Here is a 72089-nt window from a genome sequence, read left to right on the forward strand (position 1 = left end):
ACCAAAAGCCGGGGGCGGGGCGTGTCACGCGCCTAAGGCTTAGTCCATTGACTGACCACTCAGCTTTTGCTCTCGTGTGCTTCAGCCAGGGCTTTGAATGACATCATTCCTGTTTTTCCCGGGCTGTGAGACTCCATTGTTGACGTGAGAAGTGTCACGTAAGAGCAGAGATCCTTTGTAAACGATAGAGAGAATCAAGAAGGGCAAGAAATGTTCAGACAGGGTACTTCCTGAACAGAAGCATCTCAGGTTTTTGCCTGCCATAGGAGTTCTGTTATACTCACAGACACCATTCAAACAGTTTCAGAAACTTTGGAGTGTTTTCTCTCCAAAGCTAATAATTATATGCATATTCCAGTTTCTGGGCAGGACTAATAATCAGATTAAATCGGGTACGTTTTTTATCCAGCCGTGAAAATACTGCCCCCTAGATGTAACAGGTTAAGTCATACCATAGATTCTCAATTGGATTGAGGTCTGGGCTTTGACTAGGCCATTCCAAGACATTTAAATGTTTCCCCTTAAACCATTCAAGTGTTGCTTTAGCAGTATGCTTAGGGTCATTGTCCTGCTGGAAGGTGAACCTCCGTCCCAGTCTCAAATCTCTGGAAGACAAACAGGTTTCCCTCAAGATTATCCCTTTATTTAGCACCATCCATCATTCCTTCAATTCTGACCAGTTTCCCAGTCCCTGCCGATGAAAAACATCCCCACAGCATGATGCCGCCACCACCATGCTTCACTGTGGGGATGGTATTCTCGGGGTGATGAGAGGTGTTGGGTTTGCACCAGACATAGTGTTTTCCTTGATAGCCAAAAAGCTACATTTGAGTCTCATCTGACCAGAGTACCTTCTTCCATATGTTTGGGGAGTCTCCCACATGCCTTTTGACAAACACCAAACGTGTTTGCTTATATTTTTCTTTAAGCAATGGCTTTTTTCTGGCCACTCTTCTGTAAAGCCCAGCTCTGTGGAGTGTATGGCTTAAAGTGGTCCTATGGACAGATACTCCAATCTCCGCTGTGGAGCTTTGCAGCTCCTTCAGGGTTATCTCTGGTCTCTTTGTTGCCTCTATGATTAATGCCTTCCTTGCCTGGTCCATGAGTTTTGGTGGGCGGCCCTTTCTTGGCAGGTTTGTTGTGGTGCCATATTCTTTCAATTTTTTAATAATGGATTTAATGGTGCTCCGTGGGATGTTCAAAGTTTCAGATATTTTTTATAACCCAACACTGATCTGTACTTCTCCACAACTTTGTCCCTGACCTGTTTGGAGAGCTCCTTGGAATTCATAGTGCCTCATGCTTGGTGGTGCCCCTTGCTTAGTGGTGTTGCAGACTCTGGGGCCTTTCAGAACAGGTGTATATATGATGTTCTTGATGACCTTTTTGGCCTTCCTGTGACATCGGGTGCTCTAGATGTCCAGGAGGGCAGGTAGTTTACACCCGGTGATGCGTTGAGCAGACCGCACCACCCTCTGGAGAGCCCTGCAGTTGCTGGTGGTGCAGTTTCTGTACCAGGCAGTGATACAGCCCGACAGGATGCTCTCAATTGTGCCTCCGTAAAAGTTTGTGAGTGGCTTAGGTGCTAAGCCAAATTTCTTCAGCCTCCTGAGGTTGAAGAGGCACTGTTGCACCTTCTTCACCACACTATCTGTTTGGGTGGACCATTTCAGATTGTCAGTGATTGTCAGTACTCAGAGGAACATGAAGTTTTTCACCTTCTCCACTGCGGTCCATATCGATGAGGATAGGGGCGTACTTCATAAGGTAAGTCTAAACACCAACTACTGAGAAGAGCGTAGGAAAAGGTGTAATTTCCTTAATCGGAATCGGGCCCTATGAGAGCAGAGACTACTACCACAAAGCCTGTCAGATTGGAGAGTTCAGTCAGTCAGGGAATGAAGAAGAAGGAAAGGATGGAGGCATAGGTAGGTTAGTGGGGCCTTATCTTAAGCCTCTCCTTTGTCTCCTCCTGCCACTCAGCCTAACGCCATCTGTGGCACATCGACACAGACTTCTCATCAACAGGAATTTTCATTGACTTGAAGGCTAAAGATGAGATGAGGAGGAAGAGAGAGAATAACATTGCTTTTATTCTTCCCAACATGTGTGCCTTCGAGATTAGGGCACAATCTCACAACATTTAATAAGAGGTAGTTGGTGTGTGTGCGTGCGCACGACAGAGAGCCTGGAGAAAAGCCTGCCTTGCTCTTCTTTAAACATATTTATTGAATTATAAAGAGCCTTAACGGATTAAAAATAGGACTCAAGGATTTAAATATTTCCATGTCAAAGCACAACATCCAGGAAAGTCTTAAATGTCAGAAAAAGTTGTCATATGCAGCAACGGCTTTAACTGTGGAATATTAACATGGAATGTTACGGGACTAAACAATCCGGCAATTATGTAAAAAAAAATATATTGGATTGGTTGCTGGAAAAACAATGTATATGTTCCAAATTCTACCCTATTCCCTTTATAGTGCACTACTTCAGGCCAGGGCCTATAAACAGAAGGGTATTATCAGGCATCAAGGTAAGACCCAAGTGCAGACTGTGTGAAGTAACAATGTTTATTGTAACAACAGGGGCAGGTAAACGACAGGTCAAAGCAGACAGGGGTCGATAATCCAGAGTAGGAGCAAAGGTACAGGACGGCAGGCGGGTACAGGGTCAGGCAGAGTGGTCAGGCGGGCGGGTACAGGGTCAGGGTCAGGCAGAGTGGTCAGGCGGGCGGGTACAGGGTCAGGCAGAGTGGTCAGGCGGGCGGGTACAGGGTCAGGCAGAGTGGTCAGGCGGGCGGGTACAGGGTCAGGGTCAGGCAGAGTGGTCAGGCGGGCGGGTACAGGGTCAGGGTCAGGCAGAGTGGTCAGGCGGGCGGGTACAGGGTCAGGCAGAGTGGTCAGGCGGGCGGGTACAGGGTCAGGGTCAGGCAGAGTGGTCAGGCGGGCGGATACAGGGTCAGGGTCAGGCAGAGTGGTCAGGCGGGCGGGTACAGGGTCAGGGTCAGGCAGAGTGGTCAGGCGGGCGGGTACAGGGTCAGGACAGACAAGGGTAAAAAAAAACAGGAGGATGAGAAAAAGAGAGGCAGGGAAAAGACAGGAGCTGACAGGACGAACGCTGCTGTTAAGCTTGACAAACAAGACGAACTGGCAACAGACAGACAGAGAACACAGGTATAAATACACAGGGGATAATGGGGAAGATGGTCAAATCAAATCAAATGTATTTATATAGCCCTTCTTACATCAGCTGATATCTCAAAGTGCTGTACAGAAACCCAGCCTAAAATCCCAAACAGCAAGCAATGCAGGTGTAGAAGCACCATTTACATGGTGGCTAGGAAAAACTCTCTAGAAAGGCCAAAACCTACACCTGGAGGGGGCTAGAGATAATCACAAGGACAGGTGAAACAGATCAGGGCGTGACAGGTATGAATATAGATGTACTATTGTAAAGTGGTTGTTCCACTGGATATCATAAGGTGAATGCTCCAATTTGTAAGTCGCTCTGGATAAGAGCGTCTGCTAAATGACTTAAATGTAAATGTAAATATTATTTTTTAGGTTTCTAGGCTATGAGTATTACTTATTATTTTATATATATAAAAACAACTCATATGTAAATGTATGCAGCAGGCTATCATTACAGACGTGACGATTGGATGAAGCTCAGTGTTAAATTCAAAATCTTCCTATCATCATATCTAAGCCAATATGAATAAGGTCATTAACAATTTGAGTTTTAAGAGTATTTCTTGTGGCTACCTATATCAAATTCTAGACCTCGGATTAAAACAAGACTATATTGTCAAAAAAGTGACCATTGGACTTTAAAAAATGCCGGATTGACAAAGTTTGTAGGTGTAAAAGATTTTGCTTGATTTGGTAATGTATAGCTCTCACGTGCACATTTCCGTCCGTTAAGAAACGTTGTTTCTTTTTGTAGCATTTCTGACAATGCTAACATCTTTTTTTTAGCCGAAGTTCAAAGTTCTAACACCGGGTCGGTTGCTCGGCAACAACAAAGCTGCTTGCACCAGGCTGCCAATCAGAAGAAGTGTAGGCTCTTGTAGATAGCTAGCTATATGGTGGTATTCAAGCTGAGGTTAATCAATAAACACAAGCAGATATTTTAATTAGCTACGGTAGCTACCTAGCTAACATTACCTAGCTAATGTTAGCTTGATTGTACAAAGTCCCGCAGCTAGCCTCTGTAGCTGAATGCTAGTTGGCTAACGAACAGGCAAAGAAAGGTAGCTAGCGTATCGGCGCCCTCTACTGGACGCGATCCTCTTGTGGCCACGCCCTCTCTGTGGAGCAGTTCCTTCCATCTTCGCGCAAAATTTGAAATCGGTAACATCAAAGATGGTAAGTCACTTGACCTTGTACATGTTGAACCATCTATATGCCACATATTTAGTTATCTTAAGACGGTCGGGTTTCAACTCATGACGTGACCATGTATATGAATTGAAAGGAGTTTCCCATCTCCCCATTTAGTTTCTGGCGCACCACAGACCTTATCCAGATGGTTAGACAAAGGCATTTCCTAACAGACCTGCTAACTTTCTTTGTTGTTACTTTTAAGGTTGGAACCAACATGCAGTACCCTCCAGCAGGAAGAGAGGCAAAAACTATTCGTCTGCCAGCTCAGGGACAAGCCACACTATTCACAGCCCTGTGTAATATAATTAATGAAATAAAATGAAATGTATGGTTTAAACATGTCTTTAATATTTATTTTGTTTTAGCTGTTAATGATAATTCCCTAAGTGTTTAATACATTTGTGTTGACATCATTAAGCCTTTATGAATGTGTTATGAATGACCAAAGGTGTCTGACTTTATGGTAAGTACAGCGTCATATGACATAAAGCATTTATGTACAGTACCAGTCAAAAGTTTGGACACACCTACTCATTCAAGGGTTTTTTCTTTATTTTTACTATTTTCTACATTGTAGAATAATAGTGAAGACATCAAAACTATGAAATAACACATGTGGAATCATGTAGTAACCAAAAAAAGTGTTAAACAAATCAAAATATATTTGAGATTCTTCAAAGTAGCCACCCTTTGCCTTGATGACAGCTTTGCACACTCTTGGCATTCTCTCAACCAGCTTTATGAGGTAGTCACCTGGAATGCATTTCCATTACCATGAAGTCCAGTGTGATCGCTGGCTTTCTTTGGGAAGTCAGATTAAAGACTCTGATCAGAGTGATAGAAAGGAGGATTTACCAGCTTTCCTCTGCGGCGAGGCTGAGACGCTGAGCTGAGGCCCTGGGCTGTTAGTGATAAACTGTACTGAGCCACATCCCGGGGTAAGAGGATCGACTAATCCAGCCTAATCCCAATCAAAAGACAAACCATGTGAAATACATCCCAGAACAGGTTCGCTTACACAGATTAGGAAAACGGAGTGGAAATCTTGTCATAGTCTACTTAGCGCTCGCTGGGAAGACAAGGGCTGTCTTCAGCCGACAAATCCCTGCTTCCTCTTCTTCTAACGCAGATAGAGAAGAACTGAGGAAATGAGTCAAGGGTTTGATGCAGAGTAATGTGTTTAGAGAGAGGTACAGCTTGGTAGAGGAGAGAGAAGAGAAAAGATCCTGGAAGAACAAACATCATCTTTACATCCTGCTAGCTGTAAACGCTGCTATGAGGCTGGGCACCTAGCTAGCTAGCTAGCTGTCAGTTTCTTTGATTTCATTCTCTGTCCAATAAACGTGTTATAAAGTGATTCTATTTCCTTTAAGGACAGGATCTGGGATCAGAGGCAGAAAGGCTGAAGCAGTAATTATCCTCATCACATTCTGACAAAGAACTGACGCTTGAAGGGTTCAGAAAAACAGACACCCACACTAAACTCTAGTAAACACACCCACACTAAACTCTAGTAAACACACCCACACTAAACTCTAGAACACACACCCACACTAAACTCTAGTAAACACACCCACACTAAACTCTAGAACACACACCCACACTAAACTCTAGTAAACACACCCACACTAAACTCTAGAACACACACCCACACTAAACTCTAGAAAACACACCCACACTAAACTCTAGAACACACACCCACACTAAACTCTAGAAAACACACCCACACTAAACTCTAGTAAACACACCCACACTAAACTCTAGTAAACACACCCACACTAAACTCTAGAAAACACACCCACACTAAACTCTAGAAAACACACCCACACTACACTCTAGTATACACACCCACACTAAACTCTAGTAAACACACCCACACTAAACTCTAAAACACACACCCACATTAAACTCTAGTAAACACACCCACACTAAACTCTAGTAAACACACCCACACTAAACTCTAGTAAACACACACCCACACTAAACTCTAGAACACACACCCACACTAAACTCTAGTAAACACACACCCACACTAAACTCTATCAAACACACCCACACTAAACTATAGTAAACACACCCACACTAAACTCTATCAAACACACCCACACTAAACTGTAGAACACACACCCACACTAAACTCTAGTAAACACACCCACACTAAACTCTAGAACACACACCCACACTAAACTCTAGAAAACACACCCACACTAAACTCTAGAACACACACCCACACTAAACTCTACAAAACACACCCACACTAAACTCTAGTAAACACACCCACACTAAACTCTAGTAAACACACCCACACTAAACTCTAGAAAACACACCCACACTAAACTCTAGAAAACACACCCACACTACACTCTAGTATACACACCCACACTAAACTCTAGTAAACACACCCACACTAAACTCTAAAACACACACCCACATTAAACTCTAGTAAACACACCCACACTAAACTCTAGTAAACACACCCACACTAAACTCTAGTAAACACACACCCACACTAAACTCTAGAACACACACCCACACTAAACTCTAGTAAACACACACCCACACTAAACTCTATCAAACACACCCACACTAAACTATAGTAAACACACCCACACTAAACTCTATCAAACACACCCACACTAAACTGTAGAACACACACCCACACTAAACTCTAGTAAACACACCCACACTAAACTCTAGAACACACACCCACACTAAACTCTAGAACACACACCCACACTAAACTCTAGTAAACACACCCACACTAAACTCTAGAACACACACCCACACTAAACTCTAGAACACACACCCACACTAAACTCTATCAAACACACCCACACTAAACTCTAGTAAACACACACCCACACTAAACTCTAGAACACACACCCACACTAAACTCTAGAACACACACCCACACTAAACTCTAGTAAACACACCCACACTAAACTATAGTAAACACACCCACACTAAACTCTAGTAAACACACCCACACTAAACTCTAGTAAACACACACCCACACTAAACTCTAGAACACACACCCACACTAAACTCTAGAACACACACCCACACTAAACTCTAGTAAACACACCCACACTAAACTCTATCAAACACACCCACACTAAACTATAGTAAACACACCCACACTAAACTCTATCAAACACACACCCACACTAAACTATAGTAAACACACCCACACTAAACCATAGTAGCAGCCTGTAGAGTCAGGAGAAGACAGCCTGTAGAGTCAGGAGAAGACGGCCTGTAGAGTCAGGAGAAGACAGCCTGTAGAGTCAGGAGAGGACAGCCTGTAGAGTCAGGAGAAGACAGCCTGTAGAGTCAGGAGAGGACAGCCTGTAGAGTCAGGAGAAGACAGCCTGTAGAGTCAGGAGAGGACAGCCTGTAGAGTCAGGAGAAGACAGCCTGTAGAGTCAGGAGAGGACAGCCTGTAGAGTCAGGAGAAGACAGCCTGTAGAGTCAGGAGAAGACAGCCTGTAGAGTCAGGAGAAGACAGCCTGTAGAGTCAGGAGAGGACAGCCTGTAGAGTCAGGAGAAGACAGCCTGTAGAGTCAGGAGAAGACAGCCTGTAGAGTCAGGAGAGGACAACCTGTAGAGTCAGGAGAGGACAGCCTGTAGAGTCAGGAGAAGACAGCCTGTAGAGTCAGGAGAGGACAGCCTGTAGAGTCAGGAGAAGACAGCCTGTAGAGTCAGGAGAAGACAGCCTGTAGAGTCAGGAGAGGACAGCCTGTAGAGTCAGGAGAAGACAGCCTGTAGAGTCAGGAGAGGACAGCCTGTAGAGTCAGGAGAAGACAGCCTGTAGAGTCAGGAGAGGACAGCCTGTGTGGAACAGAGGTAAAAGGGGACCAACCTGTCACGTCCTGACCCTTGGAAGAGATCATTTTCCATAGTAGAGCGGTCAGGGTGTGACAGGTGGTTGTTTTGGGTTGTTTTGGGTTTTCTGTTTATATGTGGGCTTTTTCAAGATTTCTATGTTTTGTTTTCTATGTTTTGGCTTTCCAATCAGAGGCAGGTGTCTATCGTTGTTGGTCGTTTTGTTGTTTTGTTGTTAAAGTGTATTTCAGTAAAGACACAGAATGAGCACTATCCACGCTGCGTCTTGGTCTCCATTCAACGACCCGTATGACACAACCTCAAAGTTAATCTGACTATTAGAGGATAAAAGCCCAGGTGAGACAGCCACTAGCTATTAGCATCTGCATGACATGTGACGAATAAAATGTGATTTGATTTGCATGTCAATTTCAATTTAAAAAAAATCTCAAAATTATAATAACCTTACTGAGAACATGTTCCATTTTATAGCAACAACCTGGGAAAGAGTTACAGGGGAGAGGGGGGGATGAATGAGCTGGGGATGATTCGGTGGCCATGGTGGTATGAGGGCCAGATTGGACATTTAACCAGGACACCGGGGTTAACACCCCTACTCTTACAATAAGTACCAGCCTTCCCTGTGGCTCAGTTGGTAGAGCATGGTGTTTGTAACGCCAGGGTTGTGGGTTCGATTCCCACGGGGGGGCCAGTACAAAAAAAATAAAAAATAAAAAAATTGTATGAAATGTATGCATTCACTACTGTAAGTCGCTCTGGATAAGAGCGTCTGCTAAATGACTAAAATGTAAATGTACCATGGGATCTTTAGTGACAACGGAAAATAAGGACACCCTTATAACTTCCCATCTGAAAGTCGGCACACATGGCAACTTCCCCTTTACTGCACTGGGGCATTAGAATCTCCTTAGATCAGAAGAAAGAGTAACCCCAACTGGACTTCCAGCTGCATCTGGTCTCCCATCCAGGGACCGACCAGGACTAACCCTGCTTAGTTTAAGAGTCAAGCCAGCAGTGGGACTAGCCCTTCACCTCTCTACCTCCTCCCCATCCCTCCACCTCCTCTCTACCACCCCTCTACCTCCTTTCTACCACTCCTCTACCCCCTCTCTCTACCACCCCTGTACCTCCTCTCCATCCCTCTCTCTCTACCACCCCTCTACCTCCTCCCCATCCCTCTCTCTCTACCACCCCTCTACCTCCTCCCCATCCCTCTCTCTCTACCACCCCTCTACCCCCTCCCTCTCTCTCTACCACCCCTCTACCTCCTCTCCACCCCTCTCTCCTGTCTATACTAATCCCTTTATGTAATTACTGTTCCCTGCTATGGCCAAGGGACCTGGGCCTTCCTTCCCTCTCTCTCTACCACCCCTCTACCTCCTCTCCATCCATCTCTCTTTACCACCCCTCTACCTCCTCCCCATCCCTCTCTCTCTACCACCCCTCTACCCCCTCCCTCTCTCTCTACCACCCCTCTACCTCCTCTCCACCCCTCTCTCCTGTCTATACTAATCCCTTTATGTAATTACTGTTCCCTGCTATGGCCAAGGGACCTGGGCCTTCCTTCCCTCTCTCTCTACCACCCCTCTACCTCCTCTCCATCCCTCTCTCTCTACCACCCCTCTACCTCCTCTCCATCCCTCTCTCTCTACCACCCCTCTACCTCCTCTCCATCCCTCTCTCTCTACCACCCCTCTACCTCCTCTCCATCCCTCTCTCTCTACCACCCCTCTACCTCCTCTCCATCCCTCTCTCTCTACCACCCCTCTACCTCCTCTCCATCCCTCTCTCTCTACCACCCCTCTACCTCCTCTCCATCCCTCTCTCTCTACCACCCCTCTACCTCCTCTCCATCCCTCTCTCTCTACCACCCCTCTACCTCCTCTCCATCCCTCTCTCTCTACCACCCCTCTACCTCCTCTCCATCCATCTCTCTTTACCACCCCTCTACCTCCTCTCCACCCCTCTCTCTCTACCACCCCTCTACCTCCTCTCCACCCCTCTCTCTCTACCACCCCTCTCTCTCTACATTTCTCTCTCCATCGCTCTTACTCGTCTCTCTCCTCCCTCTGTGTCTCTCTCGTCCACCTCCCATCTTTCTCTCTCTCTATGAATCAGATTGGCTGACCTAAATCACACTCCTTCCTCTTATCCCCATCAAACAACTCCTTATCTACACCCAGACAGATAAACACAGACACCACCACTCCTCCCTCCCTCCCAGAAACACACAGACTGAGACACCACTCCTCTCCTCCTCTCCTCCCCCCTCCTTCCCTGCCTCCCTCCCAGAAACACACAGACTGAGACACCACTCCTCTCCTCCTCTCCTCCCCCCTCCTTCCCTGCCTCCCTCCCAGAAACACACAGACTGAGACACCACTCCTCTCCTCCTCTCCTCCCCCCTCCCTCCCTGCCTCCCTCCCAGAAACACACAGACTGAGACACCACTCCTCTCCTATTCCCCTCCCTCCCTGAACCGGTAGACACAGGGCTTGTTGAGCAATGCAGGAAAGCAAACCGTTTCTCCATGACACAGTAAAGTAGATACACAAACAAACAGGCAGGACGGGGGACCAGGGAGGCTGGGGACCATGGAGGATGGGGACCATGGAGACTGGAGACCATGGAGGCTGGGGACCAGGGAGGCTGGGGACCATGGAGGCTGGGGCCAGGGAGACTGGAGACCATGGAGGCTGGGGACCAGGGAGGCTGGGGACCATGGAGGCTGGGGACCAGGGAGGCTGGGGACCAGGGAGGCTGGGGACCATGGAGGCTGGGGACCAGGGAGGCTGGGGACCACGGAGGCTGGGGACCAGGGAGGCTGGGGACCAGGGAGGCTGGGGACCAGGGAGGCTGGGGACCATGGAGGCTGGGGACCATGGAGGCTGGGGACCATGGAGGCTGGGGACCATGGAGGCTGGGGACCATGGAGGCTGGGGACCACGGAGGCTGGGGACCACGGAGACTGGAGACCACGGAGACTGGAGACCACGGAGACTGGAGACCAGGGAGGCTGGAGACCACGGAGACTGGAGACCACGGAGACTGGGGACCAGGGAGGCTGGGGGACCAGGGAGGCTGGGGACCAGGGAGGCTGGGGGACCAGGGAGGCTGGGGACCAGGGAGACTGGGGACCAGGGAGGCTGGGGGACCAGGGAGGCTGGGGGACCAGGGAGACTGGGGACCAGGGAGGCTGGGGGACCAGGGAGGCTGGGGGACCAGGGAGGCTGGGGACCAGGGAGGCTGGGGACCAGGGAGACTGGAGACCACGGAGACTGTGGACCAGGGAGGCTGGGGACCATGGAGGCTGGGGACCATGGAGGCTGGGGACCAGGGAGGCTGGGGACCAGGGAGGCTGGGGACCAGGGAGGCTGGGGACCATGGAGGCTGGGGACCAGGGAGGCTGGGGACCATGGAGGCTGGGGACCAGGGAGGCTGGGGACCAGGGAGGCTGGGGACCATGGAGGCTGGGGACCAGGGAGGCTGGGGACCATGGAGGCTGGGGGCCATGGAGGCTGGGGAGCATGGAGGCTGGGGACCATGGAGGCTGGGGACCATTGAGGCTGGGGACCATGGAGGCTGGGGACCAGGGAGGCTGGGGACCAGGGAGGCTGGGGGACCAGGGAGGCTGGGGCCATGGAGGACAGGGACCAGGGAGGCTGGGGACCATGGAGGCAGGGGGCCAGGGAGGCTGGGGACCATGGAGGCTGGGGACCATGGAGGATGGGGGACCAGGGAGGCTGGGGGACCAGGGAGGCTGGGGGACCAGGGAGGCTGGGGACCATGGAGGCTGGGGACCATGGAGGCTGGGGACCATGGAGGCTGGGGGACCAGGGAGGCTGGGGACCAGGGAGGCTGGGGGACCAGGGAGGCTGGGGCCATGGAGGACAGGGACCAGGGAGGCTGGGGACCATGGAGGCAGGGGGCCAGGGAGGCTGGGGACCATGGAGGCTGGGGACCATGGAGGATGGGGGACCAGGGAGGCTGGGGGACCAGGGAGGCTGGGGGACCAGGGAGGCTGGGGACCATGGAGGCAGGGGACCAGGGAGGCTGGGGACCATGGAGGCTGGGGACCATGGAGGCTGGGGGACCAGGGAGGCTGGGGACCATGGAGGCTGGGGACCATGGAGGCTGGGGAGCATGGAGGCTGGGGAGCATGGAGGCTGGGGAGCATGGAGGCTGGGGAGCATGGAGGCTGGGGACCATGGAGGCAGGGGACCACGGAGGCTGGGGACCAGGGAGGCTGGGGACCAGGGAGGCTGGGGACCAGGGAGGCTGGGGACCAGGGAGGCTGGGGACCATGGAGACTGGAGACCAGGGAGGCTGGGGACCATGGAGGCTGGGGACCATGGAGGCTGGGGACCAGGGAGGCTGGGGACCAGGGAGGCTGGGGACCAGGGAGGCTGGGGACCATGGAGGCTGGGGACCATGGAGGCTGGGGACCAGGGAGGCTGGGGACCAGGGAGGCTGGGGACCAGGGAGGCTGGGGACCATGGAGGCTGGGGACCAGGGAGGCTGGGGACCATGGAGGCTGGGGACCAGGGAGGCTGGGGACCAGGGAGGCTGGGGACCATGGAGGCTGGGGACCAGGGAGGCTGGGGACCATGGAGGCTGGGGACCAGGGAGGCTGGGGACCAGGGAGGCTGGGGACCATGGAGGCTGGGGACCAGGGAGGCTGGGGACCATGGAGGCTGGGGGCCATGGAGGCTGGGGAGCATGGAGGCTGGGGACCATGGAGGCTGGGGACCATTGAGGCTGGGGACCATGGAGGCTGGGGACCAGGGAGGCTGGGGACCAGGGAGGCTGGGGGACCAGGGAGGCTGGGGCCATGGGGACAGGGACCAGGGAGGCTGGGGACCATGGAGGCAGGGGGCCAGGGAGGCTGGGGACCATGGAGGCTGGGGACCATGGAGGATGGGGGACCAGGGAGGCTGGGGGACCAGGGAGGCTGGGGGACCAGGGAGGCTGGGGACCATGGAGGCAGGGGACCAGGGAGGCTGGGGACCATGGAGGCTGGGGACCATGGAGGCTGGGGGACCAGGGAGGCTGGGGACCAGGGAGGCTGGGGGACCAGGGAGGCTGGGGCCATGGAGGACAGGGACCAGGGAGGCTGGGGACCATGGAGGCAGGGGGCCAGGGAGGCTGGGGACCATGGAGGCTGGGGACCATGGAGGATGGGGGACCAGGGAGGCTGGGGGACCAGGGAGGCTGGGGGACCAGGGAGGCTGGGGACCATGGAGGCAGGGGACCAGGGAGGCTGGGGACCATGGAGGCTGGGGACCATGGAGGCTGGGGGACCAGGGAGGCTGGGGACCATGGAGGCTGGGGACCATGGAGGCTGGGGAGCATGGAGGCAGGGGACCAGGGAGGCTGGGGACCATGGAGGCAGGGGACCATGGAGGCTGGGGACCATGGAGGCTGGGGACCATGGAGGCTGGGGAGCATGGAGGCAGGGGACCATGGAGGCTGGGGACCATGGATGCAGGGGACCATGGAGGCTGGGGACCATGGAGGCAGGGGACCAGGGAGGCTGGGGAGCATGGAGGACGGGGAACATGGAGGACGGGGACCATGGAGGCTGGGGACCATGGGACCAGGGAGAATGGAGACCATGGGAAGCTGGGGCTGGGGTCAATCCAGGGTCTTACAGGGTGGGTGCAGGGAGCAGTGTGGGTGCAGGGTCTGGGGGAGGTGACCTCCAGGGTCTCCACAGACAGGGCATAGGGAAGATATTAAGGGCTGAAAATGATTTGTTGAGAGAACTTTTCTCCCCGCGCTGCTGACGGCCATTTTGGTCCGCTCAGAAAGGAGTAATGAAGTCCCAGTGGTTATGTGAGAGAAGAACAATATATATATATTCTGATTCATCAGGGATTGTTGCAGTATCCTCAGCACTCCTACTTCCTACAGCTGTGGGCCACGATATGGGCTCATCCCAAATAGCATTCTATTCCCTACTGTATGTACTGCACATCTCGTTCCCTCCTTCCCATCCTATGTGTTATGGCAGGGGTCATACATTTAATACAGGTGTCATACATTTTAGTACAAGTCAGCCAGGCCCAGACGCAGAACAGAGGGCTAGGAGAGAGAGGAGGAAGAGGGAATTTTTTTTTTATATTTAAAAAAATATCTTTATTAGCCCAATAGTTATATCATTCCACCCGGTCTTCACTTCATTGTAACAGACCTAAAAAGTTACAACCAACCCCACCCCTCTGTACATAGAACCCCCATGATGCCCCACACCTCTGTAAACTCCCCCAGGCGGTTCACCAGTTGATTGGACATGATTTGGAAAAGCACACACCTGTCTATATAAAGTCCCACAGTTGACAGTGCATGTCAGAGTAAAAACCAAGCCATGAGGTCGAAGGAATTGCTCCGAGACAGGATTGTGTCGAGGCACAGATCTGGGGAAGGGTACCAAAAAATGTCTGCAGCATTGAAGGTCCCCAAGAACACAATAGCCTCCATCATTCTTAAATGGAAGAAGTTTGGAATCACCAAGACTCTTCGTAGAGTTGGCCAAACTCCCGGCCAAACTGAACAATCGGGGGAGAAGGGCCTTGGTCAGGGAGGTGACCAAGAACCTGATGGTCACTCTGACAGAGCTCCAGAGTTCATCTGTAGAGATGGGAAAACCTTCCAGAAGGACAACCATCTCTGCAGCACTCCACCAATCAGGCCTTTATGGCAGAGTGGCCAGACGGAAGCCACTCCTCAGTAAAAGGCACATGACAGCCCACTTGGAGTTTGCCAAAAGGCACCTAAAGGACTCTCAGACCATGAGAAACAAGACTCTCCGGTCTGATGAAACCAAGATTGAACTCTTTGGCCTGAATGCCAAGCATCACATCTGGAGGAAACCATCCCTATGTTGAAGCATGGTGGTGGCAGCATCATGCTGTGGGGATGTTTTTTAGTGGCAGGGACTGAAAGGCTAGTCAGGATCGAGGGAAAGATGAACGGAGCAAGGTACAGAGAGATCCTTGATGAAAACCTGCTCCAGAGCACTCAGGACCTCAGACTGGGGCGAAGGTTCACCTTCCAACAGGACAATGACCCTGAGCACACAGCCAAGACAAAGCAAGAGTGGCTTCGAGACAAGTCTCTGAATGTCCTTGAGTGGCCCAGCCAGAGCCCGGACTTGAACCCGATCAAACATCTCTGGAGAGAGATGAAAATAGCTGTGCAGCGACGCTCCCCATCCAACCTGACAGAGCTTGAGAGGATCTGCAGAGAAGAATGGGAGAAACTCCCCAAATACAGGTGTGCCAAGCTTGTAGCATCATGCCCAAGAAGAATCGAGGCTGTAATCGCTGCCAAAGGTGCTTCAACAAAGTACTGAGTAAAGGGTCTGAATACTTATGTAAATGTGACATTTCCATTTTTAATACATTTAATACATACTCTTCACTGGGAATAGAGGAAGCTCTTCACTGGGAATAGAGGCAGCTCTTCACTGGGAATAGAGGCAGCTCTTCACTGGGAATAGAGACAGCACTTCACTGGGAGTAGAGACAGCTCTTCACTGGGAATAGAGGCAGCGCTTCGCTGGGAATAGAGGAAGCTCTTCGCTGGGAATAGAGACAGCACTTCACTGGGAATAGAGGAAGCCCTTCACTGGGAATAGAGGAAGCCCTTCACTGGGAATAGAGGCAGCTCTTCACTGGGAATAGAGGAAGCTCTTCACTGAGAATAGAGACAGCTCTGAAGTAAAGAGTGGGAACAAACAAGGTCTGTGATCTAACCTCCCCCCTCTTTTCCCTTTCCTCCCACCCAACCCCAATCATCCAGCACCAATGTTCTCTGTTCTCAGTGTGACAGACAACCACGTCTTTGTTACCGTCTGAATGGAGGTTAAACATCCCTTGAAATCAGAGCTCTTTCGCTTTCTGGAGGCATAATGGGAGTACCAGTCTCCCTGCGTCCCAAACGGCACCCTATTCTCTAATAGGGCTCTGGTCAACATTAGTGCACTATATAGGGAATTAGGGTGCCGTAGGGATGAAGGCCCACTGTACCCAATGCCTTTCTCATGGTAATGCGAGTGTTTTTCTCTCTTTGTAACCATGGTTAGACCAGCAGTATCATGCCAGGAAGAAAGCTGGGTGGTGATACCGGCCTTTTCTCTCATCTACTTGTCTCGTCTCTGTCCCTTTTTCCCCCCTCTTCTCTCTTTCTCCATTCCTCTCTCTCTTTTATCATAATAATAATAATAATAATATATTATCTATATGCCATTTAGCAGACGCTTTTCATCCAAAGAGATTTTACGTCATATCATCTTGGAGGGCAGGGTTGGACGGAGTAAGGTAGGTAGGGAGGGACGGAGGGAGGGACAGAGGGACGGATGGAGGGAGGTAGGGAGGGAGGGACGGAGGCAGGGAGGTAGGGAGGGACAGACGGAGGGAGGGACAGAGGGACGGAGGGACGGAGGGAGGTAGCGAGGGACAGACGGAGGGAGGGAGGGACGGAGGTAGGTAGGGAGGGAGGGACGGAGGCAGGGAGGTAGGGACAGAGGGATGGATGGAGGGAGGGACGGAGGGATGGACGGAGGGTAGGTAGGTAGGTAGGTAGGGAGGGAGATAGGGAGGGAGGGAGGGAGGGAGGGAGGGAGGGAGGGAGGGAGGGAGGGAGGGAGGGAGGGAGGGAGGGAGGGACGGAGGTAGGTAGGGAGGGAGGGACGGAGGCAGGGAGGTAGGGACAGAGGGATGGATGGAGGGAGGGACGGAGGGATGGACGGAGGGTAGGTAGGTAGGTAGGTAGGTAGGTAGGGAGGGAGGGAGGGAGGGACGGAGGGAGGGATGCAGTAAGGGACGGAGTGATTTACTGGCGGAGCTAAGAAGTGTTGTGTTCCGGCTGCTGGATAACACAGAGGTAATTATCCAGCCTGGATACACACACAGAAAGCCTCCTGTACGGTTTCCTCAACTTGAATCTATCTGAGAGCAGGAAAGGGAGGGAGAGAGAAGAGAGAGATAAAGAGAGAGAGAGAGAAAGACAGGGAGCAGGAACGGAAGAGACGGAGCGAGGGAGAACGAGACAAAGAAAAGGAGAGTCTCTCTGTGCTATTTAAACGGAAGGAGTGAAGGACTGAGTGTGTCTTGTCTTCTAGGGTGGATCTAGCTACTAACATAATACATAATACCACACCGGTGTTTTCTTAACTAATGATTCTTGTAGCTCTTCTACCCTCAGCTGTGCCTTAATCAAATAAATGTATGTGAACATCTAATTAAGATGTATTTTTTTTTAGCATAAAGAGCATAACGATAACAGCTCTTCATGTTCACATCAAAGCAGCATAATTAATGTTTCGCCGGTACCTTCTCAGGGCACGTAGCTAGCTAAGCTACCACACAAACCCTAATTACAGTTTCATGTTGAATTACCGTCGTGGAATTCACTCAGCGGATACTTGGAATGAACACAAAAGGGAAGTCTTTATTGTGTGACTTGACTTTTCCGGAAGAAGAGCTGCGGTACTCTTCTCAATAGTAAAGGGCAGGAACCAGGAGAGTCTGTGACAACTGCTGATGTAAGAAAAGCTTTATAAAATACATTTGATTGATTGAGGTTGACAGAAAAAAATCCTTGTGACCCTAATATCCAAAACACACTGACCCTAATATCCAAAACACACTGACCCTAATATCCAAAACACAGTGACCCTAATATCCAAAACACACCGACCCTAATATCCAAAACACACTGACTGACCCTAATGTCCAAAACACATAGTCCCTAATATCCAAAACACAGAGTCCCTAATATCCAAAACACACAGTCCCTAATATCCAAAACACACTGACCCTAATATCCAAAACACACTGACCCTAATATCCAAAACACAGTGACCCTAATATCCAAAACACAGTGACCCTAATATCCAAAACACAGAGTCACCACTGATCTACTCTGCTGTTGTTCCCTTTCAGTCAGTCACTCTGTATTACAGGAAACAAACACACACACACACACACACACACACACACACACACACACACACACACAGGAAACATACACACACACATTAACACCCAGAGAGGACAGGATTGGCTAGCAACACTCGGGTGATTTAAGGAGAGATTATAACTCTTTCAGCATTGTGATTGGTGCCAGTTAGTCCCCCCTAGCCAATCAAAAACATCCCTCAGTGTACCAGCCAAAGGCATCAGCCAGCCACAACTCTGGTGGACAGAGATCAGTGTTTGGCACGCACACAGACAAACACAGTGGAATTATGGCCGTATTATTCCTTCATGGCACCTCCTTTCTCTTCGGAGCATCCCTAGTGACCAGCTCTGCTCTAAATCCCTCTTATAAGTGTTTTTAGGTTCACTAGACTAGTTACCAACGCTCCAACCTTGCATGTCCACATAATCCGGTTTGATTTAAGTGAGGACGCATTCTCTCCTGACGGAGAGCCACTTCGTTCTGCCTCCAAAATGCCCTCCCTACTGGCAGAGAGCCACTCCGTTCTGCCTCCAAAATGCCCTCTCTCCTGACAGAGAGCCACTCCGTTCTGCCTCCAAAATGCCCTCCCTACTGGCGGAGAGCCACTCCGTTCTGCCTCCAAAATGCCCTCTCTACTGGCAGAGAGCCACTCCGTTCTGCCTCCAAAATGCCCTCTCTCCTGGCAGAGAGCCACTCCGTTCTGCCTCCAAAATGCCCTCTCTCCTGGCAGAGAGCCACTCCGTTCTGCCTCCAAAATGCCCTCTCTCCTGGCAGAGAGCCACTCCGTTCTGCCTCCAAAATGCCCTCTCTCCTGGCGGAGAGCCACTCCGTTCTGCCTCCAAAATGCCACTCCGTTCTGCCTCCAAAATGCCCTCAGGATGTATGCACACACATCACTTCAGGGATAGGTCAGAAAGACTACAGGAGATATAGGGAAACAGAAAGACTACAGGAGATATAGGGAACAGATAGACTACAGGAGATATAGGGAAACAGACTACAGGAGATATAGGGAAACAGATAGACTACAGGAGATATAGGGAAACAGATAGACTACAGGAGATATAGGAAACAGAGATACTACAGGAGATACAGGAAACAGAAAGACTACAGGAGATACAGGGAAACAGAAAAACTACAGGAGATATAGGGAAACAGAAAGACTACAGGAGATACAGGGAAACAGAAAGACTACAGGAGATATAGGGAAACAGAGAGACTACAGGAGATATAGGGAAACAGAAAGACTACAGGAGATATAGGGAAACAGAAAGACTACAGGAGATATAGGGAACAGATAGACTACAGGAGATATAGGGAAACAGAAAGACTACAGGAGATACAGGAAACAGAGAGACTACAGGAGATATAGGGAAACAGAAAGACTACAGGAGATATAGGGAAACAGAAAGACTACAGGAGATACAGGAAACAGAAAGACTACAGGAGATATAGGGAACAGATAGACTACAGGAGATATAGGGAAACAGAAAGACTACAGGAGATACAGGAAACAGAGAGACTACAGGAGATATAGGGAAACAGAGAGACTACAGGAGATATAGGGAAACAGATAGACTACAGGAGATATTGCGAAAGAGAAAGACTACAGGAGATATTGCAAAAGAGAAAGACTACAGGAGATACAGGAAACAGAGAGACTACAGGAGATATAGGGAAACAGATAGACTACAGGAGATATTGCGAAAGAGAAAGACTACAGGAGATACAGGAAACAGAGAGACTACAGGAGATACAGGAAACAGAGAGACTACAGGAGATACAGGAAACAGAGAGACTACAGGAGATACAGGAAACAGAGAGACTACAGGAGATACAGGAAACAGAGATTACAGGAGGCTGTGAAGAACAAACTAATCCATAACAACAGCTAGAGGAGAGAGCACAGCAGGCTGCTATAACCCAACCTACATCTGAAGAGGAGGCAGTAGTGTAAAATAGCACAGCGGGCTGCTAAAACCCAACCTACATCTGAAGAGGAGGCAGTAGTGTAAAATAACACAGCAGGCTGCTACAACCCAACCTACATCTGAAGAGGAGGCAGTAGTGTAAAATAACACAGCAGGCTGCTATAACCCAACCTACATCTGAAGAGGAGGCAGTAGTGTAAAATAACATTTGATTTGATGAACCATTCAAACAGAAACTTATTGTCTTGCTCTACACTGTAATCAGAGAGCTGATATCGATGCTGTAATCAGAGAGCTGATATCGATGCTGTAATCAGAGAGCTGATATCGATGCTGTAATCAGAGAGCTGATATCAATGCTGTAATCAGAGAGCTGATATCGATGCTGTAATCAGAGAGCTGATATCGATGCTGTAATCAGAGAGCTGATATCGATGCTGTAATCGGAGAGCTGATATCGATGCTGTAATCAAAGAGCTGATATCGATAGGATGCTGTAATCAGAGAGCTGCTATCGATAGGATGCTGTAATCAGAGAGCTGCTATCGATAGGATGCTGTAATCAGAGAGCTGATATCGATAGGATGCTGTAATCAGAGAGCTGATATCGATAGGATGCTGTAATCAGAGAGCTGATATCAATAGGATGCTGCAATCAGAGAGTTGATATCGATAGGATGCTGTAATCAAGAGAGCTGATATCGATAGGATGCTGCAATCAGAGAGCTGATATCGATAGGATGCTGTAATCAGAGAGCTGATATCGATAGGATGCTGTAATCAGAGAGCTGATATCGATGCTGTAATCAGAGAGCTGATATCGATGCTGTAATCAGAGAGCTGATATCGATAGGATGCTGTCATCAAGAGAGCTGATAGATAGGATGCTGTAATCAGAGAGCTGATATCGATGCTGTAATCAGAGAGCTGATATTGATGCTGTAATCAGAGAGCTGATATCGATAGGATGCTGTAATCAGAGAGCTGATATCGATAGGATGCTGTAATCAGAGAGCTGATATCGATAGGATGCTGTAATCAGAGAGCTGATATCAATAGGATGCTGCAATCAGAGAGTTGATATCGATAGGATGCTGTAATCAAGAGAGCTGATATCGATAGGATGCTGCAATCAGAGAGCTGATATCGATAGGATGCTGTAATCAGAGAGCTGATATCGATAGGATGCTGTCATCAAGAGAGCTGATATCGATAGGATGCTGTAATCAGAGAGCTGATATCGATGCTGTAATCAGAGAGCTGATATCGATAGGATGCTGTAATCAGAGAGCTGATATCAATAGGATGCTGTAATCAGAGAGCTGATATCGATAGGATGCTGTAATCAGAGAGCTGATAATCAGAGAGCTGATATCGATAGGATGCTGTAATCAGAGAGCTGATATCAATAGGATGCTGCAATCAGAGAGCTGATATCAATAGGATGCTGTAATCAGAGAGCTGATATCAATAGGATGCTGTAATCAGAGAGCTGATATCAATAGGATGCTGTAATCAGAGAGCTGATATCAATAGGATGCTGTAATCAGAGAGCTGATATCAATAGGATGCTGTAATCAGAGAGCTGATATCAATAGGATGCTGTAATCAGAGAGCTGATATCAATAGGATGCTGTAATCAGAGAGCTGATAATCAGAGAGCTGATATCGATAGGATGCTGTAATCAGAGAGCTGATATCAATAGGATGCTGCAATCAGAGAGCTGATATCAATAGGATGCTGTAATCAGAGAGCTGATATCAATAGGATGCTGTAATCAGAGAGCTGATATCAATAGGATGCTGTAATCAGAGAGCTGATATCAATAGGATGCTGTAATCAGAGAGCTGATATCAATAGGATGCTGTAATCAGAGAGCTGATATCAATAGGATGCTGTAATCAGAGAGCTGATATCAATAGGATGCTGTAATCAGAGAGCTGATATCAATAGGATGCTTGCCAGTCTCTCTTGGCTAAAAGTAAAGGACAGAACTTACCAGCATCACTTTTTTTTATTATATAAGAAGCATTCATGTGTTGAAAATTCCAAATTGTTTGCATAATCAACAGCCCTGACACACACAGCACAGACACACACAGCTGTCACACACAGCTCGGCAACACACAGCACAGACACAGACCCCACCGGCTAGGTGTTTTAATGTATGCAGCTCTTTCCTTAAGCTGTTCTTGTTCATTAATGTTCTGTATTATGTCATGCTTCATGTGGACCCCAGGAAGAGTAACTGCTGCAATCGCCACAGCTAATGAGGATCCTAATAAAAAAATACCGCTCAAAATACAAATTAGCCTCCCTCACCGCAGTTTACAGCCCTAGACAATAATTGTGTACTCACCGGATAACAATAATACATCTCATTGTACTGTGTTGTTGTAACCTAGGTATAATTATGTTATTGCAGAGCTCAGCCTGGAGGATCTGCAGTTTCCTAATGAACTGTGAGCTGCTTTGTTTTGCTGATGTTGATGGAAGGGGTTGTTGTCCTGGCAACCGCACTGCCAGGTCTCTGACCTCCTCCCTATAGGCTGTCTCATGGTCGTTGGTCCTCAGGCCAACCACCGTGGTGTCTTCAGCCAACTTAATGATGGTGTTGGAGTCGTGCCCGGCCACACAGTCGTGGGTGAACAGAGAGTACAGGAGGGGACTAAGCACTCACCCCTGAGGGGCCACCGCGTTGAGGGTCAGCGTGGCGGATGTGTTGTTGCCTACAACTTACCACCTGGGACCAGCCCCGTTAGCAAGTCCAGCATCCAGTTGCAGAGGGAGGTGTTCACTCCCAGGGTCCTTAGCTTAGTGATGAGCTTTGAGGGTACTATGGTGTTGAACGCTGAGCTGTAGTCAATGAATAGCATTCTCACATAGGTGTTCCTCTTGTCCAGGTGGGTGAGGGCAGTGTGGAGTGCAATTGAGATTGCGTCGTCTATGGATTTGTTGGGGTGGTATCTAATTTGGAGTGGGTCTAGGGTGTCTGGGCTGATAGAGTTGATGTCGGCCATAACCAGCCTTTCTAAACGCTTCATGACTACAGATGTGAGTGCTAGAAAATGGTAGATATTGTGGCATGAAGCCGTAGAGTTCTTGGAAACAAGGGAATGACAGTCATTTTAAGACGTGGGGATTACAGACTGGGAAAAAACGCCTTCCAGCTGATCTGCGCATGTTCTGAGAACGCGCCCTGGAATACCGTCCGTGCCCCGCGGCCTTGCCAGTGTTGACCTGATTAAACACCTTACTCACATCGCCATCGGAGAGCGAGATCACCCAGTCCTCTGGGTCGGACGGTACGGTGTTATTTTTAAAGCGTGCATTGTGTTCGTCTGGAAGAGAGGCATCGTCGGGCAGATCACGGCTGGGTCTTCCTTCGTAATCCGTAACGGACTGTAGCCCCCTGCACATATATTGGAATCATATTATATTGTCCTTTGGCATGTTTGATGACTCTGTGGAGGTCACAGCGAGACTACTTGTTCCTGTCCTCAGCTGTAGCCTCAGGGGTTGTCTGTGATAGCTCTGTCCTTTAGTTTAGCGCCAACCTCAGTGTTAATCCAGGGCTTTTGATTGGGGAAACGGCAAATCTTCCCTGCGGGGACAATGTGGCCGATGCACTTCCTTATGAAGCCGTAGACTGAGGGGGTTAGCTCGTCAATGTTATCGGCGGATTCTCAGAACATATTCCAATCAGCGCTAGCAATGCAGTCCTCTAGCATACTCTCTGATTCTGATGACAATTTCTCAATGGGTACTTTCTGTTTGAGCTTCTGCTTGTAAATAGCATGCAGGGGTACGGAGCTATGATCTAATTTGCCGAACAGTGGAGCAGCGAGGGTCTTGTTTGCTTACTTGTGGGTAGAATAACAGTGGTGTAGGACTTTATCGCCGCTAGTGACGAAGGAGACGTATTGATGGAAGTTGGGCATCACGTGTCTTAATAATGATGCAGAATTAAAATCGTCGGTGACAAGAAAGGCAGCCTCCGAATACGTTTTCCTACTTGTTTACAGCATCCTACATTTCGTTAAGCGTCTGCTTGTTATATATCTTGTCCTGAGGTGGAATGTATACAACAGTTACGATAACAGCTGAAAACTCTCTTGGTAAATAGTAGTATGGTCTGCAGCTATATCATGAGGTATTCTAACTCAGGCGAGCAAAACCTTGAGACGTCCTTAAAACTAGAGATTGCACACAAGATGTTGTTAACACACACCTCTCCCTTAACCTTACCCGAAGCTGCCGTTGCATCATCTTGTCGACGCATAGAAAAACATTGTGTCCCACCCACAACCCGGCCAACCCCTTTTTTAAGCTACTGCTACTGTCGTGTCTTTGGCATCATTAAACTGAAGACATATTTATCAATTAACTCCCTGTAATTATTATTACGCGATTAAACTGATTAATCGTGTAACTGTAATTAACTAGAAGGTCGGGGCACCAAGGAAAATATTCAGATTACAAAGTTATAATTTTCCTAATATAACTTTCAGATATTATAATATCTGATCTTTGAGTCTTCTGGTTAATGATGTATTCTTTACCTCACGTCAGTCTCATTCCAAACGTCGTAAATTGTTGGTTATCTGCACGAACCCAGTCTTCACTATGAGTCATCCATACATCAATTGTCTTAAAATCATTTATTTACTAACTAAGTAATTCACAGAAATGCATAACAAACAGTAGCTATGGTTACAAGGAAATGATAGGAGAATGTGCCCTAAACCGGCATGGCGGCTTGGTAGACAAAGGGTTGATAATTATAACAATTGATATGCTAATCCTTTGCACATGAACGCTCACTCATTCGGGAACAATTGCAATCAATATATATATTTACGCTCAGTGTGTCGTCGGGATCTTTGTTGAAGAGTTCATTCTGTTGGAGAGTTTTGTGTTCTCTCTCTCTCTCTCGGTTAGAATGGATATTTCAGTGACATTCATTAATGTCGTTATAGGACAGATGCTTCGTCGGTCTTCGCGTTCAATGATACCGAATTCCTAGCTGCAGACTAGTAATTAATATCAAAGACTTGTTCTTAATCTGTCGGTATCAATAGTCTAAGAGTTTAACCACGTGGTATGGTTAAAAGTTCAGAACGAGGAATGCATGGTCAAACCTTCAGCCAACTCGTAATGGAGGTGAGCTCGGTCTTGTGATAGAAAATCTGGGTGGGGGTTATATTCGGAATTCGGAAAAAGGCTGTCTCATGACGCCTGGTCCCGTCTGTTCATGGGGGCGTGCCGATGACTTGGTGAAACTTTAAACAGAAATACAATTCTCTCACATTAACATCTTACAAGCATCACAACATATTCCAAATAGCTTTATCCTTATTCATTCATTTTTATACAACCATTAGATGTAAGTCTCACAACTGAGGCTATTATATAAACAGCGCCATGGTAATATTGTCTCTCATGAGCTTCACAAAATTGTACCAGACGGACCAGTTCGTAGCTGGATTCTTCACCGATCTTTTATACCTTCTCCAGAACATAAATGTCGTTCGGTTCTCCAGTCCTGTGAGGTGGAAGAATTCCTGGGTTCTTTCTATGAAACCCACTCTGTCTCAAAACTGTGGCCATGAGGTAGGACATTCTTTTAGGAATTTACGACCGCTCTCACAGAGCCTGGGTAGAGGGAGGTAGGGGGATGGTGCATAGAAAACCCAAAGAGGGCAACGTCATAACACTACTCTCTGTTCATCATATATATGCATAGTCACTTTAACCATATCTACATGTACATACTACCTCAATCAGCCTGACTAAGCGGTGTCTGTATGTAGCCTCTCTACTTTTATAGCCTCGCTACTTTATATAGCCTGTCTTTTTACTGTTGTTTTGTTTCTTTACCTACCTATTGTTCACCTTAATCCTTTTTTTGCACTATTGGTTAGAGCCTGTAAGTAAGCATTTCACTGTCAGGTCTACACCTGTTGTATTCAGCATTTCACTGTCAGGTCTACACCTGTTGTATTCAGCATTTCACTGTGAGGTCTACTACACCTGTTGTATTCAGCATTTCACTGTCAGGTCTACACCTGTTGTATTCAGCATTTCACTGTCAGGTCTACACCTGTTGTATTCGGCGCACGTGACAGATAAACTTTGATTTGATTTAACGTTGGCGTTATAGACCAGTATGACCAACCTAAAGTAGAAAGTTATGACCCTCAACACGATTCGATGTGTAACGTTGACCCTGATGATTCCAACCCTGTGGGGATCTCCATACACCACTGACCTCAGTGAGAAGAAAACACTGGCCGCTGGGGGAAATCAAATCATAAATGTTATTTGTCCCATGCGCCGAAGACAACAGGTGTTGACTTTACCGTGAAATGCTTCGTTTACGAGCTCTCTCCCAACCATGCAGAGTTAAAAATAGAACATAGTTACGCAATAGATAACAATAAGGAGGCTATGAAGAGTAGCGGTACCGAGACATTGTTCAGGGGTACGAGGTGGTTGAGGTAATATGTACCTGTAGTTAGGGGTAAAACTGACTAGTAAAACTAGCAATCAGGATAGATAATACACAGAGTAGAATCAGTGTTGGTAGATGAGGTTAGACCTGGGACACCAGGTGGGCGATTCCCCTCTAATTAGGGACTGATTTAGACCTGGGACACCAGGTGGGCGATTCCCCTCTAATTAGGGACTGATTTAGACCTGGGACACCAGGTGGGTGATTCCCCCCTCTAATCAGGGCCTGATTTAGACCTGGGACACCAGGTGGGTGATTCCCCTCTAACCAGGGACTGATTTAGACCTGGGACACCAGGTGGGTGATTCCCCCTCTAATCAGGGCCTGATTTAGACCTGGGACACCAGGTGGATGCAATGCATTATCAGGTAGAAGAGAAAACCAGCAGGCTCTGGACCTCGTAGGGTAACAGTTGAATACCCCTGGTCTACGGCTGGGGTCTTTAACAATTTTCCGGACGTTCCTCTGACACCCCCTAGTATAGAAAATGAGACTAGTACAGGCAAAAACAGCATCATTTTCCAAACGTGGTTTTGGCAGAAGCACACTTTTGAGAACAGTCATAATGATAACATTTACATTTTAGTCATTTAGCAGATGCTCTTATCCAGAGCGACTAACAGAGCGACATAGTGAATGCATACATTTCATGCATTTTTTGTACTGGCCCCCCCGTGGGAATCGAACCCACAACCCTGGCGTTGCAAACACCATGCTCTACCAACTGAGCCACAGGGAATGTAATGAAGAATCTATTCAAATACCTAAATACGACCTTTGCACAAAATGACACGAATGCGTTATAGATGCGCTATGGATATATTTCATGAACCTTTCATAGTGCAGACGGGACCTGTTATAACACCTTCGTGACATGCTTATAGATGTGTAATGAATGCGCTGTGCATATGTAGTCCAAGTAAAATCGTTAATATGTCCAGATGAACCGATGACCTACATAGAGTTAATATATTCGCATAGATATCTACTACAGCGATGATAATAATTGCAAAGATACTAAACTGTCAATGTCACCAGTGTAAGTTCAAAAATTCAATATGAATGTAAGTTCTCCATTAGGTAACAGTAGTAGGGTTATAGCTAGCTTAGCACATAAAAATACAACTCTATAGGGTTATGCGCATTTTCTTTAACTAGAAAGAGGTTTTAAAAGTTAAACCCAATGCTAGAAGTCCCTCAGTGGCCCATTGTCACCTCTCCCCACTGTTCAGTTCTCTTGGAACGGCTGTTAACTCAGAGCAGAGATGAATCGAAAGCCATTTCCTGTCCCACTTCCATTTAGCTCCTGTGTTTGAGTACATGTGAGGCCGTGTCCAGAAACAAAGCAGAGCTCCTCTACGCAGTTACTGAAACACACACATCAGCCTGGTCAAAAACCGATTCACTTGAGATGCAGATTGGAATGGTGTTTGTGTGCAGGGAATGTTTCTGTTGGCCTAATATCCAGGCCATCTCAAGGGCTTTTCACACCGCTGAGCCGAACCAAGCTGTAGTGGGCTGGCCTGGTTCAATCACAGGACATAACTGGCAGTAAAGAGGGAAACTCATTGACATGGCTATAGTTTACAACTGAAAGTGGCTAAAATAAAGCATTGTGGTTCATTTTGCATAAAAAAAAAACACTTTAAAAATATCCACATGGTCAGTGATGTTGACAAACAGAACTTGCTCCATAATGTTGAGTAGTAACCCTCACCCCTTCTATCCAGTCCATAATGTTGAGTAACCCTCACCCCTTCTATCCAGTCCATAATGTTGAGTAGTAACCCCTCACCCCTTCTATCCAGTCCATAATGTTGAGTAGTAACCCCTCACCCCTTCTATCCAGTCCATAATGTTGAGTAACCCTCACCCCTTCTATCCAGTCCATAATGTTGAGTAACCCCTCACCCCTTCTATCCAGTCCATAATGTTGAGTAACCCTCACCCCTTCTATCCAGTCCATAATGTTGAGTAACCCCTCACCCCTTCTATCCAGTCCATAATGTTGAGTAACCCCTCACCCCTTCTATCCAGTCCATAATGTTGAGTAACCCCTCACCCCTTCTATCCAGTCCATAATGTTGAGTAGTAACCCTCACCCCTTCTATCCACTCCATAATGTTGAGTAGTAACCCTCACCCCTTCTATCCAGTCCATAATGTTGAGTAACCCTCACCCCTTCTATCCAGTCCATAATGTTGAGTAACCCCTCACCCCTTCTATCCAGTCCATAATGTTGAGTAACCCTCACCCCTTCTATCCAGTCCATAATGTTGAGTAACCCTCACCCCTTCTATCCAGTCCATAATGTTGAGTAGTAACCCTCACCCCTTCTATCCAGTCCATAATGTTGAGTAACCCTCACCCCTTCTATCCAGTCCATAATGTTGAGTAACCCCTCACCCCTTCTATCCAGTCCATAATGTTGAGTAACCCCTCACCCCTTCTATCCAGTCCATAATGTTGAGTAGTAACCCTCACCCCTTCTATCCAGTCCATAATGTTGAGTAGTAACCCTCACCCCTTCTATCCAGTCCATAATGTTGAGTAGTAACCCCTCACCCCTTCTATCCAGTCCATAATGTTGAGTAGTAACCCTCACCCCTTCTATCCAGTCCATAATGTTGAGTAGTAACCCCTCACCCCTTCTATCCAGTCCATAATGTTGAGTAGTAACCCCTCACCCCTTCTATCCAGTCCATAATGTTGAGTAACCCCTCACCCCTTCTATCCAGTCCATAATGTTGAGTAACCCTCACCCCTTCTATCCAGTCCATAATGTTGAGAAACCCTCACCCCTTCTATCCAGTCCATAATGTTGAGTAACCCTCACCCCTTCTATCCAGTCCATAATGTTGAGTAACCCCTCACCCCTTCTATCCAGTCCATAATGTTGAGTAACCCCTCACCCCTTCTATCCAGTCCATAATGTTGAGTAGTAACCCCTCACCCCTTCTATCCAGTCCATAATGTTGAGTAACCCTCACCCCTTCTATCCAGTCCATAATGTTGAGTAACCCTCACCCCTTCTATCCAGTCCATAATGTTGAGTAACCCTCACCCCTTCTATCCAGTCCATAATGTTGAGTAACCCCTCACCCCTTCTATCCAGTCCATAATGTTGAGTAGTAACCCCTCACCCCTTCTATCCAGTCCATAATGTTGAGTAACCCCTCACCCCTTCTATCCAGTCCATAATGTTGAGTAGTAACCCCTCACCCCTTCTATCCAGTCCATAATGTTGAGTAACCCTCACCCCTTCTATCCAGTCCATAATGTTGAGAAACCCTCACCCCTTCTATCCAGTCCATAATGTTGAGTAGTAACCCCTCACCCCTTCTATCCAGTCCATAATGTTGAGTAACCCCTCACCCCTTCTATCCAGTCCATAATGTTGAGTAACCCTCACCCCTTCTATCCAGTCCATAATGTTGAGTAACCCTCACCCCTTCTATCCAGTCCATAATGTTGAGTAGTAACCCTCACCCCTTCTATCCAGTCCATAATGTTGAGTAACCCTCACCCCTTCTATCCAGTCCATAATGTTGAGTAGTAACCCCTCACCCCTTCTATCCAGTCCATAATGTTGAGTAGTAACCCTCACCCCTTCTATCCAGTCCATAATGTTGAGTAGTAACCCTCACCCCTTCTATCCAGTCCATAATGTTGAGTAGTAACCCCTCACCCCTTCTATCCAGTCCATAATGTTGAGTAACCCCTCACCCCTTCTATCCAGTCCATAATGTTGAGTAACCCCTCACCCCTTCTATCCAGTCCATAATGTTGAGTAACCCTCACCCCTTCTATCCAGTCCATAATGTTGAGTAACCCCTCACCCCTTCTATCCAGTCCATAATGTTGAGTAACCCTCACCCCTTCTATCCAGTCCATAATGTTGAGTAACCCCTCACCCCTTCTATCCAGTCCATAATGTTGAGTAGTAACCCTCACCCCTTCTATCCAGTCCATAATGTTGAGTAGTAACCCTCACCCCTTCTATCCAGTCCATAATGTTGAGTAGTAACCCTCACCCCTTCTATCCAGTCCATAATGTTGAGTAACCCTCACCCCTTCTATCCAGTCCATAATGTTGAGTAGTAACCCCTCACCCCTTCTATCCAGTCCATAATGTTGAGTAACCCCTCACCCCTTCTATCCAGTCCATAATGTTGAGTAGTAACCCCTCACCCCTTCTATCCAGTCTATAATGTTGAGTAACCCCTCACCCCTTCTATCCAGTCCATAATGTTGAGTAGTAACCCCTCACCCCTTCTATCCAGTCCATAATGTTGAGTAGTAACCCCTCACCCCTTCTATCCAGTCCATAATGTTGAGTAGTAACCCTCACCCCTTCTATCCAGTCCATAATGTTGAGTAACCCCTCACCCCTTCTATCCAGTCCATAATGTTGAGTAGTAACCCTCACCCCTTCTATCCAGTCTATAATGTTGAGTAACCCCTCACCCCTTCTATCCAGTCCATAATGTTGAGTAGTAACCCTCACCCCTTCTATCCAGTCCATAATGTTGAGTAGTAACCCTCACCCCTTCTATCCAGTCCATAATGTTGAGTAGTAACCCCTCACCCCTTCTATCCAGTCCATAATGTTGAGTAGTAACCCCTCACCCCTTCTATCCAGTCCATAATGTTGAGTAACCCCTCACCCCTTCTATCCAGTCCATAATGTTGAGTAACCCTCACCCCTTCTATCCAGTCCATAATGTTGAGAAACCCTCACCCCTTCTATCCAGTCCATAATGTTGAGTAGTAACCCTCACCCCTTCTATCCAGTCCATAATGTTGAGTAACCCTCACCCCTTCTATCCAGTCCATAATGTTGAGTAACCCCTCACCCCTTCTATCCAGTCCATAATGTTGAGTAGTAACCCCTCACCCCTTCTATCCAGTCCATAATGTTGAGTAACCCCTCACCCCTTCTATCCAGTCCATAATGTTGAGTAGTAACCCCTCACCCCTTCTATCCAGTCCATAATGTTGAGTAGTAACCCCTCACCCCTTCTATCCAGTCCATAATGTTGAGTAACCCCTCACCCCTTCTATCCAGTCCATAATGTTGAGTAGTAACCCTCACCCCTTCTATCCAGTCCATAATGTTGAGTAACCCCTCACCCCTTCTATCCAGTCCATAATGTTGAGTAGTAACCCCTCACCCCTTCTATCCAGTCCATAATGTTGAGTAACCCCTCACCCCTTCTATCCAGTCCATAATGTTGAGTAGTAACCCCTCACCCCTTCTATCCAGTCCATAATGTTGAGTAGTAACCCTCACCCCTTCTATCCAGTCCATAATGTTGAGTAGTAACCCTCACCCCTTCTATCCAGTCCATAATGTTGAGTAGTAACCCTCACCCCTTCTATCCAGTCTATAATGTTGAGTAACCCCTCACCCCTTCTATCCAGTCCATAATGTTGAGTAGTAACCCCTCACCCCTTCTATCCAGTCCATGAAACGAGTGGAAAGTTACATAATAATGTGAAGACAAAAACACTTGCAGATTCGAGTGATTGAACACAACAGCAAGTGGCCACTCGATTAAAGGCTTAGGGGCCAAGTGGTCGGTTTGAAATTCAGCCTTGGACAATACAGAGCCAATACCCCAACAGTGTTGATCTAGCCCTGTCACCTACATACTGTAGTGTAGGTAACTGACTGATGGTGTAACAACCCATGTGTTATCAGTCACTAACAGTCCATAGGAGAAACATTAGCTAGGTTTTTACAGTTGGATGATTTGAGGATTGTATGCAGAGAGAGAAGATACTGTTCAGTTAGTATACTGAAGAGTGGATACACCCCATGAACAGGGCTGTGTGAGATTACCAAAATATATATCACAATATATACTCAACAAAAATATAAACGCAACATGTAAAGTATTGGTCCCACGTTTCATGAGCTGAAATAAAATATACCAGAAATATTCCAAACTCACAAAAAAAAAGGTACTTCTTTAAAATGTTTTGCACAAATTTGTTTACATCCCTGTTAGTGAGCATTTTCTCTTTTTGCCAAGATAATCCATCCACCTGACAGGTGTGGCATATCAAGAAGCTGATTAAACAGCATGATCATTATACAGGTGCACCTTCTACTGGGGACAGTAAATGGCCACTCTAAAATATGCAGTTTTGTCTCAACACAATATCACAGATGTCTCAAGTTTTGAGGGAGTGTGCAATTGTAATGCTGACTGCAGGAATGTCCATCAGAGCTGTTGCCAGGGAACTGGACGTTCATTTCTCTACCATAAGCCTCCACAAATTTCGTTTTAGAGAATTTGGCAGTGCGTCCAAACGGCCTGACAATCGCAGACCACTTGTAAATACGCCAGTCCAGGACCTCCACATCCGGCTTCTTCACCTGCGGGATCATCTGAGACCAGCCACCCGGATAGTTAATATTTCTGTCTGTAATAAAGCCTTTCCGTGTGGAAAAACACATCTTGATTGGCTGGGCCTGGCTCCCCAGTGGGTCGGCTTTTGCCCTCCCAGGCCCACCCAAGGCTGCAGCCCTGCCCAGTCATGTGAAATCCAAAGATTAGGGCCAAATTAATTTCTTTCAATTGAACTGATTTCCTTACATTAACTGTTAACTCAGTAAAATCTTTGACAATTTTTTTGCATGTTGCGTTTATATTTTTGTTCAGTATATTTCTCATTTTTGACGGTATGACAGTATTTGATGTTTCTGAATAAAAACAGTTTTATAAGTAACGCATGACCATAGAATGGTACCAAATGAATTCCAGGGTTTCACCAAAGAATGTAAGAGGGGTGCTACGCCCCCTTGTGGACTGGCAGCACTAAACTATAATTTAAGGCCATAATTTACTCTGTTACAGGTGCACAAAAATCTGAGTCCAAAGAGGGGGGCATTGTACTGTACCAAATTAACTCCAATGATCCAGAGAGGTCACCGTGTCTGTCTATACAGGATGCTGGTCCAATACAGGGTCTTGGTCTGGTAACAGTTCCGTCTCTACTACTCTATACAGGGTCCTGGTCACAGACAGGGGTATTGTATGCTACAATCCACTAGACATGATGTTTCACGTGTTCCTCTCGTGTTTTGTTCAGTGCTCCAGTAAAAAAAAAAAAGACGTTTTCTACGGGGGGGGGATAGATAATATTCTAATTACATTTCAGGAAAAGGTCAGGCACGCTGGAAAAGAAACAGCAGCAAAGATGAAAACAGGAAAATAGAAATCCTTTTATAAAGATATTCATCGCCCTGAGAGAGGGAGATATCCAAGGAGAGGACAAAACATTTTTTTAAATTTTTTTATTTCACCTTTATTTAACCAGGCAAGTCAGTTAAGAACAAATTCTTATTTACAATGACGGCCTACCCCGGCCAAACTCGGACGATGCTGGGCCAATTGTGCGCCACCATATGGGACTCCCAATCACGGCCAGATGTGATGCAGCCTGGATTCGAACCAGGGACTGCAGTGACGCCTCTAGCACTGAGATGCAGTGCCTTAGACCGCTGCGCCACTCGGGAACCCTAATACATGCAGAGAGAACCATCACACAGGCAGAACCAGAGAGAGTGGATCTGGACACCAGAATATAAAGGCCTTTTATTCTGCCGTCATGTACACTAGCTAAACTACTATGTACATTTGACTTTACACAGGGCTGCTTCTTCACGCTGAGTCACACTGAACCTTGAACCTCTCTCCTCTATCCTCTCTGTGCCACCGTTTAACAAAAAACAAATAGAAAAACAAAATGTTTCTTCTTCTCTTAGTGCCTCTGGAGCTACCTTAACTCACTCAACTAGTGTACTGCCACTACTTAGTCCTAACGAGTGAGGATGGGCAGAACCTGAGACACAATACCAGTCTGGTCAAGTTTGGCCAAACTCAGCCCCAGTCCGGCCCTTACTACCCAGGTCAGCGAAGCATCCCAGACAGCCAGTCCAGGAGGCTGTGGGCCAGCAGATACCAGAACGCCAACATCACATCCAGGATGTCTGTCTCTGTGAGGGAGGTATGAGTAATCCAGTGTTCCTGAGCATGATGAAGTCCTCCACTCCACCATAATCCCATCTGAGGTCCTCCATTCCACCATAATCCAATCTGAGGTCCTCCACTCCACCATAATCCCATCTGAGGTCCTTCACTCCAACATAATCCCATCTGAGGTCCTCCACTCCAACATAATCCAATCTGAGGTCCTCCACTCCACCATAATCCAATCTGAGGTCCTCCACTCCACCATAATCCCATCTGAGGTCCTCCACTCCACCATAATCCCATCTGAGGTCCTCCACTCCACCATAATCCAATCTGAGGTCCTCCACTCCACCATAATCCCATCTGAGGTCCTCCACTCCACCATAATCCCATCTGAGGTCCTCCACTCCACCATAATCCCATATGAGGTCCTCCACTCCACCATAATCCCATCTGAGGTCCTCCACTCCACCATAATCCCATCTGAGGTCCTCCCCTCCACCATAATCCCATCTGAGGTCCTCCACTCCAACATAATCCCATCTGAGGTCCTCCACTCCAACATAATCCCATCTGAGGTCCACCACTCCAACATAATCCCATTTGTGAGGTCCTCCACTCCACCATAATCCCATCTGTCCGTCCGTCTGCGTGTCTGTCTCTAGTAGATTACCTCGTAGACAGTAGCCTTCTTGTCCCCGGAGCCTGTGACGATGTACTTGTCGTCTGCTGAGATGTCACAGCTAAGGACTGACGAAGACTCCTTCGACTGCAGGGGGGAGATACGACATATTCAGTCACTTTCACTCAAACCAACGTTTAAAGTGGACAGCAGACCACAATGCTATATTTCGTGACATCGATTTGACCGCTACCTAGGCCTATTTCACACTCTCTCAAGTCTTATTTGTGTTTAAATACATGTAAAAAGGTTACATTGGGAAAAAAGACGGCTGATTAAAAGGCCAGGGCCGGGTTTCCCAAAAGCGTCTTAAGGCTAAATTCATCTTTAGAACTGTTAGATTCTGGGTTAGAAACTTGGAACATTGTTATACTCATAAACATAGTATATAAAGGAGTGATAGAGACTGGTTTTCTACACCAGAAGTAAGACTATAGTATATAAAGGAGTGATAGAGACTGGTTTTCTACACCAGAAGTAAGACTATATTATCTGAGGAGTGATAGAGACTGTTTTTTTACACCAGAAGTAAGACTATAGTATCTGAGGAGTGATAGAGACTGGTTTTTACATCAGAAGTAAGACTATAGTATATAAAGGAGTGATAGAGACTGGTTTCTACACCAGAAGTAAGACTATAGTATATAAAGGAGTGATAGAGACTGGTTTTTACACCAGAAGTAAGACTATATTATCTGAGGAGTGATAGAGGACTGGAGTATATATACTGGTCTGAATGCAGCTGTATCGACCCTCTGGGTAGAATTAAACTTGGTTAATCTTTCATAAATGTCCGTTGAGTGTTTTACTCTGTGAATTTGAACCAAACAGAACATTCGTAGGAAGATCGTTAAATCTCTTGAGCCGTTTCCCAAAACCATCGTAACCTAACGCCTGCCTCAGACTTTTGTTGTTGCCCTCCCTCGTCACTTTATACACAGAAGATCTCGGCTAAACAATAGAATCACATGGTTTATCCATCTCTGTGACAGCTGGTAACTTCAGAACAAAGTTGACCACAAATATACAAAGTTGCCAATGTCTTTGCAATTGATAGAAAACAAAGAGACGTATGAAAATATGCTTAAAATATAAACAGTAGAGCTATAGGGCCTATTTCAATCATCTAATTAATCAATCGAGCTCTATTTTCTACTTGTAATGTCCCAGTATATTTAATGATGTGCAGCCTAAAGTGTGTTCAATGATCTGCCAAAATCTGTGATTTAGTGAAGTTTTAATTGAGTAAACATTAGAATTAAGCCTCCTCAATATTTGCAGCCGTCGGTGGTAATATCTCTCTAGGAGCTGATCCATCGTCAGTATTGTGAAATAATTCTGATGTTAAGGTCAGATTTGAATGCAGAAAGCTGATCTGAGAGCAGTGCTCCAAGCAGTGCACTTAAGAGACCGTTCTCTCTGCGTTTCATGTTACATCTTCTGGCCGTTGTAGCAAAAGATGCATCGTTAAAAACAACAGGAAGACGAAGTTCCATCACTATCGGGAAACCGGGCCCTGACCAGTTTGTATATGGCCTGATACCAACAAAAGCACACACACACACACACACACACACACACACACACACACACACACACACACACACACACACACACACACACACACACACACACACACACACACACACACACACACACACACACACACACACACACACACACACACACACACGTGCTCTAGTGTATTGATCAGTATACATACCTGGAATATACTGGCTCCATATGGAGTCCTCCAGGCGTTCAGCAGATTGTCCTTCCCTGTAGACACAAACCATTTACCTGCAGAGAGGAAAGAGAGGGAGAGAGGGAGAAGGAGAGAGAGGGGAGAGGAAAGAGAGGAGGGAGGGAGGGAGAAGGAGAGAGAGAGGGGGGAGAGGGAGAAGGAGAGAGGGAAGAGGAAAGAGAGGAGGGAGGGAGGGGGAGAAGGAGAGAGAGAGGGGAGAGGGAGAAGGAGAGAGAGAGGGGAGAGGAAAGAGAGGAGGGAGGGAGGGGGAGAAGGATAGAGAGAGGGGAGAGGGAGGAGAGAGAGAAGGAGAAGGAGAGAGAGAGGGGTGAGGGAGAAGGAGAGAGAGTCGAGAAGGAGAGAGAGAGAGGGGAGAGGAGAGAGAGAGAGAGGGAGGGAGGGAGGGAGGGAGGGAGGGAGGGAGGGAGGGAGGGAGGGAGAGGGAGAAGGAGAGAGAGAGGGGAGAGGGAGAGAGAGAGGGAGAAGGAGAGAGAGGGGAGAGGAAAGAGAGGAGGGAGGGAGAGAGGGAGGGAGGGAGGGGGAGAAGGAGAGAGAAGAGGGAGAAGGAGAGAGAGGGGTGAGGGAGAAGGAGAGAGAGGGGTGAAGGAGAAGGAGAGAGAGAGGGAGAAGGACAGAGAGAGGGGGGTGAGGGAGAATGAGAGAGAGAGGGGTGAGGGAGAAGGAGAGAGAGAAGGACAGAGAGAGGGGAGAGGGAGAGAGAGAGGGGGGTGAGGGAGAAAGGGAGAGATCAGGCCATGGAGTCATGGAAACAGGAACAGCCACATCAATCTTCACAATGCAGATAAGAAGCATCTAGGTGGGTAAGAACACATTAAGCATGTCAAGTCATCCCCAACCGCACAGGACTGACGCAGAGATTTCCTCTTACATTGTCCTTTTCAGCAAGGTACCAGCCACTATGTAACCAGGTCAGCTCAGTACAGTAGTGTGTGTTTCCTGAGCTGCAGTCGGTGTGTGTGTGTGTGTGTGTGGTGTGTGCGGTGTGTGTGTGTGTGTGTGTGTGTGTGTGTGTGTGTGTGTGTGTGTGTGTTCTTACCACAGTTAGCGAACTTGAGGGAGAGGACACAGCTCTCATGGAGATGTAGCTGGTATTTGTCAGGTTTGGTGTGGTGGAGGACCTCTACATTACTGCTCTCCATCCCTACAGCTAACCATTCCCCAGTCGGACAGTATCCTAGAGAGAAGATCTGGAGGGGGACAGATTACCATTTGGTCTTTATAAAATACATTTGGACTCTTGAGCTACATTCAATATGCAGAGTTTTTTTTTTAAACAATAAAAAATATATATATATATTTATTTTTTTACAAGGAGCATGTGTGCGCCTAAGATGAAAAATGTGGAAACACACAAAGACATTTAGGAGCACAATGAAAAATATTTGAGTTAATAAAGCTAGAATTCTTCATTTTTGCTCCTAAATTAAAATTCCAGCTCGCAGAGTAAAAATATTTAGAGACGTATATGCAAGTAAAATGGTCACACTGTAGGGCCCTGGTTTTGGGGGTTATATGCCTTACTCAAGGGCACAACGGCAGTAGATAGCAACTGGGATTTTGATACCGGTGTGTGTGTGTGTGAGAGCATACCTGTGTGTGTGTGTGTGTGAGAGAGAGAGCATACCTGTGTGTGTGTGTGTGTGTGTGTGTGTGTGTGTGAGAGAGCATACCTGTGAGGTGAAGTCGTGCTGCTGTAGTTGTCGTCCCTCTCTCAGGTCCCAGGAACGTACCGTGTTGTCCAGACCTCCTGTCCACAGCTTGGTCCCATCATGAGAGATATCTATACAGCTAGCCCCGTCCGTATGGCCCTGGAACTGCCTGTGAGAAAACAGAACGTTTTTGAAACATTTTTTTTTACAAAGTAAGTTCTTATAAACCATGTATGTACAGATAATGTATCCTTTGAAACCATGTCTTTACCACTTAACACCTGTAGAGCCACGACACCGACACAACCACTGGTAGTCTAATAATGTCCTAAACCCCTACCATAAACCCACTGGTAGTCTAATAATGTCCTAAACCCCTACCATAAACCCACTGGTAGTCTAAAAATATCCTAAACCCCTACCATAAACCCACTGGTAGTCTAATAATGTCCTAAACCCCTACCATAAACCCACTGGTAGTCTAATAATGTCCTAAACCCCTACCATAAACCCACTGGTAGTCTAATAATGTCCTAAACCCCTACCATAAACCCACTGGTAGTCTAAAAATATCCTAAACCCCTACCATAAACCCACTGGTAGTCTAATAATGTCCTAAACCCCTACCATAAACCCACTGGTAGTCTAATAATATCCTAAACCCCTACCATAAACCCACTGGTAGTCTAATAATGTCCTAAACCCCTACCATAAACCCACTGACAGTCTAATAATGTCCTAAACCCCTACCATAAACCCACTGGTAGTCTAATAATGTCCTAAACCCCTACCATAAACCCACTGGTAGTCTAATAATGTCCTAAACCCCTACCATAAACCCACTGGTAGTCTAATAATGTCCTAAACCCCTACCATAAACCCACTGGTAGTCTAATAATGTCATTACAAACCCCTACCATAAAACCACAGGTAGTCTCATAATGTCCTTACAAACCCCTACCATAAAACCACAGGTAGTCTCATAATGTCCTTACAAACCACTACCATAAAACCACAGGTAGTCTCATAATGTCCTTACAAACCTCTGCCTTAAAATCACAGATTGTCTAATAAACCACCATGAAAGCCATACAAAATACCAAACATACAAGACCACAGGTAGTCAACAAAAATGTCCTTACAATCTACACCTTCTTACAAACCACATGGTGGGACAAGATGGCGCCCGACAGACCCCGGTCACCCTGTTTCTAGCTCTTAGCAAACTTTGCAGTATTTTTGTTTTTAGACAATATTTGCTCAGAACGTTTCTTGTATTATTACCTACACCTGGAAATAACTGTTGGATATTAGATCGGAGGTCACACACCAGAAATTACACTTCCCTGACCTGGATCCTTTGCCTGAACTTCCCGAACAATAAAGTACACAAGCTCAGGGCGAGGATCTCCCGAAGCAGCTCTACTCAGCCTGGGAGCTGCACCAAAACACAGACGCCAGAGAAGAGGTAGGAGTGGGGCCCTAGTCAGACTCAGGTAGTGTGCACCGCTGCAGAGTATACTACTCACTACATTCAGTCCCTGGACAATAAAGTACACAAGCTCAGGGCGAGGATCTCCTTCCAGAGAGACAGGGACTGTAAACATGCTATTTTCAGGTCTCTCCAGAGATGTTTGATCGGGCATTGGCTGGGCTACTCAAGAACATTCAGAAACTTGTCCCGAAGCCACTCCTGCGTTGTCTTGGCTGTGTGCTTAGGGTCGTTGTCCTGTTGGAAGGTGAACCTTCACCCCAGTCTGAGGTCCGGAGCGCTCTGGAGCAGGTTTTCATCAAGGATCTCTCTGTGCTCTGTTCATCTTTGCCTCGATCCTGATTAGTCTCCCAGTCCTTGCCGCTGAAAAACATCCCCACAGCATGATGCTGCCACCACCATGCTTTACTATAGGGATGGTGTCAGGTTTCCTCCAGACGTGACGCTTGGCATTCAGAACAAAGATTTCAATCTTGTTTTCATCAGATCAGATAATCTTTTTTCTCATAGTCTGGGACCCTTTAGGTGCCTTATGGCAAACTCCAAGTGAGCTGTCATGTGCCTTTTACTGAGGTGTTGCTTCCGTCTGACCACTCAACCATAAAGTCTTGATCGGTGGAGTGCTGCAGAGATGGTTGTCCTTCTGAAAGGTTCTCGTATCTCCACAGAGGAACTCTAGAGCTCTGTCAGAGTGAACATTGGGTTCTTGGTCACCTCCCTGACCAAGGCCCTTCTCCCCCGATTGCTCAGTTTGGCCGGGCGGCCAACTCTATGAAGAGTCTTGGTGGTTCCAAACTTCTTCCATTTAAGAATGATGGAGGCCACTGTGTTCTTGGGGACCTTCAATGCTGCATAATTTTTTTGGTACCCTTCCCCAGATCTGTGCCTCGACACAATCCTGTCTCGGAGCTCTACGGGCAATTCCTTTGACGTCATGGCTTGGGTTTTTGTTCTGACATGCACTGTCAACTGTGGGACCTTATATAGACAGGTGTGTGCCTTTCCAAATAATGTCCAATCAATTGAATTTACCACAGGTGGACTCCAATCAAGCTGTAGAAGCATCTCAAGGATGATCAATGGAAACAGGATGCACCTGAGCTCAATTTCAAGTCTCATAGCAAAGGGTCTGAATACTTATGTAAATAAGATATCCGTTTTTAATTTTTATACATTTGCAAAAAAAATCTAAAAAGTTTTTGCTTTGTCATTATAGGGTATTGAGGATATATATATTTTTTAAATACATTTTAGAATAAGACTAACGTAAAAAAGTCAAGGGGTCCGAATACTTTCCGAAGGAACTGTTTGTGCAAAGTGGAAACTGCATATTGTGAGGCCGCATTTACTGTAGCTTGGGACTTTAATAAAGGAAATCTGAGGTAAACGATAACAAAATTGTATCAATACATCTCTTGTGCTACACGGCAACACTGACCCTGAATCATTGCTACTCTCCCTTCCGGGACCAAGATGTTGTTCTTACAGTGATGATTAAAACTTATCCAAACCAGTAACGGCGGATAGACGGCAGCTTTCACGCAAAACTGAAAGCGCAAACCACTGCATTTGACCGTGGCAAGGTGACTTGGAACAGGGACGTTTACAAACAGACGCGCTATGACCTCCGTAAGGCAATACGACAGTACAAAGAGAAAGTAGAGTCGCAATTTAACGGCTCAGACGTATGAGGGAGGGACTCCAGACATTCACAGATTATAAAGGGAAAGCAAGCCATGTCGCGGACACCGACACCTCACTCCCGGATGAGCCTTTCTTTTTCTTCTTTGCTTCGAGGAAAACATCAAGCCGCCAAAGCGGGCCTGAACGCTCACAAGGAATGTGTGCTTTTATTCTCCATGGCCAATGTAAGTAATTCATTAAGCATGTTAACCGTCGCAAGGCTGCCGGCCCAGACAGCATCCCAGGCCGCATCCTCGGGGCATGTGCAGACCAGCTGGCTGGAGTGTTTACGGATATATTCAATCTCTCCCTATCCCAGTCTGTTGTCCCCACATGCTTCAATAAGGCCACCATTGTTCCTGTACCCAAGAAAGCAAAAGGTAACTGAACTAAATGACTATTGCCCCGTAGCACTCACCACTGTCATCATGAAGTGCTTTGAGAGGATAGTTAAGGATCATATCACCTCCACTTTACCTGTCACCCTAAACACACCGCAATTCCCATATCACAAATCCACGGACGACGCAATCGACACAACTCTGCCCTATCCCACCTGGACAAGAGAAATACCCATGTATAGAATGCTGTTCATCGACTACAGCTCAGCCTTCAACACCATAGTGCCCTCGAAGCTCATCACTAAGCTCAGGGACCTGGGTCTGAACACCTCCCTATGCAACTGGGTCCTGGACTTACTGATGGGCCGACCCAAAGTGGTGAAGGTAGGCAACAACAACACGTCCGACACACTGATCCTCAACATGGGGGCCCCACAGGGGTGCATGCTCAGCCCCCTCCTGTACTCCCTGTTCACCCATGACTGCGTGGTCATGCACGTATTCAACTCAATCATCAAGTTTGCAGACGACACAACAGTGGTAAGGCCTAATTACCAACAATGAAGAGACAGCCTACAGGAAGGAGGTGAGGGCCCTGGCGGAGTGGTGCCAGGAAAATAACTTCTCACACAACTTCAACAAAACAAAGAAGATGATCGTGGACTTCAGGAAACAGCAGAGGGAGCACCCCCCCTATCCACAAGGGCACAGAGGGTGAAAAGCTTCAAGTTCCTCGGCGTCACTGACAACCTGAAATGGTCCGTCCAGACGGAAGATGCAACAGCACCTCTTCAATGTCAGGAGGCTGAAGAAATTCGGTCCCTAAGACACTCATGAACTTCTACAGATGCACCATTGAGATCATCCTCTCGGGCTGTATCACTGCCTGGTACGGTAATTGCACCATCCACAACCACAGGGCGCCCCGAAGGGTGGTGCGGTCAGCCCAACGCATCACCGGGGCCACACTGCCTCCCCTCCAGGACATCTACACCACCCGGTGTCACAAGAAGGCCAAGAAGATCATCAAGGACCTCAGCCACCCGAGCCACGGCCTGTTCACCCCTCTACCATCTAGAAGATCATCAAGGACCTCAGCCACCCGAGCCACTGCCTGTTAACCCCTCTACCATCTAGAAGATCATCAAGGACCTCAGCCACCCGAGCCACTGCCTGTTCACCCCTCTACCATCTAGAAGATCATCAAGGACCTCAGCCACGGCCTGTTCACCCTGCCTCATGATGCCATCTATTTTGTTAAGTGAACCAGTCCCTCCTGCAACAAAGCACCCCCACAACATGATGCTGCCACCCCCGTGCTTCACACCTGGGATGGTGTTCTTCGGCTTGCAAGCCTCCCTTTTTCCTCTAAACATAACGATGGTCCTTATGGCCAAACAGTTCTATTTTTGTTTCATCAGAATAGAGGACATTTCTCCAAAAAGTACAATCTTTGTCCCCATGTGCAGTTGCAAACCGTAGTCTGGCTTTTTTATGGTGGTTTTGGAGCAGTGGCTTCTTCCTTGCTGAGCGACCTTTCAGGTTTTGTCGATATAGGACTTGTTTTATTGTGGATATAGATACTTTTTTACCTGTTTCCTCCAGCATCTTCACAAGGTCATTTGCTGTTGTTCTGGGATTGATTTGGAAATTGCCCCCAAGGATGAACCAGACTTGTGGAGGTCTACAAATTTGTTTCTGAGGTCTTGGCTGATTTCTTTTGATTTTCACATGATGTCAAGCAAAGAGGCACTGAGTTTGAAGGTAGGCCTTGAAATACATCCACAGGTACACATCCAATCGACTCAAATGACGTCAACTAGCCTATCAGAAGCTTCTAAAGCCATGACATAATTTTCCAAGCTTTTTAAAGGCACAGTCAACTTAGTGTATGTAAACTTCTGACCCACTAGAATTGTGATACAGTGAATTATAAGTGAAATAATCTGTATGCAAACAATTGTTGGAAAAATTACTTGTGTCATGCACAAAGTAGATGTCCTAACCGACTTGCCAAAACTATAGTCTGACAACAAGAAATTTGTGGAGTGGTTGAAAAACTAGTTTTAATGACTCTAACCCAAGTGTATGTAAACTTCCGACTTCAACTGCATATACTGTATTCTAGTCATGGCTTATCCTAAATAACTTATAACAAAAATACAAATCTGGATTATGTGCGTATTGTTTTTATTGCTGGGTATTATTACTGCACTGTTGGAGCTAGAAACACAAACATTAAGCTGCACCTGCGACATCGTCTGCAAGTCTGTGTATGCGACCAATAAACGTTGATTTGATGTGCTCAGAAAGTCCCAAATATCAGTAGAAGCCACATACACAACCCCAGCCATTCCATCTTCTCCTACCTGACGAGAGTCTGGTTGTGCAGGTCCCAGACGGCGATGTTCCCATCGCTGCAACAGGAGAAACAGACCTTGGCGTCTGGGGAGATGGCGAGGGCGTAGCAAGCAGGGGCGGAAGACGTCAGCTCAGCCTTGATACGAGGCGTCTGGGAGGCTAGATCCCAGATGGTTAAAGTACTGGCTTCTCCTCCTACGATGAGGGTACGACCGTCAGGGAGCAGCTTACAGGAACGGATGTAGTTATCCCTGTTCTGGTAGACAGAGGGGAAACAGACAAATCGATACACAACACTGAGCAGCTCAAGGGATCAGGCCTGAGGTTCTGAAGGAACATTCATTTTATTCCTACCATCGTATGTAAACACATCTAGACTGTAGCAGAGATAAGTGGTACTGTTTGGTTGGTTATTAAGGTGTGGCACTAGCCGTGTCAAGGTCAAGGGTTCAATTCCCACTCAGGGATCACATACACCAACAAAAATTCCTTAGATCAAAGTAAACAAGTGAAATAGTAGAAACAACAGCTGTTGTCCTCACCAGACAGTCTAGTGGAGAGACAGGACTCTTGCTGCCCGGCTGGCTGATATCCTAGATATTACATAGTATTATACAGTATAATATTGTCCTCACCAGACAGTCTAGTGTAGAGACAGGACTCTTGCTGCCAGGCTGGCTGATATCCTAGATATTCCATAGTATTATACAGTATAATATTGTCCTCACCAGACAGTCTAGTGGAGAGACAGGACTCTTGCTGCCCGGCTGGCTGATATCCTAGATATTCCATAGTATTATATAGTATAATATTGTCCTCACCAGACAGTCTAGTTGAGAGACAGGACTCTTGCTGACCGGCTGGCTGATATCCTAGATATTCCATAGTATTATATAGTATAATATTGTCCTCACCAGACAGTCTAGTGGAGAGACAGGACTCTTGCTGCCCGGCTGGCTGATATCCTAGATATTACATAGTATTATATAGTATAATATTGTCCTCACCAGACAGTCTAGTTGAGAGACAGGACTCTTGCTGCCCGGCTGGCTGATATCCTAGATATTCCATAGTATTATATAGTATAATATTGTCCTCACCAGACAGTCTAGTGGAGAGACAGGACTCTTGCTGCCCGGCAGGCTGATATCCTAGATATTACATAGTATTATATAGTATAATATTGTCCTCACCAGACAGTCTAGTGGAGAGACAGGACTCTTGCTGCCCGGCTGGCTGATATCCTAGATATTCCATAGTATTATATAGTATAATATTGTCCTCACCAGACAGTCTAGTTGAGAGACAGGACTCTTGCTGCCCGGCTGGCTGATATCCTAGATATTCCATAGTATTATATAGTATAATATTGTCCTCACCAGACAGTCTAGTGGAGAGACAGGACTCTTGCTGCCCGGCTGGCTGATATCCTAGATATTACATAGTATTATATAGTATAATATTGTCCTCACCAGACAGTCTAGTTGAGAGACAGGACTCTTGCTGCCCGGCTGGCTGATATCCTAGATATTCCATAGTATTATATAGTATAATATTGTCCTCACCAGACAGTCTAGTGGAGAGACAGGACTCTTGCTGCCCGGCTGGCTGATATCCTAGATATTACATAGTATTATATAGTATAATATTGTCCTCACCAGACAGTCTAGTGGAGAGACAGGACTCTTGCTGCCCGGCTGGCTGATATCCTAGATATTACATAGTATTATACAGTATAATATTGTCCTCACCAGACAGTCTAGTGGAGAGACAGGACTCTTGCTGCCCGGCTGGCTGATATCCTAGATATTACATAGTATTATACAGTATAATATTGTCCTCACCAGACAGTCTAGTGGAGAGACAGGACTCTTGCTGCCCGGCTGGCTAATATCCTAGATATTACATAGTATTATACAGTATAATATTGTCCTCACCAGACAGTCTAGTGGAGAGACAGGACTCTTGCTGCCCGGCTGGCTGATATCCTAGATATTACATAGTATTATATAGTATAATATTGTCCTCACCAGACAGTCTAGTGGAGAGACAGGACTCTTGCTGCCCGGCTGGCTGATATCCTAGATATTACATAGTATTATATAGTATAATATTGTCCTCACCAGACAGTCTAGTGGAGAGACAGGACTCTTGCTGCCCGGCTGGCTGATATCCTAGATATTACATAGTATTATATAGTATAATATTGTCCTCACCAGACAGTCTAGTTGAGAGACAGGACTCTTGTTGACTGGCTGGCTGATATCCTACATATTACATAGTATTATATAGTATAATATTGTCCTCACCAGACAGTCTAGTTGAGAGACAGGACTCTTGCTGCCCGGCTGGCTGATATCCTAGATATTACATAGTATTATATAGTATAATATTGTCCTCACCAGACAGTCTAGTTGAGAGACAGGACTCTTGTTGACTGGCTGATATCCTACATATTACATAGTATTATATAGTATAATATTGTCCTCACCAGACAGTCTAGTGTAGAGACAGGACTCTTGTTGACTGGCTGATATCCTAGATATTACATAGTATTATATAGTATAATATTGTCCTCACCAGACAGTCTAGTGTAGAGACAGGACTCTTGTTGACTGGCTGGCTGATATCCTAGATATTCCATAGTATTATACAGTATAATATTGTCCTCACCAGACAGTCTAGTTGAGAGACAGGACTCTTGCTGCCCGGCTGGCTGATATCCTAGATATTACATAGTATTATATAGTATAATATTGTCCTCACCAGACAGTCTAGTTGAGAGACAGGACTCTTGCTGCCAGGCTGGCTGATATCCCAGATCTTGACACAGCCCTTCCCTCCTGTGTAGACGTGTCTGGTTGGATTGGAGATAGTGACGGCACACACCACCTCGCCGTGGCTCAGCGTGTTGATCTGACGGGCGTGCCGGGGGATCCCCGGGCCTATCAAGGCGTCCGGAGGGAACGGCACCGGCTGCATCTGGCCGTCCGCACTCACGTGGAAGGAGTAGGCTCTGGAAGATGAGACATAGGCTCTCTTTAGTACTGCTGGGTAGTGTTCATTTGGTACCAAATGGAAGAAAACGGACTGAAACGGGAAGGGACTACCTGGAGTTATCCAATAGCAAACACTCATTTTAGCTTTCCTTTGCAAGAGGTTTTTGTTACGGTAACGAACATGACCCCTGATGATTGGTATTCTAAGAGATAAGTAGTGTAGGACTGAAGGGCTTCATCTAAGACAGACAGAGAGAGACAGACGGGGAGAGAGAGACAGACGGGGAGAGAGAGACAGACGGGGAGAAAGAGACACAGACAGGGAGAGAGAGAGACAGGGAGAGAGAGACAGACGGGGAGAGAGACACAGACGGGGAGAGAGAGACAGACGGGGAGCGAGAGACAGGGAGAGAGAGACAGACGGGGAGCGAGAGAGAGACAGGGAGAGAGAGAGACAGACAGGGAGAGAGAGCGAGACAGACGGGGGGAGAGAGAGACAGACGGGGAGAGAGAGAGAGACAGACAGGGAGAGAGAGAGACAGACGGGGAGAGAGAGAGAGAGAGAGAGAGAGACAGGGAGAGAGAGAGAGACGGGGAGAGAGAGAGAGACAGACGGGGAGAGAGAGAGAGACAGACGGGGAGGGAGAGAGAGAGAGACAGACAGGGAGAGAGAGAGACAGACAGGGAGAGAGAGAGAGAGAGACAGACAGGGAGAGAGACAGACGGGGACAGAGAGACAGATGGGTAGAGAGAGACAGACGGGGAGAGAGAGAGAGACAGGGAGAGAGAGAGAGAAACAGGGAGAGAGAGAGAGACAAGGAGAGAGAGAGACACAAACAGGGAGAGAGAGAGACAGACAGGGAGAGAGCGAGCGAGAATGAAAGAGAGAGACAGAGAAAGACAGAGAGACAGTCAGCCAGACAGCCAGAGAGAGAGAGAGAGAGAGAGACAGTCAGACAGTCAGAGAGAGAGACAGTCAGAGAGAGCCAAACAGACAGAGAGACAGTCAGAGAGAGAGCCAGACAGAGACAGACAGCCTGAGAGAGAGACAGACAGAGACAGACATCCAGCCAGAGAGAGAGACAGACAGAGACAGACATCCAGCCAGACAGAGAGACTAAAAGCAGAACCCAGAGTGTGTATGGTACTTACGGTTTTCCTCCAGGTATGGAGGTGAGACTGGCTGGAAGACCTGGTCTCATGTGGGGATGAGGATCAAAACCCTGAAACAGAACAACACAGGGACAACATGACATAACCTACACAACATACAGAGTAGCCTTGTGGAGAAGCAGGCTTCCCTACTCGTTACCTGTATAAAAGACACCTGGGAGCTAGAAATCGTTCTGATTGAGAGAGGGTCAAATACTTATTTCCCTCATTAAAATGCAAATCAATTTATAACATTTTTGACATGCGTTTTTTCTGGATGTTTTTGTTGTTATTCCGTCTCTCACTGTTCAAATAAACCTACCATTAAAATTATAGACTGATCATTTCTTTGTCAGTGGGCAAACGTACAAAATCAGCAGGGGATCAAATACTTTTTTTCCCCCTCACTGTACATGGAAAGCCTGGTGAAGTCAATGGTAGAAAGCAGATCCAAATGGGTGGAAACCCTGTTTAAATCAGTAACGCCTCGCAACACGTCAAACCAATCAAATGCCTTGCTTGGGCGGAGCTCAAAAGCTGCCCACTCATAATGTGTTCAAACAGAGAACGTGTAATGCCTTCATCAGGAGGATGTTGGGTAATGCCTTCATCAGGAGGATGTTGGGTAATGCCTTCATCAGGTGGATGTTGGGTATAGACCTCATCAGGTGGATGTTGGGTAATGCCTTCAGCAGGTGGGTATAGACCTCATCAGGTGGATGTTGGGTATAGACCTCATCAGGTGGATGTTGGGTATAGACCTCATCAGGTGGATGTTGGGTAATGCCTTCATCAGCTGGATGTTGGGTAATGCCTTCATCAGGAGGATGTTGGGTAATGCCTTCATCAGGAGGATGTTGGGTAATGCCTTCATCAGGTGGATGTTGGGTAATGCCTTCATCAGCTGGATGTTGGGTATAGACCTCATCAGCTGGATGTTGGGTATAGACCTCATCAGCTGGATGTTGGGTATAGACCTCGTCAGGTGGATGTTGGGTGTAGACCTCGTCAGGTGGATGTTGGGTGTAGACCTCGTCAGGTGGATGTTGGGTATAGACCTCATCAGGTGGATGTTGGGTATAGACCTCAGGTGGATGTTGGGTAATGCCTTCATCAGCTGGATGTTGGGTATAGACCTCATCAGCTGGATGTCGGGTATAGACCTCATCAGGTGGATGTTGGGTATAGACCTCATAAGCTGGATGTTGGGTATAGACCTCATCAGATGGATGTTGGGTAAAGACCTCATCAGATGGATGTTGGGTAAAGACCTCATCAGATGGATGTTGGGTAAAGACCTCATCAGATGGATGTTGGGTATAGACCTCATCAGGTGGATGTTGGGTATAGACCTCATCAGGTGGATGTTGGGTAATGCCTTCATCAGCTGGATGTTGGGTAATGCCTTCATCAGGTGGATGTCGGGTATAGACCTCATCAGATGGATGTTGGGTATAGACCTCATCAGATGGATGTTGGGTAAAGACCTCATCAGATGGATGTTGGGTAAAGACCTCATCAGATGGATGTTGGGTATAGACCTCATCAGCTGGATGTTGGGTATAGACCTCATCAGATGGATGTTGGGTATAGACCTCATCAGGTGGATGTTGGGTAATGCCTTCATCAGCTGGATGTTGGGTAATGCCTTCATCAGGTGGATGTCGGGTATAGACCTCATCAGCTGGATGTCGGGTATAGACCTCATCAGATGGATGTTGGGTATAGACCTCATCAGATGGATGTTGGGTAAAGACCTCATCAGATGGATGTTGGGTAAAGACCTCATCAGATGGATGTTGGGTATAGACCTCATCAGCTGGATGTTGGGTATAGACCTCATCAGATGGATGTTGGGTATAGACCTCATCAGATGGATGTTGGGTATAGACCTCATCAGCTGGATGTCGGGTAATGCCTTCATCAGCTGGATGTTGGGTATAGACCTCATCAGCTGGATGTCGGGTATAGACCTCATCAGCTGGATGTCGGGTATAGACCTCATCAGCTGGATGTTGGGTAATGCCTTCATCAGGTGGATGTTGGGTAATGCCTTCATCAGGTGGATGTTGGGTAATGCCTTCATCAAGTGGATGTTGGGTATAGACCTCGTCAGGTGGATATTGGGTATAGACCTCATCAACTGGATGTTGGGTATAGACCTCGTCAGGTAGATGTTGGGTAATGCCTTCATCAACTGGATGTTGGGTATAGACCAACTTCTGGATAGTTTTTACTGCAGGTTTTCTTCCATTTTCTGCAATGTTGCAAAGTAGCATACGGAACAACTCTCCAAAATGTTTCCTATCTGGTCGTAAAACAGTGACGAACATAACATAATGCTTCTACGGGCATGTGGGTGGGAGGGTTCTTGAAAGGTAACATCCAATAAAAATGTACCTGCTGGAATCCAGCTGCCCATTTGAACAGTTTTGGCTAAAACAAAATTCTCCACACCTCCAAACAAAAAGGAGGCGCGACAACGTGATTTTGGACATTTTAGCAACACGAGACTATCTATAGTAAACGCCTACAAAAACTAAAAAAAGATACAGCATTATAATACCTGTACGATTACTCACACAAAACGCACACCGGGATAGATACGAACACTAGGAATCCGCAGTGTGCAGTATATCTCACCATGGGTGATCGTCCATACGCAGCAGCGGCAGCACTCATCTGAGGAGAGATGTGTAGTCCAGCGTAGACCCCAGGGCTGGTCAGACCTCCGTTCATCTCATGATGGTGACCCATCATAACGAAGGGAGGGTACAGGGGAGTCCTCAGGGTCGGGGCCGCTGGAGAAGAGGATGCAGTATATAATTACTGTTGTTGATGTTATGAATACACAGTATATTTGACAATATATAACGTCATGCCGATAAAGCATTGAAAGTAAACTGAGGTGAAGAGAAACAAAAGGCAGAAGTAGAAACAGAGAGAGATGGAACACATTACTATTAAATACGCCCAGGTCACAGCAGAATTGTATTTTATTTAATCTTTATTTAAACGAGGCAAGTAAGTTAAGAACAAATTCTTATTTACAATGACGGCCTACAAACGGCCAAACCCAGACGACGCTGGGCTAATTGTGCTCCGCTCTACGGGACTCCCAATCACGGCCGGATGTGATACAGCCTGGAATCGAACCAGGTGCTATAGTGACGCCTCTTGCGCTGAGACACAGTGCCTTAGACCGCTGCGCCACTCGGGAGCCCACCATAGATGTATAATTGTGCCAGCCAAAGCCCTTGGCTTCCTGAGAGGCCTGATACCAGTCTAGTGGGTGTGAGAGCAGCAGTACGAACACACAGGCTCCATGCCCAAACAAATAGGCACTATTGTCATGACATGAACCATTTTAAATTTGAAAAAAAAAAATGAATTGAGAAAGCGAAACAGAAGGAGCGAGAGAGGAGAGAGAGACATTACTAAAGAAATACAGCCAGATCAGTCACAGTAGAGACATTACTAAAGAAATACAGCCAGATCAGTCACAGTAGAGACATTACTAAAGAAATACAGCCAGATCAGTCACAGTAGAGAGGAGAGAGAGACATTACTAAAGAAATAGAGCCAGATCAGTCACAGTAGAGAGGAGAGAGAGACATTACTAAAGAAATACAGCCAGATCAGTCACAGTAGAGACATTACTAAAGAAATACAGACAGATCAGTCACAGTAGAGAGGAGAGAGAGACATTACTAAAGAAATACAGCCAGATCAGTCACAGTAGAGGAGAGAGAGACATTACTAAAGAAATACAGCCAGATCAGTCACAGTAGAGGAGAGAGAGACATTACTAAAGAAATACAGCCAGATCAGTCACAGTAGAGAGGAGAGAGAGAGACATTACTAAAGAAATACAGCCAGATCAGTCACAGTAGAGAGGAGAGAGAGAGACATTACTAAAGAAATACAGCCAGATCAGTCACAGTAGAGAGGAGAGAGAGAGACATTACTAAAGAAATACAGCCAGATCAGTCACAGTAGAGAGGAGAGAGAGAGACATTACTAAAGAAATACAGCCAGATCAGTCACAGTAGAGGAGAGAGAGACATTACTAAAGAAATACAGCCAGATCAGTCACAGTAGAGAGGAGAGAGAGACATTACTAAAGAAATACAGCCAGATCAGCCACAGTAGAGGAGAGAGAGACATTACTAAAGAAATACAGCCAGATCAGTCACAGTAGAGAGGAGAGAGAGACATTACTAAAGAAATACAGCCAGATCAGTCACAGTAGAGGAGAGAGAGACATTACTAAAGAAATACAGCCAGATCAGTCACAGTAGAGAGGAGAGAGAGACATTATTATAGAAATACAGCCAGATCAGTCACAGTAGAGAGGAGAGAGAGACATTACTAAAGAAATACAGCCAGATCAGTCACAGTAGAGAGGAGAGAGAGAGACATTACTAAAGAAATACAGCCAGATCAGTCACAGTAGAGAGGAGAGAGAGACATTACTAAAGAAATACAGCCAGATCAGTCACAGTAGAGAGGAGAGAGAGACATTACTAAAGAAATACAGCCAGATCAGTCACAGTAGAGAGGAGAGAGAGACATTACTAAAGAAATACAGCCAGATCAGTCACAGTAGAGGAGAGAGACATTACTAAAGAAATACAGCCAGATCAGTCACAGTAGAGAGGAGAGAGAGAGACATTACTAAAGAAATACAGCCAGATCAGTCACAGTAGAGAGGAGAGAGAGACATTACTAAAGAAATACAGCCAGATCAGTCACAGTAGAGAGAGAGACATTACTAAAGAAATACAGCCAGATCAGTCACAGTAGAGAGGAGAGAGAGACATTACTAAAGAAATACAGCCAGATCAGTCACAGTAGAGGAGAGAGAGACATTACTAAAGAAATACAGCCAGATCAGTCACAGTAGAGAGGAGAGAGAGAGACATTACTAAAGAAATACAGCCAGATCAGTCACAGTAGAGGAGAGAGACATTACTAAAGAAATACAGCCAGATCAGTCACAGTAGAGAGGAGAGAGAGAGACATTACTAAAGAAATACAGCCAGATCAGTCACAGTAGAGAGGAGAGAGAGACATTACTAAAGAAATACAGCCAGATCAGTCACAGTAGAGAGGAGAGAGAGACATTACTAAAGACATACAGCCAGATCAGTCACAGAGGAGAGGAAAAAAAGAGGTAGCCACACACTCAGTCACAGATGCAGAACACAGAGACCATACAGCTAAGCCCTTGGTTCCCAGAGAGGGCTGCCCTGCCAGTCTAATGGCTGTGAGAGTACTAACCCATCGCCTCAATTGAAAATAACATAAATATCTGGAAATACTGGAAATTATTTTGTTTATTTTTGTGTTTTTTGTTGCATTTAAAATAAAACAATGTGTGTTTGCTCTGGGGGTTGATCACTTCAATCTTGTGGCGGGGACCAGTACCGGGACCAGTACCGGGACCGGTACCAATACCGGGACCAATATCGGGACCGGTACCGGTCCAATATCGGGACCGGTACCAATACCGGGACCAGTACCGGGACCAATATCGAGACCAGTACCGGGACCAATACCGGGACCAGTACCGGGACCAGTACGAATGTAAATGTATGTACTCACTACTGTTAGTAGCTCTGGTTTAGAACATCTGCTAAATGACTAAAAACTGTCAAATGTGGTCTTGACTCTCAGAGTTGCAGAATTGGGATGAAAAGTCAATATTTTTGGCTTATAGATAGCGAGCTATATATGGCTGTTTGGATTCAAATCATTTATTGTTTCATCTGTCGGGAAGAATTACAACAAGAGAGAAGAAGAAGGGCAGAAGAGGCTCCGGGATTGTTCTGAACCACTGCTTCTCAGCAGCCATGGATTTACCCAGGTGGGTGCTACATGTTGGACAATGGAGGAGCGGTACCTATGGAGGAGCGGTACCTACCTACGGAGGAGCGGAGCCTACGGAGGAGCGGTGCCTACCAACGGAGGAGCGGTACCTACCAACGGAGGAGCGGTACCTACCAACGGAGGAGCGGTGCCTACGGAGGAGCGGTACCTACCTACGGAGGAGCGGAGCCTACCAACGGAGGAGCGGTGCCTACCAACGGAGGAGCGGTACCTACCTACGGAGGAGCGGTACCTACCTACGGAGGAGCGGTGCCTACGGAGGAGTGGTACCTACCTACGGAGGAGCGGTACCTACCTACAGAGGAGCGGTACCTAGCAACGGAGGAGCGGTACCTACCAACGGAGGAGCGGTACCTACCTACGGAGGAGCGGTACCTATGGAGGAGCGGTACCTACCAACGGAGGAGCGGTACCTACCAACGGAGGAGCGGTACCTACCAACGGAGGAGCGGTACCTACCAACGGAGGAGCGGTGCCTACGGAGGAGCGGTACCTACCTACGGAGGAGCGGAGCCTACGGAGGAGCGGTGCCTACCAACGGAGGAGCGGTACCTACCTACGGAGGAGCGGTACCTACCTACGGAGGAGCGGTGCCTACGGAGGAGTGGTACCTACCTACGGAGGAGCGGTACCTACCTACGGAGGAGTGGTACCTACCTACGGAGGAGCGGTACCTACCTACGGAGGAGCGGTACCTACCTATGGAGGAGCGGTACCTACGGAGGAGCGGTGCCTACCTATGGAGGAGCAGTACCTACCTATGGAGGAGCGGTACCTACGGAGGAGTGGTACCTACCTACGGAGGAGCGGTACCTACCTATGGAGGAGCGGTACCTACCTACGGAGGAGTGGTACCTACCTACGGAGGAGCGGTACCTACCTACGGAGGAGTGGTACCTACCTACGGAGGAGCGGAGCCTACCTATGGAGGAGCGGTACCTACGGAGGAGTGGTACCTACCTACGGAGGAGCGGTACCTACCTATGGAGGAGCAGTACCTACGGAGGAGTGGTACCTACCTACGGAGGAGCGGTACCTACCTACGGAGGAGTGGTACCTACCTACGGAGGAGCGGTACCTACCTACGGAGGAGCGGTACCTACCTATGGAGGAGCAGTACCTACCTATGGAGGAGCGGTACCTACCTACGGAGGAGCGGTACCTACGGAGGAGTGGTACCTACCTACGGAGGAGTGGTACCTACCTACGGAGGAGCGGTACCTACCTATGGAGGAGCGGTACCTACGGAGGAGTGGTACCTACCTACGGAGGAGCGGTACCTACCTACGGAGGAGCGGTACCTACCTATGGAGGAGCGGTACCTACCTATGGAGGAGCGGTACCTACCTACGGAGGAGCCGTACCTACCTATGGAGGAGCGGTACCTACCAACGGAGGAGCGGTACCTACCTATGGAGGAGCGGTACCTACCTATGGAGGAGCGGTACCTACCAACGGAGGAGCGGTACCTACCTATGGAGGAGCGGTACCTACCTATGGAGGAGTGGTACCTACCTACGGAGGAGCGGTACCTCCCTATGGAGGAGCGGTACCTACCAACGGAGGAGCGGTACCTACCTATGGAGGAGCAGTACCTACCAACGGAGGAGCGGTACCTACCTATGGAGGAGCAGTACCTACCTATGGAGGAGCGGTACCTACGGAGGAGTGGTACCTACGGAGGAGTGGTACCTACGGAGGAGCGGTACCTATGTAGGAGCGGTACCTATGGAGGAGCGGAACCTACGGAGGAACTGACTGTTGGAGAAACAGGTGAGATGTACTGATGAAGCGCTCCGGGCCTGTTCGGCAGACGTCTAGGCTTGGGCGGTATAACCGTATACCGGGGGAAATAGCAACGAGATGGTTTTTCAATAGCATTTAAATTATTTATTTGAAGTTTTTCAATAAATTGTTATATTTGTAGCTACTTTTTAAGTAAATAGAAACCAATACACACAGGCAGTTAGAAACGCCAAGGCTAGCTTTTTCAAACAGAAATTTGCTTCGTGCAACTCCAACTCTAAAAAGTTCTGGGACATTGTAAAGTCCATGGAGAATAAGAACACCTCCTCCCAACTGCCCACTGCACTGAGGATAGGAAACTCTGTCACCACCGATAAGCCCACTATAATTGAGAATTTCAATAAGCATTTTTCTACGGCTGGCCATGCTTTCCACCTAACTACCCCTACTGCATTCAACAGCACTGCACCCCCCACAGCTAATCGCCCAAGCCTCCCCCATTTCTCCTTCTCCCAAATCCATTCAGCTGATGTTCTGAAAGAGCTGCAAAATCTGGACCCCTACAAATCAGCTGGGTTTGACAATCTGGACCCTTTCTTTCTAAAATTATCTGCCGAAATTATTGCAACCCCTATTACTAGCCTGTTCAACCTCTCTTTCGTGTCGTCTGAGATTCCCACAGATTGGAAAGCAGCTGCTGTCATCCCCCTCTTCAAAGGAGGTGACACTCTTGACCCAAATTGCTACAGACCTATATCCATCCTACCCTGCCTTTCTAAGGTCTTCGAAAGCCAAGTCAACAAACAGATTACCGACTATTTTGAATCCCACCGCACCCTCTCCGCTATGCAATCTGGTTTCAGAGCTGGTCATGGGTGCACCTCAGCCACGCTCAAGGTCCTAAACGACATCGTAACCGCCATCGATAAGAAACATTACTGTGCTGCCGTATTCATTGACCTGGCCAAAGCTTTTGACTCTGTTAATCACCACATCCTCATCGGCAGACTTAGTAGCCTTGGTTTCTCAAACGATTGCGTCGCCTGGTTCACCAACTACTTCTCTGACAGAGTTCAGTGTGTCAAATCGGAGGGCCTACTGTCTGGACCTCTGGCAGTCTCTATGGGGGTACCACAGGGTTCAATTCTTGGGCCAACTCTTTTCTCTGTATACATAAATGATGTCGCTCTTGCTGCTGGTGAATCTCTGATCCACCTCTACGCAGACGACACCATTCTGTATACTTCTGGCCCTTCTTTGGACACTGTGTTAACAACCCTCCAGACGAGCTTCAATGCCATTCAACTCTCCTTCCGTGGTCTCCAACTGCTCCTAAACACAAGTAAAACTAAATGCATGCTCTTCAACCGATCGCTGCCTGCACCTGCCCGCCCATCCAGCATAACTTCTCTGGACGGTTCTAACTTAGAATTTGTGGACAACTACAAATACCTAGGTGTCTGGTTAGACTGTAAACTCTCCTTCCAGACTCACATCAATCATCTCCAATCCAAAGTGAAATCTAGAATTGGCTTCCTATTTCGCAACAAAGCATCCTTCACTCATGCTGCCAAACATACCCTCGTAAAACTGACCATCCTACCAATCCTCGACTTCGGCGATGTCATTTACAAAATAGCCTCCAATACCCTACTCAACAAGCTGGATGCAGTCTATCACAGTGCCATCCGTTTTGTCACCAAAGCCCCATATACAACCCACCACTGCGACCTGTATGCTCTCATTGGCTGGCCTTCACTTCATAATCGTCGCCAAACACATTGGCTCCAGGTCATCTACAAGACCCTGCTAGGTAAAGTCCCCCCTTATCTCCGCTCACTGGTCACCATAGCAGCACCCACCTGTAGCACGCGCTCCAGCAGGTATATCTCTCTGGTCACCCCTAAAGCCAACTCCTCCTTTGGTCGTCTCTCCTTCCAGTTCTCATCTGCCAATGACTGGAACGAACTACAAAAATCTCTAAAACTGGAAACACTTATCTCCCTCACTAGCTTTAAGCACCAGCTGTCAGAGCAGCTCACAGATCTCTGCACCTGTACATAGCCCATCTTTAATTGAGCCCAAACTACTACCTTTTCCCCTACTGTATTTATTTATTTAATTTATTTTTGCTCCTTTGCACCATATTATTTATATTTTAACTTTTAACTTTCTTCAAACTACAAATCTACCATTCCAGTGATTTTCTTGCCATACTTTATTTACTTTGCCACCATGGCATTTTTTGCCTTTACCTCCATTATCTCACATCATTTGCTCACATTGTATATAGTCTTATTTTTTTCTACTGCATCATTGATTGTATGTTGTTTTACTCCATGTGTAACTCTGTGTTTTTGTATGTTGTCGAACTGCTTTGCTTTATCTTGGCCAGGTCACAGTTGTAAATGAGAACTTGTTCTCAACTTGCCTACCTGGTTAAATAAAGGACTTGTTCTCAACTGGCCTACCTGGTTAAATAAAGGACTTGTTCTCTACTAGCCTACCTGGTTAAATAAAGGACTTGTTCTCAACTAGCCTCCCTGGTTAAATAAAGGACTTGTTCTCAACTGGCCTCCCTGGTTAAATAAAGGTGAAATAAAATAAATAAAATAAAAAAATACCTGCACTTAACTTCTGCAATATGTTAGGAGATAAAGCAGAGCCAGTTCTTCACTTCACCTGTCACATTATCTTACACACAACAAAAATATAAACGCAACATGTAAAGAGTTGGTCAATTTTGAGGGAGCGCGCAATTGGCACGCTGACTGCAGGAATGTCTCCTCGAGCTGTTGCCAGATAATTGAATGTACATTTCTCTACCATAAGCCGCCACCCAACGTCGTTTTAGAGAATTTGGCATAGTCGCTTGTAGAACTCACCAAAATGACATTCTGTAGCTCCTAACTATATATGTAGAACTTTATGAGCTGGACTGCTTGTCTTTGCAATAAGTTATTTTTGTTTACACACATTATCGTATTTAGTTAGCCTCCATCGAAACTTGTGCTAATTCTGTTAGCATTCGGGTAATAGACTACTTTTGACCAGAGCTCTATGGGCCTAATTAAAAGTAGTGCACTAGATGGGGAAGTGGGTTGCATTTGGGGACGCAGGCAGAGATTGCCAGTGGGAGTGCAGTACTAACCCAGAGCCTCCATGCCAGGGGGTTTGCCCAGGACGGGCCGCAGCCCAGGAGTGGTGGAGGTGCCTGGGGTGGGGGCGTCGCTACGAGGGGTGGGGGTGGTCGACTTCAGGCCCGGCATTGATGACTTGTCATTCTGCACAAGAGGAGAGAGAGAGAGAGGAAGACGGAGGGAGAGGGATAGATAAGAGAAATGGAGAGAGATCGAGATTAACAACTGCTCTTCAGTGGCTTTAGCCATAACCGTCTGTTTCCCTGTCCTGTCTGTTTCCCTGGATGTCTGTTTCCCTGGCCTGTCTGTTTCCCTGGGCTGTCTGTTTCCCTGTCCTGTCTGTTTCCCTGTCCTGTCTGTTTCCCTGTCCTGTCTGTTTCCAGTAGATGACTGAACATCAGCCAGAGATAATATGATAATACTGTAGCTAGGCTCCTGTCTTCTAGTTGCTGTAGAATCAGTCAGCTTCTCTGTCTCTAAAAGCTCACTGGATTTAACTAACCCAACATTTTATAGTTATATATTTCTGCCCTGTAAACAGATTAATATACGAGTTCTTAGGGTCCTGGTGAAACGTAGTGCCCTAAATAGGGGATTTGATTCCATTTGGGAAGCAGTTTAGTGCAAAGCAGTGAGGGAAGGATAGCAGGCTTAATCTCTATTGTAACTAATAGGGTTTTTAATAAATAGCCGTTTCTAAACTCTGGGAGGACTACGGTGGTTGTCACAACTACATTTTATCACTGAATCATCCCGTCCTATCCCTTTCCAGTTTCATAGCTCTCTCGTCTCTCACACACACACACACACAGTCACATACAGGGCCACACACACACACACACACACACACACACACACACACACACACACACACACACACACACACACACACACACACACACACACACACACACACACACACACACACACACACACACACACACACACACACACACACACACACACACACACAGTCACAGTCCCACACACAGTCACACACAGTCCCACACACAGTCACAGTCACACACACAGTCACTGTCACACACACACACACACACACACACACACAGAGAGACACACACACGCACACTGTCACAGTTACAGGACGTTGTTTACATGGTGTTCCTTGTTCTTGGAGGAGGGCGTGCTGCTGGACGACGCTACAGAGGCGGGGCTGGTGGGCGTGTCCTTCTGGGGGCGGGGCTTACCGATGCTGTTCCCCTCGGGCGAGTGAGCGGGGCTAGCCCGAGGGGTAGCGGGGTCCTGGAGTAAACAAACAAATAATCAAACAATCACTCCGACGACACGCCTAAGTAACTATGGTAACACACTTGCAGGTCAAACCACGCCCAATAACATCCAGCAACTACACCCCTTATTGTACTAAGTCACTGAGACGTGCCGAGATACAGTACAGTTGAAGTCGGAAGTTTACAAACAACTTTTGCCAAATACATTTAAACTCAGTTTTTCACAATTCCTGACATTTAATCCCAGTAAGAATTCCCTGTCTTAGGTCAGTTAGGATCACCACTTTATTTTAACAATGTGAAATGTCAGAATAATAGTAGAGAGAATGATTTATTTCAGCTTTTATTTCTTTCATCACATTCCCAGTGGGTCAGAAGTTTACATACACTCAATTAGTATTTGGTGGCATTGCCTTGAAATTGTTTAACTTGGGTCAAACAGTTTCGGGTAGCCTTCCACGAGCTTCCCACAATAAGTTGGGTGAATTTTGACCCATTCCTCCTGACAGAGCTGGTGTAACTGAGTCAGGTTTGTAGGCCTCCTTGCTCACACACGCCTTTTCAGTTCTGCCCACAAATGTTCTATAGGATTGAGGTCAGGGCTTTGTGATGGCCACTCCAATACCTTGACTTTGTTGTCCTTAAGCCATTTTGTCACAACTTTGGAAGTATGCTTGGAGTCATTGTCCATTTGGAAGACCCATTTGCGACCAAGATTTCACGTCCTGACTGATGTATTGAGATATTGCTTCAATATATCCACATCATTTTAATTCCTCATGATGCCATCTATTTTGTGAAGTGCACCAGTCCCTCCTGTAGCAAAGCACCCCCACAATATTATGCTGCCACCCCCGTGCTTCACGGTTGGGATGGTGTTCTTCGGCTTACAAGCCTTCCCCTTTTTCCTCCAAACATAACGATGGTCATTATAGCCAAACAGTTCTATTTTTGTTTCATCAGACCAGATGACGTTTCTCCAAAAAGTACGATCTTTGTCCCCATGTGCAGTTGCAAACCGTAGTCTGGCTTTTTTATGGTGGTTTTGGAGCAGTGGCTTCTTCCTTGCTGAGGTTATGTCGATATAGGACTCGTTTTACTGTAGATATAGATACTTTTGTACCTGTTTCCTCAAGCATCTTCACAAGGTCCTTTGCTGTTGTTCTGGGATTGATTTGCACTTTCGCACCAAAGTACGTTCATTTCTAGGAGACAGACTGCGTCTCCTTCCTGAGCGGCATGACGGCTGCGTGGTCCCATGGTGTTTATACTTGCGTAATATCGTTTGTACAGATGAACGTGGTACCTTCAGGCGTTTGGAAATTGCTCCCAAGGATAAACCAGACTTCTGGAGGTCTACAATCTTGTTGCTATTAGTATAGACTACTGAGTATTACACCTGTATTAATACACCTGTATGTTGCTATTAGTATAGACTACTGAGTATTACACCTGTATTAATACACCTGTATGTTGCTATTAGTATAGACTACAGAGAATTACACCTGTATGTTGCTATTAGTATAGACTACTGAGAATTACACCTGTATTAATACACCTGTATGTTGCTATTAGTATAGACGACTTGAGTATTACACCTGTATTAATACACCTGTATGTTGCTATTAGTATAGACGACTGAGAATTACACCTGTATGTTGCTATTAGTATAGACTACTGAGTATTACACCTGTATTAATACACCTGTATGTTGCTATTAGTATAGACGACTGAGAATTACACCTGTATGTTGCTATTAGTATAGACGACTGAGTATTACACCTGTATTAATACACCTGTATGTTGTTATTAGTATAGACTATTGAGTATTACACCTGTATGTTGCTATTAGTATAGACGACAGTATTACACCTGTATTAATACACCTGTATGTTGCTTACCTCATTGGACACATCTACGACCAGGTCATCACTCTTATCCCCATCACTGTCCTATAGAGAGGAACATTGGAGAAACAGTCAAAATGACATGAAATACCTTTCTGTAAACCAGCACATCTACTGCATTCATTCCAATACATTGTGTCTGTCTGTCAATAGCCCTGAATCCCCAATCAACACCAGCCCCTGAGCACTACTGTAGATCTGAAGATTGGATTGGTGTAAACAATGTGGGCATAGCTCCATCTTGCCCTCTGATAGGCCAGTTGAAATTGTTGCCATATTGCATACACCTATTCAGCCCTCTCAGATCTAGTGCCTAGGGGGCTAGGAGCTATGGGTTATGGGTCGATATAGGGGACTGAGGGGGACTTACGTATCTGCTCATATTGTCCTTCTCGTCCAATTTGCGTTTCTTAGAGTCCAGACTGTAGTCGGAGGAGCTGTGTTTCTCACTGGCTGTCCTCAAGCTGTCGGTCGGGGAGACGTTATTCTGGAAGAAATGCAGACATATAAAACATCCACGTGATAATTCAGTCTTTAAAATATGTTAATCCCATTGCAGTTCACACTTTGACAAGTTCATCTGCTTTCTATAAAATGATTAACGAGACATGAGGTTTGTACTATAATCCCTGGGTTTAACCCAGAAAGGGAAATGACTGGTCGTTTCACGCTGCTGACACAGGGATTAGCACCACGGATAGCCTTCGCGTTAGAGCGCTGGGCCTGTAACCTAAAGGTTGCAAGATCGAATCCCCAAACTGACATGGTAAAAATCTGTCATTCTGCCCCTGAACAAGGCAGTTAACCCACTGTTCCCTGGGCGCCGAAGATGTCGATTAAGGCAGCCCACCCACACCTCTCTGATTCAGAGGGGTTGGGTTAAATGTGGAAGACACATTTCAGTTGAATGCATTCAGCTGTACAACTGACTAGGCGTCCCCCTTTCCCTACAGCAGAGCTGATTGTAATTTCATTACAATTAAAGAAAAGACTTGGACTACATGATACAGGATTTATCTGGTCCCTCTATATTATTATCTGGTCCCTCTATATTATTATCTGGTCCCTCTATATTATTATCTGGTCCCTCTATATTATTATCTGGTTCCCTCTATATTATTATCTGGTTCCCTCTATATTATTATCTGGTCCCTCTATATTATTATCTGGTTCCCTCTATATTATTATCTGGTCCCTCTATATTATTATCTGGTCCCTCTATATTATTATCTGGTCCCTCTATATTATTATCTGGTCCCTCTATATTATTATCTGGTCCCTCTATATTATTATCTGGTCCCCTCTATATTATTATCTGGTCCCCTCTATATTATTATCTGGTCCCCTCTATATTATTATCTGGTCCCTCTATATTATTATCTGGTCCCTCTATATTATTATCTGGTCCCTCTATATTATTATCTGGTCCCTCTATATTATTATCTGGTCCCTCTATATTATTATCTGGTCCCTCTACATTATTATCTGGTCCCTCTATATTATTATCTGGTCCCCTCTATATTATTATCTGGTCCCCTCTATATTATTATCTGGTCCCTCTATATTATTATCTGGTCCCTCTATATTATTATCTGGTCCCTCTATATTATTATCTGGTCCCTCTATATTATTATCTGGTCCCCTCTATATTATTATCTGGTCCCTCTACATTATTATCTGGTCCCTCTATATTATTATCTGGTCCCCTCTATATTATTATCTGGTCCCTCTACATTATTATCTGGTCCCTCTACATTATTATCTGGTCCCTCTATATTATTATCTGGTCCCTCTATATTATTATCTGGTCCCTCTATATTATTATCTGGTCCCTCTATATTATTATCTGGTCCCTCTATATTATTATCTGGTCCCTCTATATTATTATCTGGTCCCTCTATATTATTATCTGGTCCCTCTATATTATTATCTGGTCCCTCTATATTATTATCTGGTCCCTCTATATTATTATCTGGTCCCTCTATATTATTATCTGGTCCCTCTATATTATTATCTGGTCCCTCTATATTATTATCTGGTCCCTCTATATTATTATCTGGTCCCTCTATATTATTATCTGAATCATCTATATTATTATCTGGTCCCTCTATATTATTATCTGGTCCCTCTATATTATTATCTGGTCCCTCTATATTATTATCTGGTCCCTCTATATTATTATCTGGTCCCTCTATATTATTATCTGGTCCCTCTACATTATTATCTGGTCCCCTCTATATTATTATCTGGTCCCTCTATATTATTATCTGGTCCCTCTATATTATTATCTGGTCCCTCTACATTATTATCTGGTCCCTCTATATTATTATCTGGTCCCTCTATATTATTATCTGGTCCCTCTATATTATTATCTGGTCCCTCTATATTATTATCTGGTCCCTCTATATTATTATCTGGTTCCCTCTATATTATTATCTGGTCCCCTCTATATTATTATCTGGTTCCCTCTATATTATTATCTGGTCCCTCTATATTATTATCTGGTTCCCTCTATATTATTATCTGGTTCCCTCTATATTATTATCTGGTTCCCTCTATATTATTATCTGGTTCCCTCTATATTATTATCTGGTCCCTCTATATTATTATCTATTCGGTGGGCCACCGCTGCTAAAAATGTCATTTTTTAAATATATATAACCCTTTAAAGCCAGATGTGTTATATATATCACAGTGTGTTTAAAATCAAGTCTTCAACCTTTTCTAGTATGAGAGCTACCTTTAAATAATGAAACATGTCGCGAGCTACTCATTTCTTTCTGGCTTTCAAATAGGAACATTCTTCTGTTCTCCCCTGCAACTCTTCCCCTGGTCCTTAGTGTACAAGATACAGTAGTGTACTATGTTGTCAACTCTTCCCCTGGTCCTTAGAGAGAAAGTAGTGTACTATGTTGTCAACTCTTCCCCTGGTCCTTAGAGAGAAAGTAGTGTACTATGTTGTCAACTCTTCCCCTGGTCCTTAGAGAGAAAGTAGTGTACTATGTTGTCAACTCTTCCCCTGGTCCACAGAGAGAAAGTGGTGTACTATGTTGTCAACTCTTCCCCTGGTCCACAGAGAGAAAGTAGTGTACTATGTTGTCAACTCTTCCCCTGGTCCTTAGAGATAAAGTAGTGTACTATGTTGTCAACTCTTCCCCTGGTCCACAGAGAGAAAGTAGTGTAGATTTCCCCCCCATATTTTTGAGGTCAAAGGAATTGTCCATAGTGCTCCGAGACTAGATTGTGTTGAGGCACAGATCTGGGGAGTGGTACAAAAACATTTCTGCAGCATTGAAGGTCCCCAAGAACACAGTGGAAGTTTGGAACCACCAAAACTCTTCCTAGAGTTTGCCGCACGACCAAACTGAGCAATCGAGGGAGAAGGGCCTTGGTCAGGGAGGTGACCAAGAACCCAATGGTCACTCTGACAGAGCTCTAGAGTTCCTCTGTGGAGATGGGAGAACCTTCCAGAAGGACAACCATCTCTGCAGCACTCCACCAATTAGGCCTTTATAGTCTATACTAAAAAGTGAATGGGTCTGAATACTTTCTGAATGCACTGTATTTCTGCTTAAAAACTGTACAACGTTCTTTCCTACGCCTTTTTAATATTCCTTCCCAGGGCCCGAGACTTGGTTTGTCCGGCCACGCACTGCCTAAATCATAGTAAAAACCCTTTGAATGCTACTTTTTATCTCACTCGAGTTGTATTATTATTATTATGATGGGGTCCCTGATTCATTTGTTATCACAAAAAAGGGATCCGCGGAACCCAAAAGTTCGAGAACCCCTTGGTCTAATCTGACCATCCTCTTTTAGTTAACTTCTTCTATACTAGACTGTCGTGCCGTCTCTGACTTTGTCCGTGTTTTAGATCTCATGAAGCTAGAAAAAAAACACATTAGAAAAAAAATATATATACAACAATCTGTATCTTTTGATCTCTTAGAATAAAGATAAGAAGGAATGTAAGAGTATCAGGCTGGCTGTGTTTAACAGGCAAATAAAATGGCAGTAAACACCTCTGATCCGTTCTGTAGGACAGGCTGTTTGCTGGACAGCCGCTTGGTTCTTCCTTTTCTACAGTGAGATGTCGTAATGGCCTTTGTGGAAGCCTGGAGAAGAAGAACCATTTTCACTCACTCACTCACTCACTCACTCACTCACTCACTCACTCACTCACTCACTCACTCATCAGAGAAAGGGCCTCTGTTCAGTTCAGCTCTAACCCACAGCTCTGATCATGTCCCTCTGTAGTAGTTTGTCGTGTAGTGTTGTTGGGGGGATGGGGGATGGGGACAAGAGGGAGGGAGGGAGGGACGAGAGGGAGGGAGGAAAGCTTCTGAAAACAAGCTGCCTTTAGTCCAGGCCCATTCAAGGCCCGTTCTGTTGGCTAGGACAAGCTGATGTCATGGTAGTGTTTGGAACTGGACCTACACACTAGGCTTTTAATCCATCTGAGGCATCTGGTTCTGTGCTGGGATTGGAACCGAATGTAATAGAACCAGAATGACAATCTATAACAAATCGTTAATAATTCACAAAACAATAATACTATAGGGACTATCCCCCGGCCAGCACGGCCTGCATAGCAGCACGGCCTGCATAGCAGCACGGCCTGCATAGCAGCACGGCCTGCATAGCAGCACGGCCTGCATAGCAGCAGCACGGCCTGCATAGCAGCAGCACGGCCTGCATAGCAGCAGCACGGCCTGCATAGCAGCAGCACGGCCTGCATAGCAGCAGCACGGCCTGCATAGCAGCAGCACGGCCTGCATAGCTGCGTAGAGTAAACAGCTCGAGTTGAACACAATTGAATAACATTCCGGGTTAAAGTTTCAGATTGGCACAATTTCCTGCGTTACAACACCTGCATCGATATACTGAGAGTGTGGACGTTTCTAAAAGCATGGTACTTGGGTGTTTTTGGAGCTTTGGTTCATGTTTTATTCGAGCTGCAGAACACTGGATGAGGGGAAGTCTACCACTTTAAGGAATGATGTTGTAATTTTACTAAACAAAATACAGAAGCAACATGGAACAATTTCAACAATTTTACTAAGTTACAGTTCATATAAGGAAATCAGTCCAATTGAAATTAAATCATTAGGCTCTAATCTATGGATTTTATGACTGGGCAGGGGAGCAGCCATGGGTGGACCTGAGAGGGCATAGCCCCACCCACTGGGGAGCCAGGCTCAACCAATCAGAATTCGTTTTTTTGCCCACAAAAGGGCTTTATTACAGACAGAAATACTCCTCAGTTTCATCAGCTGTCCGGGTGTCTGGTCTCAGACGATCCAGCAGGAGAAGAAGCCAGATGTGGAGGTCCTGGGCTGGCGTGGTTACACGTGGTCTGCGGTTGTGAGGTCGGGTTTGCACAACCAAAATATGTCTACACAAACTGTAAGAGAAACAGCCTCAGGGAAGCTCTTCGGCGTGCTCGTCGTCCTCACCAGGGTCTTGACCTGACTGCAGTTTGGTGTCGTAACCGACTTCAGTGGGTAAATGATCACCATCGATGGCCACTGGAACGCTGGAGAAGTGTGCTCTTCACAGATGAATCCTGGTTTCATGTGTACCGGGCAGATGACAGACCACGTGTATGGTGTAGTGTGGGTGAGCGGTTTGCTGATGTCAACGTTGTGAACAGAGGGCACCATGGTGACGGTGGGGTTATGGTATGGGGCAGGCATAAGCTACGGACAACGAACACAAATGCATTTTATCGATTGCAATTTGAATACACAGAGATACCGTGACGAGATCCTGAGGCCCATAGTCGTGCCAGTCATCTGCCGCCATCATCTCATGTTTCAGCATGATAATGCACAGCCCCATGTCACAAGGATCTGTACACAATTCCTGGAAAGTAAAAATGTCCCAGTTCTTCCATGGCCTGCATACTCACCAGACATGTAACCCTTTAAGCATGTTTGGGATGCTCTGGATTGACGTGTACGACAGCGTGTTCCAGTTCCCACCAATATCCAGAAACTTCTATTGCAGAGGAGTGGGACAACATTCCTCAGGCCACAATCAACAGCCTGATTAACTCTATGTGAAGGAGATGTGTCGCGCTGCATGAGGCAAATGGTGGTCACACCAGATACTGACTGGTTTTCTGATCCACGCCCCTACTCTTTTTTTTAAAGGTATCTGTGACCAACAGATGAATATCTGTATTCCCAGTCATGTGAAATTGACTTGATTTCCTTAAATGAACTGTAACTCAATAAAATCTTAGAAATTGTTTCATGTTGTGTTTATATTTTTGTTCAGTGTAGATTCAAGGAAAATAGTAAATACTACACACACACATTATCTTATAGTACATGCAGCAAAAAAAAAAACAAAGAGATTGAATTTGGCAAAACTCACCGTGCTCTCTGCTTATAGGAATTGGCCACGGCAGGAGAGATGGCAATCAATGACGACCAGCCATGAAAAGAAAAAAACACGTCAGTTAGCATATCAAAACAAGATTTGACTGCAGGGCAAAACTCTTTATCAGAATTGCTGTTCTAGCCAGTCACAGCCTGAGAATGTACCAGCTCATTACCCAGAGAGAATGTAGGAGAATTCAGAAAGGCTGTGCTTTCTCTTAACGAGCTGGCCTAAAGCGGGTAGGGATGGGCATTTCAAATGATTCCACTATTCAAATAATATCACAACATTTCTTCGGATAACCTGGTTAGTCGAAATACGTGTTTTACTTCAATGGAGACTTGCTCGCATGACCACAGAGAGGGCCGGTGTGCTGCCCTAGGGGTGTGGGAGGGGGGCGAGAGAGGCGCAGGGGCCGGTGTGCTGCCCTAGGGGTGCGGGAGGGGGCGAGAGAGGGGCAGGGGCCGGTGTGCTGCCCTAGGGGTGCGGGAGGGGGGCGAGAGAGGGGCAGGGGCCGGTGTGTTGCCCTAGGGGTGTGGGAGGGGGGCGAGAGAGGCGCAGGGGCCGGTGTGCTGCCCTAGGGGTGCGGGAGGGGGGCGAGAGAGGGGCAGGGGCCGGTGTGTTGCCCTAGGGGTGCGGGAGGGGGGCGAGAGAGGGGCAGGGGCCGGTGTGTTGCCCTAGGGGTGCGGGAGGGGGGCGAGAGAGGCGCAGGGGCCGGTGTGCTGCCCTAGGGATGCGGGAGGGGGGCGAGAGAGGGGCAGGGGCCGGTGTACTGCCCTAGGGGTGTGGGAGGGGGGCGAGAGAGGCGCAGGGGCCGGTGTGCTGCCCTAGGGATGCGGGAGGGGGCGAGAGAGGGGCAGGGGCCGGTGTGCTGCCCTAGGGGTGCCGGAGGGGGGCGAGAGAGGGGCAGGGGCCGGTGTGCTGCCCTAGGGATGCGGGAGGGGGGCGAGAGAGGGGCAGGGGCCGGTGTGCTGCCCTAGGGGTGCGGGAGGGGGGCGAGAGAGGGGCAGGGGCCGGTGTGCTGCCCTAGGGATGCGGGAGGGGGGCGAGAGAGGGGCAGGGGCCGGTGTGCTGCCCTAGGGATGCGGGAGGGGGGCGAGAGAGGGGCAGGGGCCGGTGTGCTGCCCTAGGGGTGTGGGAGGGGGGCGAGAGAGGGGCAGGGGCCGGTGTGCTGCCCTAGGGATGCGGGAGGGGGGCGAGAGAGGGGCAGGGGCCGGTGTGCTGCCCTAGGGGTGCGGGAGGGGGGCGAGAGAGGCGCAGGGGCCGGTGTGTGTGAGACAATCTGTGGGAGAGACAAAGCAGCCAAAACGACTCGTGCTAGATAGACAAACTTGTTGGCTATTTTGCTGAGCTTCCAGTCCTTGTCTACAACTCCATTCATATGAAACAGTCTTCCTGTTGGTTGATCATCGTAGCCTACCCCTCATTTAGGCAACTTCATTCTGTAAATAATGTAACTCCATTTTTGCATAGATTCGAAATCTTCCGACTTTACTTGCTACACACAAGGAGCCTCTGGCCGCTTTGATAGACCGATGACGACAAGTGTGTAGACTACAGGTTTGCATAGGTTACAGGTGTGTGTAGACTACCGGTGTGTGTAGGCTACAGGTGTGTGTAGGTTACAGGTGTGTGTAGGCTTCAGGTGTGTGTAGGCTTCAGGTGTGTGTAGGCTACAGGTGTGTGTAGGCTACAGGTGTGTGTAGGCTACAGGTGTGTGTAGGCTACAGGTGTGTGTAGGCTACAGGTGTGTGTAGGCTACAGGTGTGTGTGTAGGCTACAGGTGTGTGTAGGCTACAGGTGTGTGTAGGCTTCAGGTGTGTGTAGGCTACCGGTGTGTGTAGGCTACAGGTGTGTGTAGGCTACCGGTGTGTGTAGGCTACAGGTGTGTGTGTTGGCTTCAGGTGTGTGTAGGCTACAGGTGTGTGTAGGCTACCGGTGTGTGTAGGCTTCAGGTGTGTGTAGGCTACAGGTGTGTGTAGGTTACCGGTGTGTGTAGGCTACAGGTGTGTGTAGGTTACAGGTGTGTGTAGGCTACAGGTGTGTGTAGGCTACCGGTGTGTGTAGGCTTCAGGTGTGTGTAGGCTACCGGTGTGTGTAGGCTTCAGGTGTGTGTAGGCTACAGGTGTGTGTAGGTTACCGGTGTGTGTAGGCTACAGGTGTGTGTAGGCTACAGGTGTGTGTAGGCTACCGGTGTGTGTAGGCTACCGGTGTGTGTAGGCTTCAGGTGTGTGTAGGCTACAGGTGTGTGTAGGTTACCGGTGTGTGTAGGCTACCGGTGTGTGTAGGCTACAGGTGTGTGTAGGTTACCGGTGTGTGTAGGCTACCGGTGTGTGTAGGCTACAGGTGTGTGTAGGCTACAGGTGTGTGTAGGCTACAGGTGTGTGTAGGCTACAGGTGTGTGTAGGCTACCGGTGTGTGTAGGCTACAGGTGTGTGTAGGCTACAGGTGTGTGTAGGCTACAGGTGTGTGTGTAGGCTACAGGTGTGTGTGTAGGCTACAGGTGTGTGTAGGCTACAGGTGTGTGTAGGCTACAGGTGTGTGTAGGCTAAAGGTGTGTGTAGGCTACCGGTGTGTGTAGGCTACAGGTGTGTGTAGGCTACAGGTGTGTGTAGGCTACAGGTGTGTGTAGGCTACCGGTGTGTGTAGGCTTCAGGTGTGTGTAGGCTACAGGTGTGTGTAGGCTTCAGGTGTGTGTAGGCTACCGGTGTGTGTAGGCTTCAGGTGTGTGTAGGCTACAGGTGTGTGTAGGCTTCAGGTGTGTGTAGGTTACAGGTGTGTGTAGGTTACAGGTGTGTGTAGGCTACAGGTGTGTGTAGGCTACAGGTGTGTGTAGGCTTCAGGTGTGTGTAGGTTACAGGTGTGTGTAGGCTACAGGTGTGTGTAGGCTACAGGTGTGTGTAGGCTTCAGGTGTGTGTAGGCTACCGGTGTGTGTGTTGGCTTCAGGTGTGTGTAGGCTACAGGTGTGTGTAGGCTACCGGTGTGTGTAGGCTACAGGTGTGTGTAGGCTA

General features: G+C 47.0%; 2 protein-coding genes and 1 non-coding gene across 6 annotated transcripts in view; 2 read left to right on the forward strand and 1 right to left on the reverse strand.

Moving 5' to 3' along the window:
* Positions 1 to 8848: 8848 nt before the first annotated feature.
* trnat-ugu (transfer RNA threonine (anticodon UGU)) lies at positions 8849 to 8923 on the forward strand. Its single transcript has one exon. It is a non-coding gene; the product is annotated as a tRNA-Thr (tRNA).
* A 1937-nt stretch (positions 8924 to 10860) lies between these two features.
* On the forward strand, positions 10861 to 12990 carry LOC115193086 (spidroin-2-like). Its single transcript, XM_029752069.1, has one exon. It carries the CDS (start codon positions 10861 to 10863, stop codon positions 12988 to 12990), a length of 2130 nt encoding a protein of 709 aa, XP_029607929.1.
* A 21237-nt stretch (positions 12991 to 34227) lies between these two features.
* Positions 34228 to 72089, reverse strand: part of LOC115192954 (transducin-like enhancer protein 3-B) — a 94058-nt gene continuing 56196 nt past the window's right edge. For 3 of the 4 annotated variants that reach the window (XM_029751935.1, XM_029751936.1, XM_029751934.1), the window contains exons 9-21: positions 69072 to 69079; positions 63061 to 63177; positions 62685 to 62735; positions 60650 to 60796; positions 59545 to 59677; positions 51399 to 51556; positions 48756 to 48826; positions 47371 to 47620; positions 44613 to 44860; positions 38749 to 38896; positions 38115 to 38265; positions 37037 to 37113; positions 34228 to 35400 (exon numbers count right to left, since the gene is read on the reverse strand). In XM_029751935.1, coding sequence (XP_029607795.1) covers positions 35293 to 35400; positions 37037 to 37113; positions 38115 to 38265; positions 38749 to 38896; positions 44613 to 44860; positions 47371 to 47620; positions 48756 to 48826; positions 51399 to 51556; positions 59545 to 59677; positions 60650 to 60796; positions 62685 to 62735; positions 63061 to 63177; positions 69072 to 69079 — 1667 coding nt within the window. In that variant the 3' untranslated portion in view covers positions 34228 to 35292. Of the gene's footprint in view, positions 35401 to 37036; positions 37114 to 38114; positions 38266 to 38748; positions 38897 to 44612; positions 44861 to 47370; positions 47621 to 48755; positions 48827 to 51398; positions 51557 to 59544; positions 59678 to 60649; positions 60797 to 62684; positions 62736 to 63060; positions 63178 to 66712; positions 67293 to 69071; positions 69080 to 72089 lie in introns of those variants that run through there. The other variant, XM_029751937.1, reaches the window with a different exon arrangement.

This window comes from Salmo trutta, chromosome 4 (assembly GCF_901001165.1).
Source record: "Salmo trutta chromosome 4, fSalTru1.1, whole genome shotgun sequence".
NCBI lineage: Eukaryota > Metazoa > Chordata > Actinopteri > Salmoniformes > Salmonidae > Salmo > Salmo trutta.

Coding starts and splice junctions, on each gene's coding strand:
- LOC115193086 (XM_029752069.1), top strand. CDS start 10,861: ATGGAGGCTGGGGACCAGGGAGGCTGGGGACCATGGAGGCTGGGGCCA.